The 72,089-nt window shown below is 46.0% G+C and overlaps 3 protein-coding genes across 3 annotated transcripts; all 3 read right to left on the bottom strand.

The window, feature by feature from the left end:
• Nucleotides 1-21,885: 21,885 nt before the first annotated feature.
• Nucleotides 21,886-35,065, bottom strand: LOC139059246 (uncharacterized). The gene is made up of 3 exons (XM_070537408.1): nt 34,430-35,065; nt 27,889-28,165; nt 21,886-22,722 (listed from the first exon to the last, which is right to left on the bottom strand). The coding sequence occupies exons 1-3, from the start codon at nt 34,927-34,929 to the stop codon at nt 22,366-22,368; spliced, it is 1,134 nt and encodes a 377-aa protein (XP_070393509.1). The 5' UTR covers nt 34,930-35,065; the 3' UTR covers nt 21,886-22,365.
• A 2,947-nt stretch (nt 35,066-38,012) lies between these two features.
• Nucleotides 38,013-42,430, bottom strand: LOC139059686 (acetylcholinesterase-1-like). The gene is made up of 3 exons (XM_070538118.1): nt 42,337-42,430; nt 39,972-41,444; nt 38,013-38,425 (listed from the first exon to the last, which is right to left on the bottom strand). Coding segments are annotated over exons 1-3 (1,617 nt in total). The 5' UTR covers nt 42,339-42,430; the 3' UTR covers nt 38,013-38,283.
• A 20,077-nt stretch (nt 42,431-62,507) lies between these two features.
• LOC139059685 (acetylcholinesterase-like) lies at nt 62,508-70,687 on the bottom strand. The gene is made up of 3 exons (XM_070538117.1): nt 70,460-70,687; nt 64,256-65,725; nt 62,508-62,965 (listed from the first exon to the last, which is right to left on the bottom strand). The coding sequence occupies exons 1-3, from the start codon at nt 70,597-70,599 to the stop codon at nt 62,824-62,826; spliced, it is 1,752 nt and encodes a 583-aa protein (XP_070394218.1). The 5' UTR covers nt 70,600-70,687; the 3' UTR covers nt 62,508-62,823.
• Between the last annotated feature and the right edge of the window lie 1,402 nt (nt 70,688-72,089).

The raw sequence follows: 72,089 nt of genomic DNA, 5'->3' as shown, positions 1-72,089 counted from the left end.
GTTACCGATTGCAGTGCTGTTGCACGACCTGTTGTATGCGCGCAGTGCTCAATCTATTCCTAATTCCGTTCTCCCTCTTTCTTAGACCAGCGTAGGGTGGCAAACCGGACTCTGGTCTGGTTGACCGCCCTACCTTCTATCTACATTGTTTTATCTTTCTATCATTCCCTATTCCTCGTGACTTCTAAAGCCGTACCGTAATAACTTATCAGTAAGCCATCCGGGTATATTCAAGTTGCTTTTCTAGGCAAATTATAATCTTGAGATATGAAACCGTTTTCTAAAATTCGGGGTTGTATTCGTATTTCATACTGAGAACGTGTGCTTGTCACACCAAGATAAAATTTAAATAACAATTTCAACCTAATACGCAGGACGTCTAGGAACAATGAAAACATCAAAAAGTCAAATTTTGAGAAAGGTATTGTCATCACTACTTAGCAACTTTTCGCTAAATATAGAGATTTCGGAAACGGTCAAGCGGCTCTGTAAAAATGAAGAGTTACCAACGCTGAGCGACGTTAGACGAAGGTCAGCTTTGCTGCGACTCGGACGTTTGGTTCCAGTTGAGCTTCTAATAATTCATATATTAAAACATCTCTCACTTTAGTGTGCGTGCTGGCGTAGAACCTATTAGATGAAGTGTAAGAAAGGGGGCTGGGGTGGGGTTAATAAAACAAATGAAGAGCTCTTGTTCTTTGGTGGCTACATGATTGTTCAGGATTCCTATGGGGAAAAAGACATTCCTTGATTAGTTCACTCAGCTTATACGCTTCTTCATATTCAAAGTACTTTATTGTTGGCTGAAGCGGCAAAGCAGCATTCCTGCTTTAATTTCCATCGTCTTTATATTTGCTCTTTCAAACAAACTGAGCGACATAGTATAGTTAGTGTTGCAATCGGCTGTTTACCCAACAAGACCAGTCGCTCAAGGAGGACGCGACAATGGTGAACGAGCCGATGACCTCGTCAGACCCACAATCCAACTGCGATGATTCATGGCAAGCAGCTGGGCTCCGTCATGAAGGGTTTGTGCATTTTGCAAGGACACATTCCTTCACGTCACCTCACATCGGCCCACTATGCCATGTCTGCGCCGGAGACGGGGTCGTTGTGCCTCTCCTTTTCCCTGTTCGTGCATAGTAATATGCGTGCGTTTTGGGCCAAGTTCTCCTCGGAAGAAAAGAGCTACCATCCTCAGGATTGGCGCAGGATGGTGTAATCCATCTCATGACACAGGATTGGGGGAAGGCTTCTGGACCAGGCCTACGGAGGGGTTCAAAGAGGAGACGGACGCTTGGTAAAAGACATGGGTAGCTAGAACTTCAACGTAATCATCTTGCCTACCTTCAGTACTCATTGTCATTCTTGTAGAACATGTAGATGTAAACGTGTGTTTAAAACGTCCTGAATGTCAGGCCCAGCGACACGTTCCCTCCGTCCTCCACGGTGAATGATCATCTCGCATGTTAGGACCTCCGGTCGCAACATTGCCTAGCGTTTCTTCAGTGTTATATTTATAAATGCACTACGTGGTCAGTATTCAAACGGACTTGACAGAAAATACAGCTCTCATTATGTTATCCTTAAGAACATTTACGGCTGTGGCAAACAATTTCGAACAATATTTACGAATTCAACAACGCAATAATGTAAGATTGCATTAAACCTCAAGATTATTGGATATTGTCGAATTTGCTGCAATACTGAACACCTCCTGAATATAGTGTTTGTAGAGAAAAACATTCAGTGATAATTATGGTACTCCCTCATGCGAAATTTGTGTGCAGCTCTATAAGTGTTTTATATAGGGTATATCGGCTGGCACGAACAATCTGTCTCGTGCGGCACATTACAAATGGAGCGAAGTGTGGTGCGACCCGCCTCGCTTATCGGGAGATTGCGAGAGGCAGCGCGTGGGTGACGTGTGGGCGCGATTCACAGCAGCCGCCGTAGACAGACCCTCCCTCATGCAGCGCTTTCTTTACATATATGGCATCGGTCGACGCGCTCGTCCCATGCCATCGGTGGAAAGCCGACGGTGCGCTACCATGGCGCCATCGCATAGCGGACGTCGCCGTTGAGCCCGTCTTGCGCGGAACTACGCTTTTCTTCTCACGCTTTCGCCATACCCTCCTCCTCCTTTTCCGTCATATCGTTACGCTGCACACTCCTCCTCCGCTTTCCTCGTCGCGCTCTCTTCGCTATCACCGTCTATCAAGCCCGCTTCGCTCTGCGTTCACTCTTTCATCCTTCGCTGTGCTCACTCATTTGGTTACACCGAGGGACGACGCCTACGCCAAACGCAGGAACGGGCGCCTAAGAGCTCCGCTCCAAAATAAATGGCGAATTGTCATCTTTTTCTATGTTAACAGTGGCGGCTCTGTTTAGACAACCTTCATTAAGGCCTGACATTACATTTCACTAATTTTTGAGAGAACATATTTTTTTCTAGCTTTGGATTACGTAGCTGTTTTGATATCTGGTAACAGTGTCGCTAACTGTCAGCCAGGTGCATACGCCTCACCTGAGAGGAAGGTGTTCTCGAGTAGTTGATATATCTATGTACGAATGAAACCGTCGCCAGGCGCTCTATGCTTCATCAGTTGATCTGCCAACACTTCCTTTCTCTTTCCTATAGTATTCGTGTGTTTGCCATCGTCGCTACACCAAGCCGTTTCCTCTCCAAGTTGCATACTAATAAAACCGGAGAGAGCTTTCAACACAATATCTCCGCTAGTACATGCTGGACGCAACTACAGCATTTACTTTTTCGTACACGATTTTAGTATACTACTTCGAAATTTTTTTTCTTAATCAACGTGCGTTTTAATGCGTCATATAAAGTTATTGAACGATTACAATATTACGTTTTGTTCTTTTGGGAGACAAGACAGCAGCCGATGGGATGAAGCTTTCGCGCGTAGCCAAGTACAAGTATACATAATAGCCGAGAGAGAGAGAGAGACAGAGAGAAATAGAAGACCGAAAAGGCAGGGAGGTTAACCAGATGCACGTCCGGTTTAATACCCTGCACTGGGGGTGTGGAGATGCAGAGAGAGAGCACAGTTTCGCGCACAGTGGAAGGTTCGCACCGAGTCTACACACAGTTCCCAAGACCTGTCGACTTGAGGTATTTCAAGAGCGTTTTCGTGGCATTCTGTGCCATCCATGCGAACGGCCAGGGTCCAAGGATCTTCATTACGGAAAATGGTCTAGAGTCCAGGTGGTTCATCCACATCAATGTCCACATCAATGCATGTTTGGATGGAATGATCTTTAGCGAGCGTGATTGTTGCAGCTGTTGATGAACAGCGAGGAAGTCCTAAGCACGTGCGCAATGCCTGGCCCCGTAAGCTCTCCAATGAGCGAATATTTGACTTGCAGGTACTGGACAACACTGGAAGACTGTAGTGTAAATAGCATGTAGCTTAATAGCCAAAGGCTGCGTTATTCAAACAGCGCGAATTAAGCCACCAGTGAACGCATAACATCCCACTTGACGAAGAAAAAAAACGTAAATTGACTCGGGGCAATTGACAGATTGCACGTTCCAAGCCAGTAAGACCACGAATAAATCAGCAGCTCTCAAGCAACTTTTGCTGCTTTTGCTGCACGAAAAGTACAACAATCATACCGATCTATACAGTGATATGGCTCAACAACTGTGAACCGTTCTGCAGTATCAGTCATTTTTTCTGCTAAAGTTACCAACTTGAAGTTCAAGACATCCCACCAGACAACAGCGACAGCCGCGGAGCTTGCCGCTCTTCGTATTACACAATGTATAATTCAAGTGGAACCACCTCAAAAATGCAGCGTATTCAGTGTCCCCAAAACAGCTCTACATTGCTTGCTTTCTGGCGTACGCCGAGGACTCTACGAACAACTGGTTCTAGAAATCCGAGAGCTCCTTCACCGCCTCGTCGAGCAAGGACACAACGTCATACTTCAGTGGCTTCCTAGCCACTGCGGCGTAATGCGCAACGAACATGCCGATGAATCTGCTAGACCTGCTCATGAAGACGGCGTCCAGGAACCAATCCCGCTGTCAAGAACAGATGCAGCAGCGCAACTTCGAGTGCTTGCAAACGACGTCATACAGTCGTTGTGAAACAAACGTAGTTTACAGCACACACGTCTTCATCGACTGGACCCCTGTCTTCAACTTTGTCCTCCACCTGAACTATTCCGGCCAGAGACAACGATTATTTACCGACTGTAGCTTGATGTCGCTTTTACAAATCCTTTGCTTTCCGCATCAAAAGGCAAGATACTGCTGCATGTGACCACTGCGGCAACGAGGACGCTATCTGACACGTTCTTCGCCACCGTCCCCAATACAGCGCACACGGGCAGTCACTCGCGACCGCTCTGGCGCGTCATGACGACCGACTGCTTTCGGAGCAGCTAGTCCTCAAACGCCAAACTAAGTCGTCACACCACAAAACAGTGAAGACACTCTTGAAATGTTTACGTTCGAGTAGCCTATTAGACAGACTAGTTCTCGCGGACATTCCCAACCTGCTCTATTTATTGTTCTTTCAATTTTCTCTTCTATTATTTCCGTCTTTCATTTCCCCTACCCTTACCCCAGTGCAAGGTAGCAAACCAGAACGTTCTCCGGTTAACTTCCTTGCCTTTCTCGCCCCATTTATTTCTCTGTCCGCATTGGACAGCGAGTCGATTTATCGAAGCACCAAATCTCTTCTCTTCCTCCTTTTAAGGTAACATGCAGTTAGATAAAACTTCGCCGGAAACGCTCGATGCATTACCACGTGCCACAGACGTACAACCCAAGACACAATGTATCCCTTACGCCCGTTACAATGGCATTAACGAGCTATCTACGTCACCAGTGATGAACAGACTTCGTGTTTTCGCAAGTGATTGAAGAAGCAGGAAGCAGCTGCCTCGTTCAAACTGCTGTGGTTTCATTTGGCCGCCACTTCTCGGAAAGAACGCTCAAAGGAAGGTTTCCCTCGTCGTCGAAATTTATTGTAACCACGCCTCGTATTACACGTACTACGGCGAGTCCTTTGAGACAACTGTACAAAACGGGAAGTCCTTGCCCACTTCATCAAGCTCATCTTTTCGCTGTAAACACTTAGACTTCGTCTCTCAGTTTTCCTTACTTATACGCTTCGCTTTACCTCCCCTGCATATTTACCTGCTATGAGCTGCTTCAAGTGATCCTTTAATTGCAACCGCCTCCTCGAGCCCATCAGTGCTGCTTTGATGGGTGGGGAATCTTTCAGGAACAGTCAAACCACTTGGCCCAAAATAGATAACCAAGAATGTTTCTTCCCCAAGACATTACAGCCTTCTTTTTTATTTTTCTTCCCAGCTGTTGGACAAGTTTTCCTCTTCGCTGTATAGCTACAAGTATACGTACTTTCCTCTTCCGTCTGCATGTTCTCATCAATGATACCATGGCATAATTACGCTAACAAACTACGATCGCCTTCTTTCTGCTGTAAACGCCACCCACAAACACAAATGAGCAGGCTCTTTAAATAGCTCCTTTTTTATGCCCCTTTCTTCAGAGAAATCTCCGCCATACCCCAGCTTCTAATAGGCGTACACTGTAGTCATTTTTGCTCCCTCACTTTTAAGGTTGCGAAAATACTGTTTACTGTACACTATATACAGCGAGCGCACGTTATGACTGTTACGAGAGGAGCCCATGGCCAACAAAAAAAAATATGCAAATAGAGCGCATCTGCCGGAATCTATGTGAAGCGAAGCTTTAGTGAAGTGGTTAATTATATGCTTTACAACCAACCGCAATGCCTACAATTTAGTTTACTTTCATCCTATGCAACCTGTAATCCCATCGATTGTTTACCTTTATCCATCGCAAAGGTCGCAACTTTAATCTCATGCTATTTATGCCTTACAGCGCTTGCAAGCTATGCTGGAATTAAGACACCAAATCAAGCGGATGTGCAGTGCGAGACGTCCACGCAGCGGTGTCACGATGACGAAGGTGTCGCACGATGCTTCTCGAGGGAAGAAGGGCGCTGACATTTGTGTGCACAGAAAGGTGCACCCCTCCGCATGAGGCAGCATTTAGGATTCTGTGCATCTTGTGTCACAATGGCCGCATAGTGATTTTGGAGGACTGGCCAAGAACGGATACGCGCTCAGTGGTACATGCCGAATGGCTAAATCACAGAAACTATAGTAAACCAAATAATCCGCTAAATATATTACAATATTTCATTAACAGATATATGTTCAGGGTTTATGTAGTAATTCTTTTTTTTTCTTAAACAGAAAACAGGCGCGCGTATTTGCGCTACAGTGTCGGTCAGCATACAAGAGGTGTCTACGCCCGTTTGCCGGTACTTTCATTCGGCGATCATATAACCTTCGTATACATATCCACAAATCTATCCGCCTAGATACTGACCCACCCCCAGCTAGCTGCCACGCCAAACGCGGAAGGGGAAGCAAAGAAAGCTTCGCTTTAAAACTGTGTAAAAATTCTGACCACTTGGTACGTACTGAAATTTGTGACATGAAAGCTTGGCCGTGGTATGGCTCTTGGAAATTGTCTTGAAGTTTTGGTGTCACCTGTCGCAACTATAATCATTTATATCTTGCTCATTAAGGGTGGAGGTGTCAGCCGCGGTATAAATTGGCATCCCCAAGGGCGAATTTTTAAAACGAAAGCCTTAATTGGTCATACTCCCAATTGCCGTGTGAAAAAAAAAATACGCGTCGTCCCGTTCACTGGGACTAGAACTCATCCTCAGCAATGGCTCATACCTTCCTAAGGAAGCAAGTGAGTGAGTAAAGACTTTATTTGAAAACAAGGTATTGACGGATGACCTTGTTGTTAGGCAGCCACGAGCCCCTGGGCCCGGGCGGCTTCTTCAGCTCTCTCGATGACCTTGGCCTGCAGGTCAGGGTCGGAGCTGAGCAACACGGCCTCCCACTGCTCAGTATTACTTATTTCGTGATTTGTATGATTTTCGGCTGGGCACGACCACATAATATGGAATAGATCCGCTTTTTGCTGACAATGCTTACATGTATTAGGGTATTGGTCCGGGTAGTAGTAGTGATAGGCTACGGGGTTGGGGTAGGTGTTCGTCTGAAGTCGTCTCCAAGCTACTTCTTGTCGCTTGTTAAGCGATTTGTGTGCTGACGGGTACACTGTCCTGGCTAACCTGTAGTGCTGAGTTATTTCCTGGTAACTGACCATGCGATCCCTCCCTGATCCTAGCGTGAGCCGTCCGGGTGCTCGGTTGGCGAGTCCTCGAGCGGTGGTGTGGGCGGCATCGTTGCCGGGTAGGGAGGAGTGTGCTGGTGCCCAAATGATGTGGATTGGTCGTGGGTGTTGGTTTGTGTCTATTATGTGTTTTACGGGAGCCGAGACCCGACCTTTCGCAAAATTGCGTACTGCTGCTCTGGAATCGCTAATAATGTAATGACAATGTGTGGAGGCTATTGCCAGAGCGATAGCCGCCTCTTCCGCTGTTTCGGAGCTTCTGGTGCGAATTGAACCACCAGCGCGTATTTGACCTGAGGAGTCCACCACTGCAAGGGACATACAGTTGCGTTCTATGTATTCTGCTGCGTCGACATAGACTACGTCTTTGAAGGCGTGGAATTTCTGATGTAGGGCTTTGGACCGCTCGGCCCTCCTTTCCTTGTGGAATTCGGGGTGCATGTTTTTAGGGAGTGGATTAATTTTGAGATGGCGCCTCTGATCGTGAGAAATGTCTACTTTAATGCTTTGCATCGACTCGTAGTTGATGCCGAGATTCTGGAGGATGTTTCGCCCGGCGGCACTCTGAGCTAGCCTTTCGTATTGAGATATAAGGTGCGCTTCTACTAGTTCATCGAGGGTGTTGTGCACACCTAGGGCTAGCAATTTAGCGTTGGCCGTTCTTATAGGTAGCCCAAGAGCCTGTTTATAGGCTCTCCGGATAATCCCCTCTATTTTCTCTCTCTCAGCCGCTTTGAGGCAGAGGTACGGGGTGATGTAGGTGATGCGGCTGAGAACGAAGGCTTGTACCAACCTTATGAGGTTGGCTTCTTTCATGCCAGAGTGTCGGTTGGCAATTCTTGAAATGAGTCGCATCGTTTGCTGAACGCATGCTTCCAGTTTGTGAATTGTGTTGCCGTTGCGCCCGTGAGCTTGCATGAAGAGGCCTAGTACACGGATGGTGGTCACCACCGGGATCGCGCCTCCTCCGGCTCGCACAGTGATTTCCGGGGATGGCGCAGTGTCGGATTTGCGGTTTGTAGGGGCTCTGAGTAGGAAGAGTTCTGATTTTTGTGGGGAGCAGGCGAGGCCTTTGTCGGTAACGTACTTTTCGACCGTGTCTACAGCTTGTTGCAGCGTGGTTTCTACATCTCCATCGCTACCTTTAACCACCCACAGGATAATGTCGTCTGCATACAGACTGTGGTGTAGACCTGGAATCTGATTAAGTTGTTCCGGTAATCTGATCATCGCTAAATTAAAGAGGAACGGGGATAAAACTGATCCCTGCGGGGTGCCACGACTTCCAAGAGGGATCTTGTCCGATTGTAGTTCTCCTATTCTTAGTTCCGCTGTGCGGTGGTTGAGGAAGTCTTTGATGTAGTTGTATGTCTTCTGGCCCACACCTAGGTGCTGCAGATTCTCTAGTATAGCCTGATGCGCTACGTTGTCAAAGGCCTTTATAAGATCAAGGCCCAGGACAGCCCGGGTACCATTCTTGGGTATGTGGTCCAGAACTTGATGTTTAAGCTGAAGCATGATGTCTTGCGTGGAAAGTTTTGGACGAAAGCCAATTATGGAGTTCGGGAATAAGTTGTTGTCCTCCGCAAAATTGTGGAGGCGGTTAAGTATAACGTGCTCCATGAGTTTTCCTACGCATGAGGTCAGAGAGATGGGGCGCAAGTTCTCGAGCTGTAGTCGCTTACCATGTTTAGGTATGAATATTATTTGTGCATGCTTCCACTGCGAGGGGATATAACCTGTTTCCCAACAGCGGTTGAAGTACTCTGTTAGGGCAGTGATAGATACGTCGTCTAGATTTCGGAGGGTCTTATTTGTTATTCCATCGGGGCCTGGTGCAGATTTAGTTCGGAGTTTCAGCAAGACGGCTCGTACTTCAGCCTCTAGGATGGGTGCGTCTAGGTTAAGATTCTCCGGACCAGTGTATGGCTTCTGGGGGATTTGTGCATTTGTGCCTATGTACCGGGTTTTGAGCTCTGTGAGGAGCTCGTCGTTCGTGCCCTGGTATTGGTGAGTGATCTTATTGAGGCATTTCCTCTGCTCGGATTTACTCTTATCCGGGTCCATAAGGTATCGGAGGAGATTCCACGTTTTGGCTAGACCGAGTTGTCCCTGCATGCTGTCGCATACCTTTTCCCATTGGTTTTTGGTTAATTGGTTAGCGTATTCCTCGATTTCTATGTTAATTTGCGCGATGCGCAAGCGGAGTGTACGATTTAGTTTATTCTTTTTCCAGCGGGTTTGCATGCTATTTTTGGCTTCCCACAAGTGTAGGAGGCGGCTATCCACCTCGACCAGACCATCGTCTTCAGGGATTTCCCTCGTGGCGCGTTTCACGCAATCTCTGAGATCCCCGATCCAGGCCTCGAGATCGTTTATATGCTCGGTGGCGGTTGTCTCCCGAATCTGGCGGAAGCGGTCCCATTCCGTGAGCGAAACTCGTTTGCCTTTCTTGCGGGGTGGACCCGCCTGAATGTGGATTTCTATGATATAATGATCGCTACCGAGGCTTTCCCCGGTATTAGTCCAATCATAGTTGCCTATGTTTTTGATGAAAGTTAGGTCGGGAGTGGTGTCAACACTGACACTATTCCCGATACGGGTGGGTGTCTGGGGGTCTGTGATCAGAGTCAGTCCCTGTTGTTGGGCTTCTAGCCAAAGATTACGACCTTTGACTACCTCTGTGCGGTATCCCCATGCAGTGTGGGGAGCGTTAAAGTCACCTAATAATAATATGGCCTTTTGTTGGGAGATTCTGAGAACCTTCCTGAATAGAGTTCCGAACTTGTGACGTCGGCACTTTGGGCTACTATAGACATTAAGAATGAATATGCTTTCATCCTCCTTACGTTTAGGAATGAGTTCAATAAAGACGTGGTCTATGTCGACTTCTTCAATATCATGTTTAATGACTGTTAGATTTCTGTGAACTAGAATAGCGGTGGTGGAATCCGACCCAGAAGCATTATAGGATTTGTACCCTGCCAATTTTGCGTGGCCTCCCGTCTCCTGAAGGGCAATGATATCAGGGGCCGCCTTACCCCGAAGGAACTGCTGAAGGTTTCCCCGTTTGCGGCGAAACCCACGGCAGTTCCACTGCCAGATCTTGTAGTTAGGAGTGTGAGCCATTTTGAGGTGGAGGGGGTTCAGCGATCGGTTTAGAGATTTCGGATAGGGGTGGACGGTCATAGGGTTTGGATGCCACGCCCTTAAGGGAGCCGGAGGCCGTGGATGTAAATCTCGACTCCCAGCGAAGTACTTTGGCTTCGGTCGCGGCTACCCGAGACTCTAGGTTGGTGCTTCTGGTTTCCAGAGCGTCTAGACGTGCGCTTATTTGTTGCAAGTGGGCACCATTCTCCTGATGTTGCTGAAGCATCTGGTTGGCAAGTTCAGTAATCATATGTTCTAGTTTCTCGAATCTTGGTGATATGTCTGAAGAGTTGTCTGTATGATCTTCTGCCTTACGTTTATGTGGTGGTGCTGTGGTGTTGAGTGAGGGATTAGTTGGTGGGGTAGGGCGCGGCGTCTGACTGCGCTCCTGTTGTTTTTGTTGTAATCGGGTGATTTCTGCACGCTGCTTAGTGATTTCGGTTCTCTGTTGTTCTATTAACTGCCTCATTTGTTGGAGTTCTGCCTCGAGAGCCTGCATCTTAGGATACTGAGCATTGGGAGAAGAGACCGTGTTAGCCCAGCTCACCTGTGGACCGCTGTTAGTCGGGGTCGTTCGTCTCCCGGAACTCGACCGGTTCCGCGACGTCCCGTCGGAGTCGGTGGCACTTGGAGTTGAGCTTAGTCTCGGGTAAGACCGAGATCGGCTCCTGCTGCTCGATCCTCCGGGAAAAAAGCTTGCACTGGTTTCTTGGCTGTTCTGCGTCGATCGGCGTTCTCGCGATCTACTTTGCCTGCGCTCGTTAGGGATGTTCTGTTCTTCCACCGATAGTTTCTGCCACTGTCGTTGTCGGATGATGTAGGGGATTTGGAAACGTTTCCTGCATTGCTTTGAGCCGGAGAGATGGTTGCCGTTGCAGATAGCGCACACTAGTTCGCAGTCATGGTCCGTTGGCGGGTTTTGCTTGCCGCACCGGATACAACATTTTTCGTTCGGGGTGGGGCACACATCGTCCCGGTGGCCGACTTTTCGGCAGATTCCGCACACTTCGATCTTCTTCTTGTACAGAAGGCACCGGTACGTAGTATTTCGGTAGTTGACGTAGTGTGGTACTTCTTCACCTTGAAAAACGATGATAACTGAGGACGTCTTGCCCATGCGCCTGGCGTGCAGGACCCGGGGGGTATTACGCGCCAAACTTCTAATAATGTCTTCTTGTGTGTCGTAGTCCGGAATCCCATGGATGATTCCTTTGGCCGAGTTTTCAGGCGCCGTAATGTAAGTAGTCATGCTGAATCTCTTCTCTTGTAATTTGAGCTCCTTGATTTGGCTGTACTTGACGGCGTTGTCTTCTCTTGGTGTGCTGACAATAATGATATTTTGGCTGGTGTTGATTCGGATCGTGTCTTCTAGTTGCGCTGCCGCTTCCAGAGCGGCCGTTCTCATGATGTTGTCGGTGATGAGCGCGGAGCTCCAGCCGGCTGTATTGAATCCGTCACGCGGTCGGAGAACCACTTTGAAGTCCTCTTCCGGCAGCGGTGGGGGCTTCGGCACTTGCCGACGCGGACGGGACGACGGCGTCTGCGCTACCGAATTAGTTCTTGTACGTGGTATGGCTTTGGACTCGTTAAGGCTTGGTTTGCTTCGCTGTAGGGTCTTATGGGCGGCGAGCCATCCTGCCTCGTTTAGTTCTTCCGGGGCGATTTCAGTCCCCTCCACTTCTATTTCCATAGTTGCCTGATGAGTTGGTAGAGATGCCGGGCTGCCGAACCGGCGTTAGGGTTAACGCGGCGGTCGGCGAACCGGGCACGAAATGTGGCGTTTTATGGATGGATGTGGAAGCACTTGCCGAGATGTTGATCTCTTCGTGGTCCTGATGACTTCCCGCAGTAGTGGCGATGGTTACTTCCACGAAATCTATAGGCTGACGGTCGCTGTGAGTGGAAAAAGCCGGAGCTCCATGTGAGGTACTTCTACATTTCTTCTACTTCGTCTTCACATGCTAAAGAAATGGGATTGTGTATCCTAAGGAAGCAAAAAAATGCAATGGCTCATCCCTCTCGTAATGCAGAGGCTACAAGCACTCATCTAAGTGAAGAGTACAGTGCATACATTCATTGGAAGCATGCATACAACGTAGAGAAACGCGGCTCCAAGTCGAGTGGTACAAAAACTCGCCGCCCCTTTCAGTACGTGAAAGTAGTCGAACAGCGAAGCTGTGTTAGTTACATCGAGTGTTACATCATGCAAGTCAAACGTCGCAAGCAGTCTATATAGAAAATCTTTTGTTTCAACATTCTTTCACCTCATTCCCTCTTTTTCGTGATTCTCGTGATGAGCACGCCTTAGGAGTGCTTCTTTTTTTTCGGTTCTCCAAGTGTTACTTTTTTTGCTTGTGACGTTTGTGTCTGTGTTTGCCATGTTTTCTTTTTTTTTTTCATGCAAGTTGCTCCGCCCCGTGGTCTTCCCATAGTTGTAGCTGGGATGGAATGTGCGGAACCACTAATCCAAAGTTCTGTCTATTGGGCGCCAGGCCGACCACGGGAGATGCAGGCGCTGCAATCGTTTTGACGATTGCTTGGTTTGGTTTGATGATTGACGTCTTTGTGTTTCTAAATTAGGGTATTGGGGGCGAGGAGTTACGGAGTCGCCATCTGTCGGAAGCGCCTCCCTTGCGTAGTATGAGGGATCACACGGCGCGCTCCTCATAGGTTTCGCTTACGGCGCTCAATAAAAACACCACGCGGCAGCCCTCGTGGACATTTATGTAGGTACTCTCAAAACTAGGGAAGTTTTTGACTGTCGATACAATAATCGTGGGCAAACTTAAAGCACAGAATCGTTTACAGACGCTACCTCTTTACCGTATACGTTCAGTGAACGCCATTACGCGCGGTCGCTGCGATGGAGTCTCCCGAACCGGCTTCTTGCGTGAAAGGTAGGCAAACGCTGAAACTAAACTATGTGAAAAATTAAATTATAGTGCGCTGTCTGTATGACCAAATAGGGCATAATAGAATGAAGCCTCAATGCAGCGATCACACGGGTTCGCAGCGAGCGACTGCGCGTCTGCGCGTCTGCATGCATGACCGCGCATAATGCTTTGCTTTCGCTGTGAGCGCATTTTCGCACCGTGCCGTGAGCTTCAGGCCGCAGCATATGAGCATTCGACAGTACGCTAGCAACCATTGTAGCGTGGACGCTATCAGAACTGTTCAAAAATAATTTCGTTATATAGATTTCGACGCCTACGGCGACTGTGATCTGCCGCCGCGACGATTCAATCTTTTTTGTCTTCTAAATTCTTGGACATTTCAATATTGTTTCTCAAGTTGCGTCGCACTGTATCTTTATCGGTCTTCTCAGCGTGTGATTTCCCTCTGCTTCTTTTTTGTAATCCAGTGCATTAATTCACAACACAAACATGACCGTACGCCATGCCTTTATTGTGCGTCTTACCACTCCCTTTCCGTTCCAGTGAACTTGCCAGTATCTAGCACCAACAAGTTCATAGACCAAACCGCCCTGACATTAGCCGGGCAGCGGGCGTGGACGAGCGTCTCAGTGCACGTTTTCTGCAACTCACCGAACATCGCTCAGTCTCGGCGCCGTAGCGGAAATCTTCCTCGCGTGTGTGCTTGCTGCATACCAGAGTTTTAGCCGATGGCTGTCTGCCGGTTCTAAATCTCGCCAGCCAAGCTTCAGGCAGCTCCTTGCCCTGCGGCTACGTGCGAATAAGGCTGACACCGGGCTCCGTAGCGTACGTCCGGCACTGCGGCACCGAGCAGTAGCCTACCATGCTGCACGCCTCCAAAGGCAGCCATACCTATTATAGTAGTTTCAGATGTTGTCCAGTTGCCACCAAGGCAGTAAAGCCTCAGCACTTAATCAGAACCGAGGCGCAGGTGGGACTTTAAACTTTCGTTTTCAGCTCGCTTCGGCGCATCCGAAGCAGCCAACGCGGCCGCTGTGTTCACGTGATCCCTCATGTCACCTCACGCCGACGGTGGCGCCAGCTTTCCCAGTGGTGGAGCTCGCCCCCAATACACACACGATCGGCTGCGATGTAGAGAACGACGTCAGTGACGGTATGCCCGCAGTCCGCCGTTGTCGCTCGCGATCGATGTCTCGAGTTTGCTCGGCGGCGAGGTTAGCAGCATCCGCTCGGCATTGCTGCTTTCGATTTTTCAAAATTAAATTGCTTCAAAATTGTATCTTTCCGGCACGTAAGACAATGAATGGCTCCTACCCCCGTAAACGCGACCGCCCCATTACGACGACAGAAGTGAAATTCTACGCTGGAATAAGGAGCGGCGACGGCGCCAGCTGTGGAAGAAGACGGCGATGACGACGAACGCGGGAGCAGTGACACGAGCGCCTTCGTGCGGTAGCGCCGAGGGGCACCAACGAGCCAGCTGTGGAAGAAGACGACGATGATGATAGTTTTAGCGAACTCCAACAACGACGGAGCAGGGTACGCATAAACAGCTTCACGGTAAAAAAAACGTGACCTGCGATAGCAAATTGGTAAACAGCTACACGAAGTATAGCAGTTTCATCGGCCGTGTAAACATGTAAACATAGGCATACTAACTAAATTAACAAGCATGGTGTGACGTGCGCACAAGCCAACATGAACACATCTCTCTCGATGACCGTGGAAACTCGATATCAAAACGCTGCAGTGAGGAAAGGCGGCAGTAGCCGCACTCATCAGCGCGGACTACGCTGCGATGACACAGCGCAGCGCGGACTCTCCTACCGGCCCATATGGTTTTAAATATAGAGTGAACTCTCACTTGAGTGCATGTCAAGGGGCCCGAGGAAATAGTTCACTTAACTGAAAGTTCACTAAACTAAATATTCACAAGAATATGGAACAGCGTAGGGCTCAGCAGACAACGAGTCATAAGTGTGAGATGTAATTTATGGAGATATGTACACCCATATATGCGAAGTTTGTAACAGTTACGTTGCTGCCTATCTCATTTTGAAAAAAATATAGTGTTTATTTGCAATGGTGCTCTTAAAGCGCACGACTTAACACAGCTGTCTAGAGAGTATGTTTTGTGCCCTTCCTCTAGCACACATTGTTGCTGCAACACGAAATATCGCACTTTTCGAAGGCATCCTACAGCCTCAGATAGAATTATAGCATTTGAATCTGCCTCTGCCGCTGCATCTTCCTTGTCGCACGCTTCTTCAGGACCACCACTGGAAACAATTTACAGATTTCATAGTTCAGCACATGTAACGAGCTTCCTGTCACTGCACATAGTTTTCAAATGAAGTGTTGATGTCAACATCTAACTAGTGACAGACATCTTTACACATCACGGGGTCGATCGCGTCATCGAGCTGTTCCTCTTGCTCACTTTGACCGCAAAGACGGAAATGCCTGATTTATGCTAGCAGTTTCTAATTGTAGGCCAGTGTTACTGTTCATCAGGAGCCTCAAGTTCATTCAGCTGAAATATTTCCTATTCATAAATTCGTTTATGTGAAATATTTTTGCCCAGAATGCATAGGAAAACCGTCGGGGATTGCCTGAAAGTTCGTTATTCTGAAACATTCCTTAAATAAACGTTCGTACAACTGAAAGTTTACTGTACAGCGGCCACCCGGGGTAAAAAGGAAGAGCCAACAAGCACGCTTCTTCTGTGCTTCGTCCTGCTTGGAGGAGGGAGCAGACATTGTTTCTTCAGCTAATCTTATCACCAGGTCATCGCCCCCCTGCCCAGAAAGTTGCGCAAACTACTACACAGGAAAAGTCTCGTAGTCGTGCAGTCTGCTACACTTAGAAATGCACCAACGACCTCACTGGAGGTTAAGCGCGAGCCACTTACAGCCCACACGTTATGTGAACTAGGCACATTTTATAGGCACTGCATTTTATGGCAGTACAATTTTCTTTGGGCGCCTTCTGCTCGCAGGGTTCTTGCTTTTTTGCTTTCCTTCCTTACTTTTTCTTTTTCACGTGCGTTCTCTGAGTGCGGGTAGAATGAAAAATTGCCATAGAAACCATCGAGTATGACTGTCAAAGTGAGCGAATAGCCTTATGCTCACCGCAGAAATCAAATGGACACACAGCAACACTTCCTATGTATACCGCTGACGTTGATAACAGTATTTCAAGATGGCGGCACTAATGATCATCGACATATGTTTCGTTTGGCATAATATTGCATCTTTAGTACCTATACTCAACACTTTGACGTGGTGAGTTTTCGTGGTTTTGTGACGTCGCGTGAGAGATAGGCGAAGTGGGCGCAGCCCGAAATATATTAACCAATAGCGGCGGACTAACAGCGAAAAAAGGCGCAGAACCTGAATATATTTATTTCTGTGCTTTGCCTCATTATTCATAATCGGTGTGTACACGTCATATCAGACTGGGGAGCTTCCGCAGCTTTCGCATTCACGCCGTCATGCTGGATAGCATGGAAGCGTTACGGCGGCAGCGCTACAACGATGATGTGACAACGATGCAGGCGACGACGGTGCGATTGTGATGGCCTGATGACACTAACTTTAATATAATGCATATCACGCGCTCTGTGGGAGTCGGTCTTCATCGAAGCTGTCATTATCCGGCAATACGAAACGGCGCATTTCAGACGCGAAGCGCGAACTTCGTCGACGAATGCACCTCGAAACCAGGTAGCCGAGCAACGCCGACTCGGCACCGCCACCGACCACAGCACGTTAACTTTCAAATGTAACAGAGCCTATACGTGCGACAGCATGTGTGTCTCAAGGAGTTATAGTTGGCACTCGGCGACCAACGCGCCATGCGTTTTAATTAGATAGCTCTCGCACTATTGCCTTGCAAAAGTTGCTGGCCAAAAAGATTGCAGGCAACCACTCCAAGACTGCGACAGCCTGTAGCAGTCAACACAGCTACCTCTCCGCCGAGATCACGTGTCCCTTTCCTTAGGTCTAAATACCCAAACAGCATCCAACCACACAAAAAATGGTAACCAAAGAAACTGCTTTAATAAAATGCACGAGCTTGCACTCTGTCCAAGGACTTTTAAGTGCAGACGAGCGCTTGTTTAATGCTTCTCGTGGCATGAAACTTCGCACCCCCGAATACCGGTTCCCTATAAGGCCATCGTTTCGAGCTACGATGCATTGATGCGCCAGTATCAGGTGTAATAACTAATTCGTACAGAGCATGAGGCATCAAATCTTTCGAATATTTAGCGGCGCTAGCTGCCTTCAATTTGAAGCACGTAAGATACATTTTCGACAAACTCTGGCGGCGAAATTTTCTAAACGAACAATAATAATACTTAGGGCCAATAACTTAAGTTACTTGGTGAGGGTTACTGCACAAAACAGCGAAAAATAAGCGGAATGTCAACGTATTCGGCTGCTCATTTTGCCCCCTCTGTGCGTTATCAGCACACTTTCTTTATGAACTTGCTGCTGTTTTTTTTTATCCCTAGGAAGCCGTTTGATTTGCATAATAATTACACGAATACAGTTGGTGTTGTGGATTTCCGGGTATCCTTAAAAAAAAGGAAATCCCTAACCTTTTCAATGTTTTCTTTTTTTTCTTAGCCTTGGCAGTTTCGACGCAGAACCGTTTGCTCGCCTTTGTAGATTAAGTGTAGTTAAATTAGCTGAGCGCTACAAGGATAAACAAAGCCATCTTGTTTACGCTTGCCCTCGCTCGTCCTTGCACTTGAGCTGGCATGTCCAGCGGCCGTCCTGCATTTCTAATGTGCCCTCACGTAGCGACTGCTTTGCATTTAAGCTGCCAGAATGCTGTAAGGGTATGCTCCTGCACGTCGAATGAACGACTTGAAACACCAAGCAGTTTTTGACGACATCTTGTGCCATTAACTTACATTGTATTCACTGTTACTATCAGGCACAGTGTGGAAACCTGCCGGAAAACCGTGCCATAGACAACTAGCGTCGACGCGAGTTTCTGCACCTGTAACCACATCTACTAACACGTGAACTTTAAAATTCTTAAAAATCCCACAGACGGAAGATGAGGAAGGAAGCACGCGTCTTTAGGAGCTTTACCTTGAGCACACATTTGGGGTGCGATGACGCAAAGCTATTCTAATTTGTTTCTATTCCAATTTTGCCATTAGCCATGCACGCTTGGTCGGGAATTCTTCGGTCCACCCTCATTCCACCCGTTTGTCACGCGACGTCACGAGAACTGCTAAATCTCCCCCATCTGATATAACGTGTACACACCGATTATGCATAATTAGCCGAAGCATTGGACAAAAAGAAATTCTGAGTCTGCGCCTTTTTTAGCCATTAGTCCACCGCTACTGGTTAATGTTTTTCGGGCTGTGCCACTTCGCCTATCTTTCACGCGACGTCACAAAACCACGAAAACTCACCACGTCCAAGTCGCATGTAGGCACTAAACAAGCATTAATACGCCGAACAAAACTTAAATTCTTTTCGGGATAGCTGAAGGCTGCCCCTTTCTGAAGAGATAAAACACGGCTACCCCCTGATCACTCTGGCAATGATAACTCGGAGCTGCCGGAGGGAATATATTCGTCGGCGTCTCATAAAAGTTTTTGCATTACAGTATATCGTTGTTGAGTTCTTTCGGCCCGTATATGACATTGCTAATCTAACTCCTCTATGCTGACTGTCCATCCTAGTGGAATTTTTAAGCTTCTGTTGCACGCCGCCGCGATTTTTGACCAGCCACCGCAAGCTAAGCAAGGCGAGCGGAAATCACAGACGCAAGCACCACTCTCCTTATCCGGCTATCTACTTTCGCTGCGCTGTAGCTTGGACCCACCAAAACCTATCCACTTCTGCGTGCTGCTCGCCTCCTGTCAGCCAATCATGCAGATATGAAAAACCTACCAATGTAGGCAATGCTATTTGCTTTCAAAACCCTGAAAACTGACCTAGTAGATTCGCTACATGCCTCGGAAGATTAAAATCTTAATTTATAATGCTTTGTTTGCGAGCCACCTTCATTATTGCTGCCTTATCTGGGGCACCACATCTGTTACAAATATTAACCGTTTGCTTGTAATACAAAAGAAAATTGTTCGCGTAATTAGTGATATGCCCTCTGACTCCCCATCTGAGCGCCTATTTAAACAACTTCGGGTACTTAAAGCCAGTGATATGTTTAACTACCGCCTTGCTCTTGGATACCTAAAAGAAACCAAACAAAACTTAAGCCTTGTTTCATCTCTGGCTAGATTAAAACACAACATCCCATGTTATAACACCAGGTCCCCGGAATACTGGCATGTGCCGCATGTGCGTTCAACCTATGGCAACCAAATGGCTTGTTACACTCTCCCCACTCTGCTGAATATTCTCAGATCTGCGTCCATCGATGTACGAAATTGTTCTGGCAGAGACCTGTATAATTTCTATTGCCCCAAGAATTAATTGGGTTTAACCATGTACCTAATGCTTTTCTTAAGAGTTTTGTGTATCTATATATCTATATTGTTTGTTTTTCCCGAGCTGTTTCATGTTTGAAGCAAATTGTTTAAGTGAGATCTATGTACTACAGCCATTACTCTTTCCTTTCTCCATTTTCGTTGTTCCTCTTTTCCTTTTATTTTCTTCATTTTTTTTTCTCGCTCCTTGCTGTCTGCTGCCTTTTGGACCTTCTGGTTATTAGGACCAGTCAAGTTGCTTCTGTAGCAACTTTTTTCCTAATGCCTTGGCAATTTGTACCACTTGTTTTTATGAATAAAGGTATTAAATAAAGAGAGCGTTTGATTCGACTGTCAAATAAGGCTGTGGGGCACGCCCGATGTTTGCGTCGCCGATCACGTAAATGTGACGTCAGGATCTTAGAATACAATCATAATGGAATAGCTTAAAGTTATAGGGCCCCTTATTGCATACGAGCCGTAGCAAAGTTGGCGCAGTAGAGACTGGCCAGAAACATTGTTTTTAGATCCCAGCGATCTTTGCAGTGACTCTGCTGACATCGATTCTGCCTGCTAAAACTTGTCTGAATAGCCATGCCCGAACCAATTAAGTAACTTTCTGGTACATTGCGTCTTGCGCTGCCACAAGAAGGCAGTGCAAGTACTATCACAATTTCTTTTTTTGCACACAGTTCAATCTAGCACCGACCCATCTTTCAACCCCTTCAAAAAGTTTTTCACAGATTGAATTTTTTTTAGTAAAACATGAAGCAACGTTTTTAAAATCTAGGGGTGCGCGAAAAGAAAAGTTACGCTAAATTTTACAGCACATTTTGTCCGCTCTTGATACTTCTGCCCCACATTTAGTGCTCAGATCTGGCAGTAAAGGCTTTGAAACAAGTGAAGTACTCGCAGGAAAGCGAGGAACGTTAGGGAGACAACTCATGAAGGCGCAGCTGTTGATGCATAAAAAACGCAACAGCTGCAAAACAGCCGCGAGGTTGCCGCTGGTTTCCCCCGTGGACTGCTCGCGGCATCTAGCGGCTACTGTTCCAAATGCAAGAAACGACCTTCGAAACTCGGAGCACGCAGATAGCAAGCAGGATTATAACTTGTAATGTGGCTACAGCGCAGAACACACATACACACAAATATATATATATATATATATATATATATAAAGTTCCAGGGCCACTGCCAGAAACAGCTGTCGCCTTAAAGGTCATGTGAGCCTGCGCATATATATATATATATATATATATATATATATATATATATATATATATATACACACACGCACATATATTTGGCTAAAGTTCCAGGGCCACTGCCAGAAACAGCTGTCGCCTTAAAAGTCATTGAGCCTGCGCACTGATGTGGCGCGTCTATTTTGCATAGGATAGGGTAGGACTAACTTCCTTAAAATGCCAGTAACCCACGGTTTACCGCTCGATTTCGCATATTTTTCTATCTTCCGGGCACACGGCAAGACTGCACTGCGTTCATAAGTTGCAAAGTCATGCAACCTTCAATACTCAGAAGAGCACGTCTAGTTTGTGCATGACAGAATGCATGACGCATTAATAGCGCCAAACGAGACGTCAAGGGAGCACTCATCGCAGTAATGCGCGCAGCCGCGTGAGGTCTATAACGGCTTGGGTCATGCCTGCTCATGCTTTCTGTTTCAGCACCTAATGATTGTCTCACCCTGCTAATGACAATGTATACTCATATATTCAACCAACGCTGCACGTTAATAGTAATTTACGTCATCCACACTGAGCCAGAACTACAGGTCTTTTTTTTTTTCTTTCCTCTGCAAGCGGGTAGGCGTGGTGTTCCTTTGGGAGGCCCAACTGCTTGCCCGCTTGCCTGTCTCTTCGTGATGTTTGTATATATGTTCGCATTAACAATGATGACAATAATAATAATAATAATAATAATTATTATTATTATTATTATTATTATTATTATTATTATTATTATTATTATTATTATTATTATTATTATTATTATTATTATTATTATTATTACTGAGAACTCCTTGTGAAATTCAAAAGTGTATTTCAAAAGCAGTGAAACTGCTAAATGTGAGCGCCAACACGGACGTGGGTTGTGACAAGCATGTGTTCGCTGGGAACGAGTGAAGGATAAACAGTTTTATTTTTTCCTTTCGCCCATGTGCCGTCCCTCGGGCGATCATGGTTTTGCCTGTGCACTGAAGGGAGCTTTAAACCTATCGCAGCTTTTGTTAAATTATGGGCAAGCACAGGTTGACTTTGAGCGCTATGCCCTTCAAATCAGAATACTGTATGCACAAAAGGCACAACTACGAAACTTTTTTTTTTTGCGGTACACGGCCAAAAACAGGAAATGTTGCCGCGTTCAAGGGACGATGTTACAAGCAATGCACCAGCGATAACAAAGTCGGCATTACTGCGGCAGGCCATGTGACCGCCAGTTCGTTACGACAGGAAGGCTTTCGTTTCTTAAATATACGACTTCGTTTATTCTCAAACTGCGTCAAAGACGTGACCTCATTTATGTATAAACTTAGCCATTCATAGATGACTTCGTTTCACACTTCTTTGTGAACAGTCATCGAAATGTTGTCGGGATGCTTTTCACCACTCGTTCCACACAGAATTCCCGCCGTAGTTGGCCTCAGCCTGCGAACACGGCAGCGCTTCCTCCGGAATGCGGCACTCGAACTGTTCCTGGTCGAACACGGTGTCATCGTCGCAGCGGAACGAGTGTTTCTCGAACACTCGCTGTCCTTCGGGCCCGGCCTTCACCGTGCACACATGGAAGTACTCGCAGCAGAGTTCCTCGTCGGCGTAGTAGCCGTACTGACGACCCTCGCAGCTGAAGTTCGAAGCGGGAGCTTCGAGGACGCGCTGGCCGTTGGACGCGGTAACGGCGTGCATCGCCATGGTGTGCCTCACACCGAGTCCAGCCATGACAACTTCAGAGGAGAGCAGCTGTTCGGATTTTTACACCACAGCACGGCATCGCCGAAGAGGGAAGAAAACAGAACGAATGCTTTAGTAACATGCTCAGGTACAGTTTTTAAGATATTGTAGCTCATAGAACACTAAACCGTCCGCAACTCGGAGCCATGCCTGGAGTTTTTGGGTGCACGTGGCAGAGGTGCACGGCGACGCTTGTTTACTCGTATGTGATTCAGACTACTCCAACTCCATAAACATACACACACATGCAGCTGAATAAATATCCGAGAACACCTAAGCGCTTATGAGTTGTGAATGCAAACGCATTAATGTCCAGTTGAACGCCGCTGAGCGGCCCTTTGAACTCCTCGCAGGCAAGCGAGTGTCTTGAGACGCTTGGCGCGCTTTCATTTGGCCCTCGAGGCGAAGGTTGGACGCAGGCAAGAGCTTGCACACAAGGAAGGCGCCGACATACAGGCGCCGATAACGCAGGCTTCAGAGAGCGAGAGTGACACGTAGTGTCGCGGCGATGCCCTCTCCCTTCGCGCAACACCTGGCGCGCTTGTGTCCCTGCTCCGTCGAGGTGTATTCCTGCCGCGGCGTGGCAGCCAATGGAAATTTAGGCTGTTACAGACGATGGGCGCCGGCCTTTTCGCTCAGAGAGCCATTGGACGCTTTCGCATCAATACGTACAACCTAGAAACACGCTCAATAAAAGGTGAATTTGCTCGCACAACCAGGAGATGGTTGTATCATGCTCCACGGCACTTTAACTGCCTTTAACAAGCAAACGTTTGTCTTATTTGTTCGATGCGAGATAAGTACGTGTGGGATCGAGCACTCTCGATAGCCTGATCGTCGGCGATGAGCGGTGGTGTCAGTGCCTGAAGGCAGCAGATCCGCATGTGTTCATTAACGAGAAGTGGGCGGGTATTGTAAACCCCGTCTTATACATAGCAGGCAACGCACAGGAGCCACGCAACTACTGGGGTCACAGAAGTTTCCCGCCGCCCCTCTTAGTGCAGTTGTTTTTATGTGTGGCCTTCTATCGAGCAACTACTTCACATATTGCAACTGCAACTTGCGGACGTAAGGTTGCTTTAAATCACATGTTGTCCAGCTCTGTGCTTCTAGGACGCGACGTACTACATTTTGGTCGCGAGCGCGAGTGATATTCCGTAGCCATAGGTCGAAGAAACGTGATACTCTGCTACTTCGGTGTTAAATAGCCTAAGATCTCGGACGCCTTTTGTGCAATAGATGCGTCATAGTTTACTTAATATCACACCGAATTCATGTATGTCTTTTTTTTTTTGCACACCATGCCCATACATTTCTCTCATAATATGACGCACTAATTATCGGTCATGAAAGCAAACCGTTAGAAGAGTCTGTGTAGCCTTCGTAATGATGCCTGCTAAGTGTGAAACGGAGTACAGTGGTTCGAGACTGTGAGCGCAACACATGGCCCACCGAGACGAGAGCGCGCGGTTTATTTGTGCGAATGGTCCCAGCTGGGTGAGTTGTGTAAGCGGTGAGAGAGAGGCCCGACCTTCAAACAGAGGTCGAGTGCGAAGGCGGCAGGGGACGCGAGAGCACCTGGCGCGTTAATTTTGGCGGCGACGAGGAAAGCAGAGAGAAGTTACACGCGAATGACGAGCAGGAAACTCGGAATCGAGGAGGCTGAATCTAGCGCACAAAACCGATGCGGAGAAGACCTGCATAGACAATGTCTAGGGGCGGCTTGCACGAACATTTAATACCGAAAATAATAACATATTTAAAAACGCGTTCTTGTACGCACTAGGCATTGTCTATGGAACATTTAGGAACGCGTTCTTAAATTCCTAATTATTTTCTTTACTAAATGTTCGTGCAAGCCTACCCAGGATTATCCTGTGACGTCCGAACGCTCTTTACATCGCATAGGGCTCGAGGACCATCACGGGAAGTGCCCTGCGCTGCAAATGAACGTTCTTGTGGGGAAAGTGGGATCATGTGACAATGCTTTGCAGCAGCGAAAGCATGCGCAGTTATTTTATCGCGTGATTTAGAAGCTTTATGTTATTTTTATTGTTCATGAACGTTGCTAATTACCACTGAATAGTACTGACTGTTGTAATACAACGAAAGAAAGCTAGTCGGGGCCTTCTAACTGCCGTTTACTACGCTCATTGCAGAATGTATTCAGCCACGGCCCGTATTCTTGTTTTGGCAGGATTGTGCGTTCAGAATGTAGCGATGAGACGTGATCTATGCAAAATTAATCCGGTCAGAAAATGATTGACAACACTTTTCGGAACGCGGCTGGCTTACAGTTTGTGAAAAGGCACGCCTTTGTGAGAATATTATATATATATATATATATATATATATATATATATATATATATATATGACTTGTTCTTCGAACATCAGAAGCGCAAATAAAGATGGTCTTGACTCCTATATAGTGCAAGCAAGATAAAACACGAAATTTTACCACACAAAACAAAAATATAACCCCTCCACACTTCGCATTTTACGCGCGTGTTTTTTTTCTTTTGTTATGTACCGGCACATTCTACCCTATAAAAAAACATCTGTGCTCTCTTGCACTGGTGCGTATCTCAACGAGACACGACTACGCGGCACGATGCAGGCTAATAAAGGCGCGCCCTCCTCCCGAAGGCTCTGCATCGTACAGGCGATAAGACTTAAGCCGCTAGAGTATTTTGTAGCCAGCTATATTGCTGATAAGTGATGAAGACAGGCGAAGCATCAAGATACGCAGATAAGGGTGAAGCCGCATTTCATGGACGCTCACGGCCAATGCCTCCTAGCCAAATTAATCCGATGCTGAGCGGAAACAAACCCGCATTACCTATGTAGTAAAACCTTATTAGATCAAACAGGCTACATGTGACTGCTTGCCGCATCAACGTTTCAAAGGGGATTCCAATGAAAATAATCATCCTTCTTGCCTCAAACTTGATTCTCGCTAGGGGCTGCCGCGTTCCGATAGGCGTAGAATGCGATAACACTCCGGCGCTTACACTTAGGTGCACAATCAAGAGCACTAGATGGTTGAAAGAAATCGGGAGCCCCAACTTTACAGCGTCCCTCACTGTGTAGTTTGAGGACGCTAAACCCCACATAAATTTTTTTTATCTGCTGACACTGTACATGTAAACACTTGAGTACGACTGCTTTCTGCTCAATGGCTGTGGCATTCTCTCGTGGATCTTTGTACCAAAAGCTGATCAGCTCGCAAAGTTGTTTTTTCTTTCTTTCAAGAATGGAGAAGCATCGAAAACTGGTTTTCCCACTCGTTAACGATGTTTTGCTAACGTTGCTTTACTGTTTCCTGTCCTCTTGGGCTTTCTTCGTCGTTGTTATTTTTTTTGGGAGGGGGGGGGGGGCACAACCTTTGAACTGAATATCAAACCACAATCTAACTGAAATCAAACCAAGCCTTAACTGTAGCAGTACAATTCTGCGATCGATTTTTCGCAAAGGGAAAGTTCCAGGAAAAATACGATGGCCAGGCAGCTTTGCAAATTAGCAGACGATTGCTCAAAAACACATTTTTTCTCGTTTCCGCTAACGTCCCACCCCATTCACTGAAATTTACTTAAACTCAGTCACGTATTCGAAATGAAGGCAGTCATAAGCGAGTATGCCGATCAATGAGTGGTTTACTTCACTTACATATGAACGTTCGAAGCTGAATATTTCGTCACGAGCCACAACGTGAACGACTAACGAACAATATTACGTTTTTTCTGTAAGCTACTACTATGGTACAGAACACAGCTGGCACATTAACGAGTGGTTAGGAATATAATAAGTAGTACATCTCGCCAAAAGACATTACTAAACCAATTAACAACATGACCTGTGGCTTCAAAACTATTGGCAATAAATAAACAAACATAATGAGCAAATGACCGTAACTGATTTAATACAGCTACTGAAACTATGGGCAAGGGTGTATATTCAAACAAATTCCAGCCCGGCATTCCAGTAAGCAACGCGTACGGCAATTGCCGCTGCATTCGAGCAATGCATACGGAGCTTGGAAGCACGCATATGCTACATTTACCCGTGATCTGAGCCTTTGGTCAAAGTCTTATGTCCTTCACACGCTCACTATCGACGACAGCCACTGAAACCGCGGCTTGCTGTGCCGCGCCGGCGTCATGCGTTGCCATCTAAAAATATGGAGGACGCTTAAGCTTCGCCATTAAGAGTGGAACGTGATAGCATTCAAAGATCCCTAACTGTTTCTCATGCTTCCCGGCAACTGCAGCGTATGTAACCGTAATATTTACCGGGAAACGCTTGTGGTGAACGCTATGAACGAAGGCGGGCTTTCTGGTATAAACGCGTCCTCTTGTGTGGGCCGCAATGCGCCGGAGGCAAGCGCCATCTGGATGTGTTTCTAGGACGCCGGATGTGTGTGTGGATGTACTGGATGTGTTTCTAGGACACAAATAGCGGACGCCATGCCGGTCTATGAATAGTAGAAATGCTGGAAAAGGGGTTTGTTTGAGTTTTCGAGTAACATAATTACGTTCTCGCGTATATCCAAATTACAATCCTACGCTACCATGCCTGTAGGTTTCTGTAAGTCGTACTTTACGATTTTTCTACGTATGTTAGCTTGATAAATTCAATAGTTCAGTAACTTCCCTGCGCCACATGGAGGGTATGGGTATGGGTGGTTTGAAAATATTTTCGTCGAAACGATGTCCGACGCTGGACGCCGGATTTTCTGCGACACGGGGCCCGAATAAAGGGAGCGGAAGCCGGCTGAGTCAAGCAAAAAATGCGTCTACATGTGATCAACCATGGCGGCGCCCAGAGGAGCACGGTGAAGAACGTCTCATTGAAAGCGTGAGCACGCCGCGCGAGTTTAGCGGTACAAAACCGCAGTCTAGCAACATGAGGCTTACTTTCGTGGGAGGAAATTACGTATGTTGCTGTTTTGTGCGATTCAGGCAATCAAATGCAAAAAACAACTTCACATTTTTATGTGGGGCGCAGTAGACGAAACGAGGCGCATGTGTCACCGTTCTTTCAAATTCCCACACACATCCCCCCGCCTTCTTTCCTACCGCATTCCTTCCTTTAGACATCTTTAGGTGAAGGAAGCAAGCGTGAAGAGAGCTAAAAGAATGCACCAGGTTCCGAATGTTGATGTACTCAGTTTCACCTTGTTCCCCACGGGGCTCTGATAGACGGAGTACTCCGGCATGTCGGGCAGGTGGAGATCGCCTCGAGGAGAAAGGTTGAGGACCGGTGACGGCTCGCCCATCGCCTGCAGGCTATCGAAGTCGGAGACATTGTAGTACTTTTCCGACTGTTCGCAAGGCGTCGCCAAGTCAGGATAGAGACAAGACTTGGTTGGTTGGTCGTACACGGTTGGTATGGGGCAGGACATCCTCACGGCGGTCGCTATGCCAGTGATGTGAGTGCACACGTAGTACGACCTGCGTAATATCACCGGTATACGAGATCAAGTTGAAGGCGCAACTTAACTGTTAATACGCGTCTTGGGGAGGATGAAGTAAGTCTGAAAAATTATACACTAGAGAAAATGGAAGTGCTTATTCTTGCGTCACATTGCTCGCGCCATCAGAGGTAAGGAGTTGTGAAATAACAACTTATTAACATTTACAAATATCTGAAATCGCCGATCAAATCACGATGATTTACTTTTGAAAATATCACGAACAGTTGCTTGTAATTGCGCAAGGTTCAATCACTTAGTAGAAATCTGCCAAATCATGCCAGTTCTGAGGTGTCTGTTCGAAACATTATAGGCAAAGAAAGTCTGGGTATGAGACCTGCTAAAGCAGGTTGGCAGGATAGTTGGTTGGGATACATAACATGGTGCAGCGCGACTAATCAAGCACTGAGAAGAAAATAACACACGTACTAGTGCTGTGTGTGCGATTGCTTCTCCTTTCTTGCTTAGTCATGCTGTACACTGTTGTCATGAAACTCTAGGAGTAAAGCCTAGACTTAGACTTGTTCGAAAGTATAGAAGGCTGTCCTAGACAGACTCCTAGATTATGACTCCTAGATTGGCTTTGCCATAAGCTATTTTGCAGCAGCACTAAGTGAACACAACTAAAGGATTGAACAGCAAAGATATCAAATTTGAAGAGGCCCGATTTTGCAAGTCATTTCGTAAGTCATTACACTGAAATATTAAGTTGCCTTATCACTGCAGAGCAAAGGGCCATATACATGCAGAGCATATGGTTCTGCACACAACTCCACAGAGCAACTCCGGATATATTTCTAGACACGGATCAGCTTTTGTTTAGTTTTGCATGGAGCGCGCAGCACGTAGTCTAGACCGACACAAAGAAGCCGCACGAACCTATTCGCACTTACAATCCAACGCCCGAGCAACGCACGTGGCCTTAACAGTCAGGATCGGGCATGTCTACACCGCGTTTGAAGTAATTTTCTCGAATAGAAATACTTCCCGTTTCAAATTAGATAGACAAAATCAGTACTGCCCTCTGTGTGCAACCTGCTAGAAGATAGCCCACGTAAGTTGCCCTTGAGGGATAGGTACATTAAAAATAACAGCCACCACGTCCATACTGATTTATCAAAGACTATCCTTCCTTGAGTTACGACACGTACTTGGTCCATGGACAAACGCTGACTATGCATCGCGCGCAGCGAAGTCACATTTAACATTCCTTGGAGAGACTAGCCTCAATGAAATAGCTTGGTTTGTTGAGTGTTGTGGCGTTCCGTGAATGTTCTGTGTCTGTGTCGTGCACTTTTTGCCTATCATTTTATTTCATTTATTATATGAATCTGAAGTAGCATGCTATAGGCATGCCTCCAGGCAATCCTCTCCGGAATTTGTTAAAGAGCCCCTTCTCCGTTCCATCTAAGAGAATGGCACTTGTATACAAATTTTCCCTGAATTTCGTTATCATTGCTCAATTCTTAATTTTCGTACATGCTAACGGCTGAAAGTAAGCAGTTGTGAAGTTATAGTAGTGTGGCCAGTACATGTCTGTAACTGGCATATGACGTCACGGACCTTTATTTCATAACTACCGACAACTATCTCAAAAGCGGGTAAACTGGAGATGAAAGGGCAGCTTTTCATCTTGGTGGTATATTTCTCCAGCCCGGCGGCCCCACGAAACATTTATGAAAGCCACGTCACGAATTGTATAATTCTGTTGGAAAGGGTAACATGCAGTTAAATTCGAAACTTCGCGAGTTCCTAGTTTAAACGCTTTAATTAATCTTATCAGCCATCCTCGTGTACATGGTCGGCATCGTTCGAGAGAAAAGGTACAGGCTGACACCTCGATAAATCCACGAATGGCCGTGCCGGGCATGCATGTTCGGCAGCGCTCGTAGTCAAGAGGTGTCGAACCCAACAGTACATGTCATTAGGCGACACTGGCGCAGTGCGCAGGTGGTCGCTCGACCGCTTTACTATAGAAAAAGTGTGATTGGCATATTACTGCATTTTTGCCATTGCACTCCGTGAAATATAATTACTAAATGGTGGGGTTGTGAGCCGTGCTTTCTCACCACAGGTGCAGAACTTTGTTTCAATTACTGGTTGTACTGGAGACTGGTTAAACACCGAGGTTTAGCGACAGTCGCTGTCTGTCACTCAGAAATATTATACATAAAAAAAAGAGGCATGCTGCTGATAATACACGTCTGATTTTTGCTGTTCACCCCCAGCTGCAACACGCAGTTGAATGTTCCGTCGGTTTCCCACTTCCCCTTTCCCCAGTGAGGAGTAGCAGGCTAGAGACACGCTCTCCAGGCCGACCTCTCCTCCTTTCTGCTCATTAAAATCTACTCCTCCTCCTCCTCCGTCGGTTTCATCATACCACTCAGGATTTTGAAAATAATGAATGCGCACCCTACGCGGACTGCAGCCGGAAAATTATGCTGGTAACATGCGATCGTTATTAATTAACAGACTAAAGAAAACGCATTTGGCCACAAGAAACAGACATAACGGAGAAAGACAATGGCTAACCATTTATTCGAGAAAGAAAGAAAAAAATTCAGGGCGACGCGAAGTTTAAATGCCATCGATTAGATCGTTTTTGTTTACTAACTGTTGTATAAGTCGCCGCACCCAATATATTGCATATCAACCCAGTGCCAGGGTACTTCTATACTTTTTGACGTTACCGATATATCGTTAGTGCACGTTTAGCCTTCGTCAGCGCCTGACACGTTAATACGTACTTCCTTGAGGTTGCGTGCTTTTTTGCAGACCCCTAATAATCTAATAGCAGGCCCCAAGAAGCGCAGCAGTGTATCAGCATTTACAGTGAATCTTTAAGCATGAAAGGCTTTTAGCTCCCGTTGTCGGCGACCATCAAGTGACCTTGAGCCAAAAGCCAGAGCCGCTATCCGGACACTCAAACGAGAGCATCAGGGGAAGTTGCGAGAACAAACCGAGATCATTCGGGCAACCAGCAACGTAAAATACAGTATCCTTTGTACAGCACCGCATTACATACGCTAGTCACTGCCCAAACAAGTTACGCGAAATATTGCTTCCACGTTCTTCCTAACATTTGTTCACGATATCACTCAAGCTGTAACGTCTATTACGCTGAAGTTTTACATGGCATTTCCAATAGCAAGTTCAAAAGGCAGATAGAGGGCTTCATTGTCATGTTTTGCCGCTGACAGAGGGTTGGCTGTGCTCTTTTAAACGCCAGCGGTCCGTGAGTTCCGCAGCGCGGGTTTTGCCTCACCTCGACAGATGACGCCACGCTGCGTGGCGCCTCCAAGTGCTTTTCTTTTTCTAGCTAGGAAGTGCGCTCTGTCTACTTGGCGTATTTCGCTGCTTGTCGTGCCGCCTTCAGCCAGTTTTCTTCTAGCTGGGCAGCGTCCATATGTACCAGTGCATAGTATGGCGTGGTGTGGTATAGTGGGGTGTGCCGTTGTTAACATGCACAAGACCCACTTTAAGATAGCGGCTAGTATCATCTCCCACCAATCTGCTTTACCAGTTGCCATTTCATGCTTACATCTACTTCCGATTACGGTTGGACGGAGGACGGTTGCTGCGGAGTGCGTAAAACTTACGTATAATAAAATTATGGCAATGACTAATTGAGTGTGCTATGGACAGGAAAGATACATTTTAAAATACTGACAATATGGCAAAATATGTCAGAGGCGAATTTTTTTTCGAAATGCACTACTGCCTTAACAGAGTCCTTGAAACGCAAGGACCTGGAGGCGTGTGCTGTACAAAACTATCACAGCGACATTCTCATGAAAAGGATGCGATATGAAATCAATGGCTTAGTAACATGCGAGACGACATCGTTAAAGAAACCTACATCAGGTTTAGTATTTAAAAAATCGTTGTTCACTAAGAAACATAGCGGGACGGAGAGCGTCCTCCACGAGGACGTGGAGGACGGTAAGCCTTTCACTACATCTACCACAGGTGGGAGGCTCGTTACCAGTCAATAGAAAACTGAGTACAATACGTGTGTCCCATTTTGAGGTGACAGAGCAGGACATCACTTCGTCGTGTTTTCGTAGCAGAGGGTAAGAAACTTCACTTCAGTTCAGTTTAATCTCGCGGAGCTTATTGTTCGTTTCAGCATCCCACAAGCGTTGACAGTGACTTTCCATAACGAGGAAAGTGTCTGTGCTGTGCGTTTGAGAGACGAAGATTAGCTCCCGGGCCTTTTCCATGCGCCATGACGTGAGGTTTGTGCGTGTGTGGGTGTGGGTGTGTGTGTGTGTGTTTTTTTTTTTTTTTTGAACGAGCGCGAGAATCTCGCAGCTCCTTAGGCCCCGACTACGTCATGTGGCTAGTTGTGTCCATCGCCTCTTGCGAGGCGCTGGACCCATGCTCTTGCGAGCGCTGTGTTTGACGTGAAGGCCTCGACACTTCGAACGAGATCATTGAGGCCACGAGCGCGGAGGCCGATGACCCCTTCTGCCGGGGTGGCGGAGCAGCGCTAGCTTCAGCCACCAAGGGGGCGGATGGCGTCATCGTCGGCTCACTGCGTGCGGGACGGACTGCCGCCAGGGGCCGTTGTGGCACACGCCAGCGAGCCTGCTTGAATTATATTTTCTCTGACTTTTATTAGGGCTATTTTTCTTTCTTCCAAGACGGGCACGAATGCGAGTATGCGGCGTGCTCGCCATCACAGTTGGAGATGTGCGGAGTGTGGAGCATTTTCGCAAGTATAAGAATCATGGTGACCGGCACTACATTTAGCGCACGTTAGTTGGCCTCGACAGTTCTTGGAACTGTGGCCAAAACGCTGGCATTTTAGGTATCGCAGAGGATTTGGAACATACGGTCTGACCCATAGCTTTACATAGCCTGTCTCGATTGTCTCGGGCAGGAAGCTTCAGCGAAAAGTAAGTACTAGATGCTTGGTTTTAATCTCCTTGCTGTCACGCGTTAACATAATTCGCTTAACATTGATTAAATTTTACTCGCGCCAGCCTTCCAACAGTTCAGCTTCTGCCAGCTCCATTAGATCATCATCGGAGACAACACCAAGACTGGTGTTCATAGTTCGGTGCGGGGATATTGTCACTGGGATTTCCCCGAATGACAATTCGTTAGGAAAGTTTTCGTATTGTTTCGCATCGGGAAGTTCCAAAAGGCCATCTGCACTAGGCATCTTCGATACCTTGTAGCTTGCGCCAAGAGCTTCGGTGAGACATTTTGACACGAGGAAAAGAGAAACAATTTTCATCGTCTTTTCAGGTTTGTCAGAATGGATGACATGGAATTGGGGGAAGTTTTGAAATCTGTTGCCAAAAACACTGAAAAACATCTTCGGTGTGACATCGTTTCTGAGGGCGATGAGAGAGTCGGGGAAACGACGGAGAAACCATAAAAGTAACTAATTTCGGTAGCTATGCCAGCTGCCCACCACCCAGCCCAACTAGGGGACGCTAAGAAACCCGAAAGCAACGAAGGCATCAACTGTAGATAGCTACTATACCCTACCTTGTATGTCCAAGGTTGGATAAACTACATCAGGTCAACGCTTTAGAAGATTGGAAGTAAAACGAAGTAAAGAGAAGAGAGGACAGATGGAAAGCGTGAGAGAATGCGAAGGCTGGAGGTAGAGAGAGAGACAGGAAAAAGCAACTACCGTTTTCCGCCGGGAGGGTCAGTCCGGGGGAGCCACCTACGTGAAGCCGAGGCCAAAGGGAGTGTGTTGCTTCCTCCGAGGGGCCTTAAACCTCTGCATTTTTAAACCTGAACATAAATATAAGTACGCGAGCGCCGTGTTCCGCTGTCTTCGGTATGCCAACACGAATTCGATGCGCTACCTTCCGATCAGAAGTGCACAAAGTGACTCGGAATATTGACTGAATAACTGAAGTTTAACTGAATACGTCGTCGAAAGATGAGGGGCTTTGAAGGTTCCAGGTTTTATTAATTATCGCAGATAAACCAGCGCTAATAGTGATGCCTATGTTGTAGTGAACGCCGCAGTTAAGGTCCGCGGATTATATCTGGAACAGGTGCGATTCTTCTAGCGCGCACCGAACCGGCTGAACGAGGTTGTCCTTGAATGTCACACGTATACTCTTTCCAGAACAGAAGCAGGACCTTATAGCTATACTGACCCACTGCTCTCTATGCCATGAATACGAAGCTAGGCATAATGTTCTTAAATCTACGTAGTACACTTGGTGCATAACAAACTCTACACAAGAAGTTGAAATCGGTTGGCTCGTACCTGCATCCTGAACGTACGTCAGCGTACGTTCCCGCCGGAATCAGCTCGCAGCTGAAGCCTCCTTCGGTTGCACGCGACGCCAGCACGGCTTCCCTCAGGGTGAACGCTTCGTTGATGCTGTAGTGGAATTCGGCTTCGTCACAGGCCTCTGGGCTGGATGCGTTGGGTTGCAAGCAGGAGAAGTGCAGCTGGTCGAACACCTTGTCTCCGGGGCAGTAGTAGCTGAAGCTACGCGTCACTGTCTCGCCGTTAATCACCTGCGGGTTGCAGATGTGGAAGACGCGGCAGCGGTGCGCGGGGTCGGCGTAGAAGCCGTACGGTAGGCCTACGCACGAGAAGGGCGTCTCGACGCGAGCCTCGATGGCGTTCTCGGCGCAGGCGCGGCCGACTTTGTTGCCCAGCGGGAAGCCGACGAAAAGAGCCAGCGCGAACCACGCCGCCGGGGAAGGAAAAGCACGGTGCACACGGTGGGCATAGTCGCAGGTGCGAAAGCCAGCCATGTATCGCGCTCGCAAGCATGGAGAGGAAACAAGTCATGTTGATTGCCTGGCTCTTCGATCTCTTTTCGTCGTCGCGTGTGTTTCGACGCCGAATGCGCAGGCGCAGGTCATTTGTTTGCTTTGTGTGCGAGAGAGCAAGCATGAAGAGTAAAGGTTCACGCAAAGACTACCAGAATGAAATTTGGCGCTGCATATCGTTCGAACATCGCGGGAAGTATTAGTACCGGCACTGCCACTGTGTGTCCTTCCACAAAGTCCGTTAACATAGGTTAGGTGTGTTTCGATGGTTCAAACAAAAGTTTATGTAAATGTCACATGTTTGCGTCACAAATGAGAATACTTCTAAAACAACATAGAAAGTTAATAGAACAATAATGTTGTGAAGTCCCGCAACATTTGCTTCTATGACCGAACAACAAAACACTCGGAACTGCGTCTACTATCTGTCGTTCGCTTTCTTTTTTTAACGCTGATGCGTTCTGAAATGGTATCATCGTATTTAAAATCAACAGTACGTTGTTGCGAGAAGTCTATTATGTGTTCCACAAAAATAAAATGTTCTACAGTTTTTTTTTCTTTTTTGTGAAGGCTCGGTATAAGACATTGCAGGTTTGCAGTGTTTTATATGCGCGCTGTAAGACGCGTGTTGCTTGCAAACTTTTTAAAAAATCTCTTTACATGGACGGTGATTAGTTTCATTGGCCCTGCTCCCTCCCGGTTCTCCACCAGTGGTGTCCGAAGTTGTATTTTGACTCAGTGGCTTATAAATTATGTGCAATGACGTCACCATGGCTGTCATTTTGGGGTAGTCACATCTCGATAAGTTGCATAATCAAGAAACGTGACAGCACGACAGGCGCCTTTTGCGCCGAGGGACAACTTGATAACAGTGATTATGCGGTGAAAAACGGCCACCGTCGAAAAGTGAAATAATGTCCGCGTGATAATACATTGCACTGACGTCATCGTAGCCGCCATGTTCGTTGTTCGTGTACTATCACCTTCAGAAGCTTTCTTCATGACGTCACGTAAAAGATATCCACTGAAGAGGCATGTGCAGGTACTCAGATACTATTTCTGAAACCACGCAATCGTGCGACCAGTGAAAAGAATGCAGTATTCCTTCGGGAGCGCCTTGCCGCATACATGGTACTGAACGTCAAGTTAAGGTTCGATGGTTTGGTTATCAATTTTATTTCAAATGATGTTCTAGAGATAATGGAACGGCGGTTGGTAGTGTTAAATAACTTAAATTTAAACATGCGCGTTGTAAATGCTGAGAATTGTCAAAATTTTCAGTCATATTGTTATGTAGGAAGACGCTGACGAAAAGCTCTATACAAGTATATTTACAAGGAAATACGCCGCACTTGTCCTAGAGGTAACAGCCCGCGCTAGCCTCCAATCGTCGTCGTCGTCTTCTCACTGCTCGCCTCTTCGTCATTGGAAATACTGTTCCGTAGCACTACCCCCGGCGGCAAGATGTCGCTTGAGTGTTGGGCAGACGGGCAAACTGCTGGTCGATACGTCGGTTTTTAGCGAGTTCCAGGCGGCGGCACTCTTTTATAACTGCATCCACTGTCGCCACGTTGTTGAAAACGAGCAAGTTGAAGGCGTCATCGGCAATGCCTTTGAGGATGTGGGAAACCTTGTCGGACTCAGTCATATGTGCGTCAACTTTGCGGCACAGAGCCAAGACGTCTTAAATGTACGTGACGTAGGGCTCCGTTGACGTCTGCACACGGCTGGAGAACGCCTTCTGCGCGGCAAGTTGGAGACGGTATAGGTTGCCGAATAAGACTCGGAGCTCTTGCTTAAGCGAATCCCAACTAGTGAGCTCATCTTCGTGCGTCCGAAACCAAACTCGAGGTGTGCCACTGAGGTAAAAGACTACGTTGGCGAGCATCATAGTAGGGTCCCACCGGTTATTGCGGCTGACGTGTTCGTACAGGCTGATCCCGTCCTCGACGTCTTTCCCATCTTTGCGCGAGAATACGCCAGGATCACGAGGAGCGGGGATAGTGATGTAGGTCGTCGAATTGGCAGCAGGTGTCGGAGCCGGCAGAGTCGAGATGTCGTCGCCGGGAGCCATGAAGGAAAGCTCGACGTACCGTCCACTGCGAAACTCCGTGACGAGGTACAGGGAACTTCCACCTCCATCAGATATGTTACGTAGGAAGACGCAGACGAAAAGCTATACACAAGTATATTTACAAGGGAATACGCCGTACTCGTCCAAGAGGCAACAGCCCGCGCTAGCCGTCGTCGTCGTCATCGTCTTCTCAGTGCTCGCCTCTTCGTCAGTGGAGTTACTGTTCCGTAGCAATATAAAGGAAGTATTAAATTTCTACTTGGACATTATAATGTGGGCAAGGGGGAAAGCTGTGAAACTTCCCCCAGCCATAGATATCGTAAACTACGAATAGCTGTTACGATGCAGGCCGCACTGATGCACTGATACCAATGCAGTTTTTGTCATGCATGCTTCGCCGACGTCGCGGCTGCGCAATTTTCTGCAGCCTGAGTTTTGAGTGGGGTCGATCCCAGCTTCAATACTAGTTGCGGTCTATAATTTTCTGCGTACATTTATATATTATTGAATCATTGTGGTTGCGTCGTGATAGTGAGCACTTCTTGTCACGGACAGGATACGGCCGGTAAATATTGGCTTGAAATGGGACATTAAATGTACACGTTCTAAATATTGTCGGTAGTAAAATTGTTGTACAATTGTTGTATAGCCTGCTATTCATAACCTCCGTCTACAGAGGTTATGGATAGCAACTCACTCCATCAATTTATTTCACGTTGCCTAGGGGGCCTTCGACTCAGCAAATGAAGCTTCGTTACATTGTTGTTGTTGTTGTTGCTGCTGCTGCTGATGCTGCTGGTGCTGCTGCTATTCAGTCGACGCAATGATCAGTGAAAATACTCGAACATTTGGTCAATCAGTGAGGCGGATATTTATTGTTTTGTAACAGTTGTGATTCATAAGTTCCAAGCGACAGGGAGTGGCTTTATGCTCGTACGCTAAGGTCGAGTCCTCTAAACGCTGTCAAATTCAGAATTCCCGAATGTATTAGTGCTATTTAAAGCATTGTCACCGCAACACAAGCGAAGGAATGAAAAGGCGTAGCCTCCCATTTTGTTCCTTCCTCTCTCTTTTTTATTTAATCATGACACATCTACTATGCCATAAAAAGCAAGTGTAAGCGTTGTAAATTGTTCTGCTCCAAATCAATCAGCTAAAGAAATGTCTGACATTATCTGAAATCATCCTAGTTTTTTTTTCTTTTATATAACCAAGCGTATTGACCTTGCATTGGCATGGACAACCTGGTAAACATATCGGCGTCACAGAAGCGTCCTCCACAAATCGCAGCTAGTTGCAACAAAATTTTTTGCCATGGTGTAATTTCCAGGTTGGAGCCAAATGAAGTCTCCATGCTGCAGCGAGAACTCCGGCCATTCCGTTCCATCAGGCAAAACAGGTACCCTGTGGCAGACGAAGATTCATGAACAAGAAAACCATATGTAAGCTCGTGGTAAATAGGAAAGAAAACGTTCAATTTACATTCAAGAGGTAATAGAGACTCGACACCTATCCCAAGCATAAAAGATCTCAGAAGAAATCGTTGCTTGAAAGCAAATTGTTCCCTGTCACGTTACCTATACTGTTACTTTCATTGATGTGATAAGACTTTCCTCTGAGCATGGCTCCAGCTACTCATTGTATCATGAAGAGGAAGTGTTATACACCCGTATAGGTTTAACAATGGATGCATCTATCCTCCCTAGACCCGTAGACAACTCATGAAACTAATCACTTTTGAAGTGAGTTCTTATTATTGACTGGTATTTTACGAGCATACAAAGCCCATTTCTGTTTCCTTTAAAAGTCATATTGAAGTGCTAGAAGCAGCATCACCATGTAGGTGAACAAAGTAACCGCTTGCTCATGTTAGCTATATGCTAAAAACCACCTTCCTTTGCCTAAACAAAGAGACGAAGATGTAACATAGTGTGGAGGGTTGGTATGCCCATGCTGCATCCCGAATTTTTCCTGTCGTCTAGGGGTACCAGAAATGCACTTCAATGTGCTTTTCTTTAGTTCCCACTTTCTCGAACGCAGAAGGCTAGAATGTTGTGGCATGTGAGAAATGCCAGCGAACTTCCACTTTCTTACTAAGCCACTTCCGAGATCTCAAAGAATGTCTTACGTGATTGCTTCTGACTTATTTTTTAAAAGAGCTGACTGCAATGCTCATTATAAAGTTCAATGACTCGCGAGAAGATATGATATACTCATGGGGCACAAAGAGATTGTATGCGCATTTTTGCAGGGTTTTTTGGCTGGATACATAAAATGAAACAATCCAAAATAATCCGGACACTACGGGTGTGCTCAGTCAGCAAATCACTTATCATGTAGAACCGAGTTCATCTTTCCAAATTACTTTCGTAAATAATCATTGCGGTGCGCAGACCTGCCTTCGAGTTTTAAGAGAATATCGAGCCCTTTCCATACCGATACAGACATATATTAAAACGTATTTCATCTTTTCAATGACGTTTCCATTAAGAATGGAAGCATTCAATGCACTGTATGGTTCAGAAAAACCTGGGAGATACCTTGCTCCTAATATAAACGGTGAAAAAAAACTTGAGTTTATGTTTCTGTTTCGGCCCTTTGACATTCTAACTGTACCTCTGGAAATACATCCCATACGTTCACTGGTGTTGCGGTATTCTGGTATATATATATATATATATATATATATATATATATATATATATATATATATATATATATATATATATATATATATATATATATATATATATATATATATATCGCTAGTGCATAGTAGCTTGTGCTGGTCCGGTACTTGTCTCCATCTGTGGCGTGCGTTTGCTACCACACTCAAACATGTCGAGGAGCATAAAGTGTTCACTGAGTAGCCACTCTCGTTTAAATACCCAAGACAACAATGTCCAGTAAGTCCGAGCACCAGACAAAGAACCCTTCCTTGCACACTTACCCAGTTCGAGCGAATGACGTCAGACTCTTCATGGCGTATACGCTATATTCTCGGTCTTCGTCCGTGTAGTTTGCTGGACCCAGGAAAGGAATGCCGAATACGAACTGCACTTCCTGCAGGTGCGTTGCGCCAAACCACTCTGGCAACTGTGACTTCCTGGACCGGTGCGCAAAAACCACTGCGTACACCTTCCTGCCTTTAGCGGAGTACTTCTCGGCAAAGAGCCTTGTTGGACAGTTGAAAAAACAGTCACCCATTAGCCCTGCCACCATCTGTCTCAGTGCAGTCTTGTTATCAGCAGGAATAGCCTTCATATAGTCCGTGGCTACGGCACGGAAGCTGTCTTTGAAAAAAGTTCGCATAAGGCTGTCGACAGACGCTTTCAGCAAATCCCCACCGACAGTACTCAAGTCGTCCTTAACGACTTCGTCATCTCGCAGAACAAGAAATACAAAAGGTCCCTCGTTAGCCGTAACGCTTACCATTGCGTCGACAGTGCTAAAATATTCGTTCTCGCTGGCGACTGATGGAAGAAACGGGAGGAACTCAGTCTCCAGCGTTGGCCTAAATGTTAATTGCGTGGCCGTACAAATTTCCTCCGCTTCTCTGCGCCTAAGACACTCGAGTGCTTGGCTGGTATTAGTCGCCAGGTCGAAGGAGCCACAGCCTACGGCTTTAGAGAGAACGTTGCCTTTAGCGATGCTCTGGGCCACAGTGTCGACGCAAGTGTCGTGGCTCATGGCGGTGCTCATCAGGAAAACTCGATGAAAGAGATCGCGACTGTGAGGCGACAGAACGTGAGCATGAGTCATTCTGGCACCGGAGCTTTCACCAAACAGAGTCACCGCATGCGGATCTCCGCCGAATGCGTGTATGTTTCGGCGGACCCATTGCAAGACAAACAGCTGGTCCCACAGACCCAAGTTACCGGGTGCTTCAGTATGATTTGCGTCCAAGAAACCGAACACTGACAGGCGAAAGTTGCAAGAAACTACGGCAACGTCATTGAGGGCTGCCAAGGCAGAGCCGTTATACCTAGCTTCGTATGCCGAGCCCGCTGTAAACATTCCTCCGTGAAGCCACACCAGAACGGGCAGTTTCAACCTTTCCGAAGCCAGCGGTGTCCAGACGTTCAGATAGAGACAGTCTTCGGAGAGCTTCATTGGAATGTCAAAGATTTTCGGATACGGAGACTGAATGCAGGAGTTCTTAGCGCCTGTTGCATCGTAGACTCCGTCCCGCGGAGAAAGGGGTTGTGGTTTCTGGAACCGCAGTTCTTCGACTGGTGGTTTAGCGTATGGAATTCCCAAGAACACTTGAATGTCTTTTCCGAGTACCGTTTGGGACAGGCCCCGAAGGAAACCATCTGCTGTCGAGACGACTACGCTACTAGTGGCGTAGGATGATGGCAGAACGAGTGCCGTGAAGAGTATGTTCGTGTAGATGACCATTTGGCCCTTCCTGAAGCAACTCCTGCAAGGACCAAAGCAGTCGTGAGAGCGTAACAACAGAGTTCGCTGCTCCGGGATTTTTCAGATGACTGAGCGCCACTCCGAGCAGTGCCGCCGAATACATAATTATTTCATCTATATTAAACTATCCCGTATTCTGTGTTTAAAAGTGTTCAAAAATACTCTACAGACGCCTCCATAAACGTATCCTTGATATTAACGCTTGCGGCGACTACTGTAAACTACTAATCAAGCACGCTACCCTCATTTTCAATTGGGTTGACTTGAATCGTTTATCAATTTTCCTAAGGAGCGCGTACACGCTTTCTAATAAAAACAGACACATTTACCAGAATAGAAAGTCGCATCTACAATTTTGAGAATGTTTCTAAGTTGCGATATACCAAACGTTACCCCCACAACCCCATTCTTCCCTTCTCCCTCCCTTCCACACGAATTCCTTTTTTTTTTTTGAAGGGAGCAACAGCATATCAAGTTCAGATTCCAAATTACTTGTTCCAACTTGTAACGTTCATTCTACGTCCTGGTGAGGAATGGAAAGGCGAGATAGTTGCACATGGACTTTAAGTGCCATTCAGTGAAATATTTAATCACTTTGTATTTTTTTTTTCACATTAGAATAATGAGGACGATGGCAACCCTTTGCCCACGTACAGCGGCTGTACGGCGTGAGTTTAATGACATCAAATACGCAACGTATCAAATACACCATCTCCACATCAACTTTCGCGCTTATTCTTGTTGTTCTTCATGCCGGGTACGCTATTTTCTAGTAATTATCAATTACGGGCACGGAGACACCTCGGCACTTTACGGGATTAATTCTTTTCTGATACTTTATTTTATTTTTATTATAATTTCTTTAGAAAATGAAAGACGTTATGTCAACTTACATTCTGCAATGCGTGTGGACTCTCCTCGTCTTCGACGGTGCAAGAACCTACCAGAGCACAGCAGTGATTTTGATAATCGAGTGGCTTGTGTCGCAGGATCTATGCCGACCGTACGTGCATTTTCCTGTTTATGATTTCTGTATTTCGTTTTATCTCTGCAACAGTTTGTTCCTCCAAGCAACCGATAAGAAAGCCACTCGAGAACGGCCAACGTTAACCTCGTCGTCTTTCCTTTGACCCCTCTTCAGCCTCCTTCGTCGTTTCTGCCGATATGAAATCTGGGCATTTTTGGTCCCGTGTCAATGTATCATATGAAAACGAAATGCGTACGGTTGTTTTACTGTTCCCGGTAACAAACTAAAGCGCTGTCGAATGATTCATCCTTTACGAGTGTGTCTGTGCATAGACAAGCGAAATTGTGACTTTGCTAGTAATAACAAATACGATGCTCCACGGCAGCTGCCAATCAAGGCATTCCATCCTCGCTGAAGTAGCATGTACATGTGTTGGGTGTGTATAGTAAATGGAAAGGAAGGCGGTAAGTGTCTCACGTAGAGTGGACGTCTGAAGATGCAGTTTTCAGACGACCACTTGCTTTCAACGTCCACTTGCTTCAGACGTCCACGATGCTTTCAGAAGCTGTTCTTCACTTTCGTGAGTGGTTGAAAGCATCGTAAATATTGTTTTCTTGTTTTCTTTTTCTGTCTGCCCTTCAACTGTTCCTTATATATATATATATACTGGCTGGTATATTTGTTCCAGCCTATTTGTCTTTGCCTCTGTTGGCATACTAGTACGCTCAGATGAAAAAAAAAAGAAGGCATAAGAATTGTGCGCCCTTGCAGAATCAGAACCTAATTTCAATCTAAGCTGTTCCTTTTTCCTCTCGGTCAATTCAATGAATACTTTCCCTTGCTTGTAATTAACGCACCTACTTAAAAATTTGGAACGCGTATCACTAGCTAGTTTTCTATATTGCTCGCACATAAGGCTTTCGAGCACTTGTCGAGACATTTTTCTGCAAAGGAAGTAATTCATACGCACTCATTTTTTTTGCTTCCCGGGAACATTGGCCATAATATTCTCAGGCCATGTTGATATTGAATGAAATAAGGCAGCACACAGACTGACGACTACGGCACATAATCCGGCTACCTTCACCCTTTTTGAATTTTCAACACCAAGTGCCAAGCGCTTTTTATCTATGCTACGGCAGAGAATTAGGGAAGACACGTGGTTACCAGGCAAGGTTATCTTTCCTATGCAGGACTGACCGTTTTTTGGGATTCACAACATACCAACGCATTGACAACTGGTGAATAAACCCAGTTTATTGACCAGTGAACCAGTTCCTTTCACCCAAAAGGATCACGTACTCGTGACGCCTGCGACAGAAATGATGGTCCCCATCCGCGGCCAAGGTTTGTGAGTGGTTAGTTCCAAGGTTAGTTTTAGTAGTGAAAACATAAATACACAAGAAAGTAGATGGGAAAATGGTGCCGCGGTAGCTCAATTGGTTAGAGCTTCGCAGGCGTAATGCGAAGACGGGGGATCGTTGCCCACCTGCGGCAAGTTGTGTTTTCTTCCGCTTGTATTGTCAATAACTTATCATTTTCTCAATTCAGTTGAACTATACATATATATATATATACACACACATATATATATATATATATATATATATATATATATATATATATATATATATATATATATATATATATATATATATATATATATATATAACGTCATTGTGTCCTGGTCGTGCTGAAACAAAAACACGCTGTCACGGCTCTTCGCGATTTGCTGGCAAACATAGACTTTATGCAGTCGCGGTGAACGATAGTTCGTCGTGAACGTGCTCACTAAACGACATTGTAAACGTTTGCGCGAACTTGCGCTATCTGTATGTGGCTTTATTGTTCACTGGGTTTTCTTTTATATGCTGTGACTGGACGCTCGCTGCTGCTGCTGATGATCATTTATTCCCGCCGCCATTGACACGGGGCGCCTACAAACAGTCACCTAGCCTAAATTAATCAAGTAAGCTACACAAGCTTTTCATTCTAGCATATCTGTGCACATCTCCTTAATCTTTTTTTATTTTCCTCAAAACTCCTTCATCTAACTTATACCGCTAGATGGTGGTATCAATCTCTTGCCTGCTTTTTTTCCACCAGTACTCCCAACGTATTTTGCTTATCTCGAGTGCTTACCGGTTGATGCTTCCGTCCACTTCAAATCCAAGTGCTTCTGGAATGTGTACATTCCCTACGGGTCTCACTAGGTGAATCCATTCGCATTCCATTAGGATGTACTTTCTTCATAAGCCTATCTTATGTCCACTGCAGGACGAAGGCCTCTCCCTGCGATTTCCAATTACCCCTGTAACAAGCAACACACATGCCACATATGCAATAATCTCGTATGATCATATGATAACACATATGTTTCATATGTATTCCCGTATGATCATCCGATATTATTGGATTTGTGACATACGTGTCATATGAGATCTTTCTATAGGGATGGCTGCATTTAATTACCTTACTCACTTCCTGCGCTGACCGCAGTAGGGGCGTTAGCGGCTTTCATTTGTTGCAGTGAGATAACGAAAGCTTATTTCCTTCACGTAAAGCTTCTTAGCAGTTCTTTTGTGAGCCGTGGAGTTAAACAATATGATGTGTACGTTGTGAGTGAGCTGGTAAACGAACCAACTTTACTGCTGCTGTAGCTTTTACGGGAACTTTCAAAATTAAACATATATGAGTGTATGAAACGGCTCACGTTTCTACACACGTCCGTTGTTTTCGTTCATAGATCATGTGCATAACATTTCAACTGTGATCGACGCGGTAAAAACAACAAGCAGACATATGACACAAATACTCTGTCTGCTTTACTTGCTGTCTGTGCTCTTTTTTAGAATATCAACCAACTCCGTACACTCGTGCTGTTTAGAGCTAAAACATTTTTTTCTTGTTGCAAGAGGAGAATTTGCTTCTAATTGGGGTAGTGACGTGAACTGTCATCGGCCCAGATAGCTGGCTATGTGCAAGTTTGTCTAATATGTTTCACTGTGCTTCTGTCTTTACAACTTCTGCTTATTTCTTCTGCCTACACTTTATATTTGTTGTGTTCATCATGATCTGACCTGTCTCTGCTTTGCTGAAGACGAATGGACACAAGTACTGGTTGCTGTTGGTTTACTGAGTCTGAACCTGGTATGTATATCCATTTGCCAAGTGCATGCTGCTGCTTCCAATGCAGGTACTGCTCCTCTAAAGGTGGATTTAATTATTCGTGATTTGAGTTATATGTGACACCAGAGAATTATTGTCCTAGAAAGGTGGCAAAGCTTGCCCACAAAGTTAAGGTATGAAGATGCTTAACGACTTGAATGTTTACTATTTCAGTGTTCTAACTGTGCACAAAATATTACGCGCATATAATATTGGAGTCGCAAAATGCATATAATAAAAGAGGAATCCAGAAAATTTGCTTCCAGATGTCGTCAGACAATACATTTTAGAGAAATAATTATATTATTAGCTGCCAATAACTGTTTTCAGCTCTAGTGCATTTTTATACAACCAGTGTTGCTTCGTTGCGTGTTACCTTCACGTGCTTGTTACAAACAAAACATTTAGCCCGGTGACTCAACTGACTTTTCTTGCTCATAAAGTACAAATGTCTCGACTTTGGCAGCCTAGGTGCCTCAAGGAAGACCACGAGGGTTTATTGGCTAGTTGCCTGCTTCTAAGATCATGTGCTATGTAATGTCTGTGGTTGAAGGGATACTTCGCATCTGCCATCATGACTCTGAGTGCTGCTGCATAGCAATTCTACGAGTATGTTTCCTACATAGGCGCAACTTTCCAAGAAAATTGGCATTGGAACTATTGCCGCTGTATCTCACTTGGTAGAGCATCGCAAGCGCAAGGCAGAAAATGTAGGTTCAGCTCCGTTGTCTCTTAATGCAAAGCAGTATCATGATCTATCTTTGGGTTGCTTCGTACATCTGGCTAGGTAGCCTCAATAATAATTAGTGACGTGCCTGATGGCGGCTCTTGAGCCCGAGTCCCTAGTGCAGCAGCCCAATTCCTTACCCATTAAGCTACAGATGCATGCATAGATCGCCAGATCAATCTCACTGCTTCTCTTGTAGCAGGTAATGCTTTCAGATGTTATGTGACACTCACAGACAAGGCAAAAGCGCGAAAAAACGAAGGGCAAGAAGGGGAACACATACCAGTGCAGGTGTGCATTCCCCTTCTTGTCCTTTGGCTTTTCGTGCTGATCCCCTGTGGAGTATGTGCCGAATCGCCCAAGCCGCCACGGGTTGCAGTTTATTCTCACAGAGTTTGGGATTCGCCCGTTTCAGCTAAGATGCAACATAAAGTAAGTGTCGTGTCTGCTTCGGTGATGCACTGGGCGTGCAAATGTTTTGGTTTCTCTATGTTGACGTATTGTGCTTTCTATTTCGTGTGCTGTTAGGCATTACGTCAATCGCAGCTTCGATAACGTACCGATAAAACCAATTGTATGCAGGTGCTTGATAGTGACGTGTAGCTCCTTCTTCCTCATTCTCCTTTGCATACAGCAGGTGGTGTTCCAGTTTAGCACCGTGCACATGTGTGGCACATTTCCTTGCTCTTATTCTGATGATTTGTCATGTGTTGTACATAGAGGGAAAGCCAGTCAACCACGTCATGGTTGTTAGTTCTGCTGACTACAGTGCAATCTCGCTGTCTTGACACGCCATAACAGCTGACATCTGGGGGTGAGGTAGCATGTTGCTGTCCCTAGTCATGAGGCATAGCCAAGGCTGGAGGAATACAAAATTCCATATTTAAAAATACACCCAACACCCACCAATGGGAGTACAAATTTATTCCTAAGCGTGATTTACGCCAGTTATAAAGGTTCACGAAAGGGGCTTGGTAAATGGCCAAGCAGAGTGAATACGAGCACCAACTTCCGTCTTCTTTCACATCCTTTGTTGGCGCCTGTCTTTGCCGCTACATAGTAATTCATTAGTAAACAGTTCGCTAAGCTATCCGAAACTGAAAACTCGCTAGAGCATAAAAAACGCGACTATAGGCACCTGTGTTTCTCCTGTTTAAATCGCGGTTGTGAGGTATCAAACAAAGCACAACATAAATAATACATTGGGGGTCGCAACCCTGTAATGTGCACATTGAGTGCCTATTCGCTTCTTTTGAGGGTGCTGGAGATTTCTGGTTGGGTTGCCTCAATGTGTTAGCTCAGTGTATCTTCCTTCCAAGGCTTTCAAACAGATGCCTTAGAGCATGTTTGTTAAAGCCGCCATAGATGTGTTCTTATTGTTCAGGTTACATCTGACGATAACTGAATGTTCTTGTGGCTATGCTTCAGGACACACATGGTGCTCAATTCTGAATTATTGTTGGCATGCTTTTTCACAAATGGTTTTAGTAACATGACTGCACAGGCGATGCAAAATGAGGCGCAGCATGTACTTCAACTCCGGCGTGTTCATGATCACCTACGGTATCCCAGTGATGCAGACCAAGTATCACAAAGAATAAATGTTGCCTCTCTTTCTTACAGGCAGCTGTGTTTCAGCTAAATCTGCTTTTCCTGTGTCCAGTGACCTTGCGGCTCAATTAGTGCTTGCCAATTTTCGTTACACTGCAACCCACTAAATATATGAAATCTTAAAATGTGATGCCTCCCCTCTCTTTCTTGTACTTTTGGCCTTTCATTTTGCTGCAATTTAGGTGGACCTGAAACTAACTGAGAAAACAAAATAGGCATGTGTGGGTAGGAATAACTGTTCCTGGTGACCGAACTTGAGGTCTTTGCCTCAAGGAAATGGGTTTTAGAGTGTTAGGCTCTTTTTGGGTATCTCGTGACTATCAGACCTGATAGACAGTAAGTAACGCAAGTTGCACAAAACGGAGCATCCTTCTCTAGGGAAACTGTTTGGATAAGAAGTATGCTATGCAGCGCCAATTGTCCTATGAGCAGGCACAACTGCGGATACAAATTATAGCCTGTACTTTAGAATCATTTCACATCTGGTTGTGAACTTTCCGGGCCACTTCACAACTGCAAGCTGAATCTGATGTAGGCTGTCTCAGGGTCATGACTGGTGAACACTAAGAATGCACCCTGTGACTGAAGTTTGAACATTTTGAGCCCACCATTTGCAAACGCTTTTATTGTGCACTCGGTAGGAGACATTTCTCCAGGATTCTTGATATAATTTTAAATGATCCTAGAAGCAACACTTATTGAGGGGCGTTATGCTAGTTTTTCATATTGTCACTAATGTCCTGTAGTCACAATTACTTTTGTGTTGAGACTAAATAGCTAGTTATTTGTCCTAATATCATGTAGAAATGGGCATTCTCCCGTCTGCAAAGTTGAATGCGTACAAATATTTCTATATTTCACTACATAAACTTTTACAGAATTAGGAACTTTTCAAGAGTCAAGTTGTTACTCAAAAGAAACTATCACTAAGTAGTGACCTGCTTCTTTTGTTCTGTAAGTAAAACAGATTGCATATATTTGATGTTGCTTACTAACTCACTTATCTAACTCTCCGATAGAATAAACATACGCATTCACATATGTTTTCAAACAATACTTTTCTGGGGAGCCATGTTTGTGGTAATGCAACGCAAGATAAATGCTATGTTGCATGACTCTTTCCTAATATGGTTAAATTATAGTGAGTTGTGACCAATTTTAATGTTTGGCTGCTCTTTATGTGGTTCCTGGTCGATTCATGGAAGCTACGGTCAGCAGGTTCCTTTTTCTTGTCATGTGAAGATACTGCACGAAATTTTTCTATGAAGTTCTATTTAAAATCCTAGCATCTAGGATGGTACAAGCATGTGAACTGACAGCAAGTGTACATGATACAGGATAGTTTATTTTCGCCTGCCCTCTTTGTTTTATGACTGGATCCCTTGTTAAGAAGGTAGCAATGAACAGATCCACAGCTTCCTATAGGAAAGTAGATGGTGGCTGTCTCGGCGGTGGTGATTATATCTCCATTATTTTGTGAAAGAGAACGTGAGCTACTGTTCTTGCAAGCATTCGGCAAATTCGGCTCGATTTTAAGCATTCCAACTTGTTACGTCTAAAAAACACAGAAAAAATATGTCCTGTGTTCTTTTTTTACCTTTTAGCAAGCTTATTATATATCAAAGTGTTAACATATAGCTTAACATGCAGGTGAGGTTACAAAAAGCAATAATAATCAACAATAAACACTGCTTGAACGGCGAAAAACATGTGAATCAGATCATTTTATTTTGGCAACGATTTTTTGGACATAGGAGTCTAAGCAAATGTGGATCTAGCAACGTTGTAAAGACTGAATAAGATGGACGACTGCCTCTGCAGCAGAACATTTGTGGAGATTGAGCGAGCAACATTTTCCACGCTTTTTGACCACCTGATCAACACTAAGAGCAGTGATTCACCATAGGTAACTTTCCTGCTGCCTCATCACGGGCTTTCTATAGTCGACTTCCGCTAATTCTACCCTCACGGGACTGACAAAATTGATCTACTGCTCCGGCGGGTGGAATTAAACAGGATGCATAAATATGCCGAACCACCGCTGATTCATTTGGCAGTATGTGCTAGAGTAACAAGCCTCTGAAACGAACGCGCACCAACTCTCTATTTGTCCAAAGTATAAAACTAAAGGAGAAATGACTTAAAACGCCGAACCAAAATAGTAACCTAACACGTACCTCATTTTTTTTAATGGCAGTCGATTTTTTAGGTGTCAACTTCGCCGCAAAACAGCCATGATATGCGGTAAAGCATATAAATGCCGCAAACGTGGTTTTAGTTTCACACTCGATTGCACAACGTAGGCCCTTTTCGGCTCAATTTCCTTCGAGAACAAAAAGTGCCTGTTATAATCGGGTAACTACCGCAATTAGACATTGTGACCTGCCCTTACTGCCTGAAAATCTTCCTAGGGTGGGTCAAAAGTAGGCGTTTCTGACAGGAGATGGCGTTTGTTTAACGCATTCACTATCCCCTAAGCTCGGCCGAGACAGACGCTGCCACTAAAAGGAGTCGCTATTGGGGTCTGGCGAATGCCCATTTTAGGATCGAAATAATGAATGTTTAAGCCAATATAAACGAATGGGCACCTGCAGGGAAATTCGGCGAGGATCGAATTAACTGAAAAATTAAGTTACCCGGAGTCGGATGAATGGAAGCATACTGTATACACTTTTCAGTTCAACAAGGAGCTGCCTTTTTAATATGTAGTTTTCTTCCATCAATGTGGCAATGGTGCTAAATTTAGAATTTGTTCAAGTTATCCATTGTTCACATTAAAAGGACAACTTGCAAAGTAGGCATACTTTGACACTTGACACATTTGCACATAGTACATTTGCAGTAGTACATTTGCACATTTGCACAGAGTAACAGCTGCCCAGTTAACGTAGGTTGGCTGTATTATGTGCATAGCATGTGGCTGTTTTTCGAGAATGTGGTCATTCTGCAAAATAAAGCTGTACTTGTTACAAACAAATTGATGAGCTACTGCTTGTGTGTTTTCCTGGGCTCTCTGTTCTGATCGTGCTTTTTAAAGCGCAATGAGTGACTACAGACTGAACGTTGGCGTGCGATGGGACTCCTACTTGGAACGTGAAGGTGATGCTCTACATTCCCTGAGAAGTGGCTGTAGAAAAGATTGTAATCTAATAAAGCGACCTTATTTTGTGCTGAATGCAAATAAGTACCTGGGAAGTATTGTACTACTGAGGTCGCGGGCTCGATCCTGGCCGTGGTGGTCGCATACGGATGGGTGCGGAATATAAGAACGCTTGTGTACTGTGGAGTGGGTGCACATGAAAAAACTTCAGGCGATCAGCGTTAAGCCGGAGTCCGCAACCATGGAATGCCTCGCAATCGTATCGTGGTGGCGACTTATGAAACACCAGATATGAATTAATTTCAATTTACAAGTTGGGGAGAAGTCAAAAGAAATTTTATTTAGTGAAGCAGGTCTTGACACACATTAAATATCGCTCAAAGCACACCCAGCTTTCAGTGGCATGGGGTGGTCTTAAACGCTGCCATGTGCCAACCGGTATAATTTTACAAAATTAAGTACAAAAGTCCGATGTCAGTGCTCCTTTACATGTAAGTACAATGGACACTTGCCTTTAAAGGCATCATCGAAATCCTGTGTAAATGTTCATTTATGGATATCAAATGGCCCTGCATCTAAGACAGTTATAGAGTGTTAAAATAACAGGAAGCCACAAGATTTTTGTTGTGCACTGTTCCTATAGAAACAATATAAGGCAACAACAAAATATTCGAGCCTAGTGAAAAATCCATTCAAGACATTTGTGAATTTGGCAGGTTTATTATTAGTAGAGGATATGAAGGTCAAGTGCCTTGAAATTAGCGCCCAACCTCATCAGTGTTGCATCACCTATTTCAAATAATTTTTATTTTGTCATTTTGTTAAAATAAAAGTTCGCGACACCTGCTAGGATGAGTGTTTGCTTACATTCGAATGCAGCATATTCTATCTTTAGCGAATTGGATCTTTACTGATATACAGTTAAGTACTTCAAAATAGATGGTGTCGAAGTGCAAGTGACTGAGTTTTTGGAGTGGGAATTCCTGGGTGACGTTGCTTAGAAGGGTGACGTCAGGGCCCCTCCTCAGTTTTTTGTTTCCTCCATGCGACAACCCGACAGGATGGCAATGACTAGTCTACGTTCGAAAGTAGCCATTTCAAAAATCAAAACACAAACAACGATGTGACGTCACATCCAGCAAAAAATTGCTATTCTTCTTTATAAGCTTCGCTCGTCTCACGCATGCGCAGCGAATTCGAAAACCTCGGGGGCGATGATCAGGTCTCCACCTCGACGGCACTCCTTCGAGCTCGATCATGTCTATGCAGAGGCTGGTGCTGCCATCTGGCGTCATTGTGCAAACCTAAGACCCCGTTAAAAAGGGCGGGCTTTCCAATATATTTGGTTCCTTCTACATCGTAGGCAAATGAAGCTTCGCTTTATGATAAGTGTCCTTGCGCATAGCCTCCTGACACGGAAAGTCAAGCGACTCTGCACGCACAACTTTCTCGCAAGCTTCGTCTGGAGCTGAAGCCAAAACAGCAAAAATCATTATTGTCGCGCGGATCGGAATGCGACCGGTACGTAATGCTTTTTTGTTCTCGCTTCTTTCACATCTTCTTCAGCTATTCAGATAGGAAAAGCTGTAACATTTTGCACAAAAACACACGACAATGATTTTTCCAACTATAGACGGTTTCACTCGCGCAATAACAGCAGCGAGAGTGCGGCCCCAAGAAACTTCCGGTCACGGGTCTTATCAGACTACTGCGCCGGAAAACAAAGCGCGTTTTTAAGTTGTATCACTGTGCGAAAAGTCTGTTTTCAAGTTTTTAGATAAAAGAATGCCTGAAAACTAATTCATATAATTTTTGTATATCTTACGGCAGCCTACATTTGTAAAGTAACCGTTATGCATAGAGAAAGAGTGTTGGAAATCTGCGGGCGTAGATTTTAACGCACTGCTGGTACTGGATATCGCCGCCAATTAATTTTTTTGCTCGCTACATTTCTCGGGCTACCTCAGTGAACAATACCGGAAGCCTTCCAGGGCCTATGTTTGTAAACAGCGGAAGGGTCTATAGACCAAACACCATCCTTACGGCGTTACCCAAGAGTTCGGGAAAAAAAATTATACTTTAACAAATAGGAAGTTCAAGCGATTTTATGGCTTAATACCAATGTCCAAAATTAATTTAGGAAGCATTTAGATTGTCCACAAAACTTACTCTGCATAGTCAGAATAAGCATATTTTACTATGCAGTTAGCATAAAAATATTGTGCTGTGAATACAGCGTGCGTGACAGTACGGATCACAATATTGGTTTTAAGAATTAAGTGTGTCAGAATAAAAAGAATGTTATTCATTCACTCAAGGAAATACAAGCAAAGCAACAAACTATACAGAAGGAGGTCCCAAAGCTCAAGGCTGTAAGGCGACCTCCTGTTGTAATTAACAAGAAGAAAACAAATTAGAGTAAAGCAAATGGAGCAAAGACGTAGAGTTGTTAACATGTACTAACACAAGAAAACAACTGAACAAATATCATGACATAAATCCTGTGCAAAGTCACATTCTGTACTAAATTAAGAAAAAATCAGGTTAAATGAAATTCAGCAAAGAGGCACAGTTATAACAAGTACTAATACAATATAAGAAAGGCGGGCTTTACATATGTTCCAGTCACATTTGCACGAAGCCATCAGGATGCTCAAATTACAAATAAAAAAATACATAACAATAATACTTCCGTGCAGTCCCCAGCAAGCAAAATTACCATCGGTGCTGTGATGTTTTTTTTTTTTTTTAAGCGCAAGCTTCACTAACCACGTCGAGCCGAGTTTCGCCGTCGCCAGCAATTTGACCTTCATTTCACTGCAGCTGCGCCGTAGCCTTGGCAACGCAGCGCGTGCCCTCCGCGCCGAGCTCCACCGCCGCCGCCAACACCGGCTTGGTGCATGCGCTCTCCGCTGCTGGGTTGCCGCCTGACCACGTGATTCACCGCGCTCCTAGCCGCGCTTGCTTTGTCAGTGCTAGTGTTCCTATATATGCTCCCGCAGGGAGCAAAGTTGCGCTTAACTATTCCGGCGCCGCTCGCACCGCTTTTCGCCGAGCGCTATCACGTGGTAGAAAATGACGTCAAATGTTCAACTGCGCCGCTACGAAGCCAACTTTACGGGCGCGGCGCCGGACCGTCGAGCGTGCGTTGCACCGACCGGCCCCGGGTTGCAGGTACGGTATTCAATGATATTAAGTTAATAACTTTGGTGAAGTGGTACTAAACACATCATTTTGTATTACAGTATGACGGGGTGCAGTGCACCAAACTGCCCAAATTGCGCGGAAGGCGGCAAAGCCTTTTACGCGGTGCCGTGCGGACGGACGAGACCGGCCACTTTCGAAAGGGACCAGGATATGCGAGGTGCGTCCGGCTTGTTTACACTAAAGCAGCATTTACCTCGAGTAATACGCCTGTACACGCTGAAATGCGTACGCCTGGCATGAGAGGTTGTTCACTTGTGCAATTTTGGAGTATATGTGCAGTGCGACACAGAGGCGGGACAAAGAATGGACGACGCGTCTGTGTCACGGGGCACATATATGCCAAGAATGTTAACTTGCCAAGTCGCTCAATTCGCTGTGTAGCTTGTACAATTTTTCTGACTCTGCGGCTCTAGAACAGTGTGTTCAAAACCGAGTAAACACTAGCAGATACAATTTGTCCGCTCGATCCACCCTGGCTTTTTTCTGCTCTGTCTTTTTTTCTCTTTTTTTCTGTCGGCGTTTTGATTTTTCACGTAATATCGATTAATGTACTGTGTTCATTGTTCTTTAGTATGCCAAAACATCATGCGCTCCCGCTGATGAGACAGCTGTGATAGCTTCAGCATTTACCGCCGACAATATGCTGCTTGTTCGGTGAGCCTTAGTCGACGTGAGGAATGTCAAATTATTTTTGTACGTTTAATAAGCGCTGTGCGGTAGTAAATCAACCTGAGTAGCATGACAAGATAAAGAAAAATGTGTTGTCATAATACAGTCTGCAATGTGTTAGTAATTACTTTGCAAGTTTGCCATATTATGTGATTAGTGCAATAAAAACAACCTGTTGTTACCCTTAATAACTTGTTGCCTTTCCAGTGACCTTCAATTCTGCCCCCAAGGCTCCAAGAACCAGCACTCATCCCCTGCTGCCACCAGCCATTGCTCATCCTATTCCCTTGTATTAAATAAATTTGACCTAGAAGCTCCTGCATCTTGAATCTTTTTCCACTTGCAGATTTGCTGCTAAAGCAGCTATTAAGCTTGCGGTATGAATCGTAAAAATAAGCTTTCATAAAATTTGAAATGCGTTTAAATCTACGTGTCTGTACTGCATGTATTGAAAACGTGCAGCAGCTGTGAACGACGGTTTGTGGTGAATGACGGTCACGGTTAACGGTCACTAACATATATAGCTGCAGGCACGACAGTTCTCTTGGCCACGATCATTATTCGTCTGGTTTCAGCAGCCAAAATGTGCTCACATGATTTTCCAGTGCACGTGTGTGAAGTCTTCTTTAAACACTCTTTAAAACCTTTCTTGCCGTCCGGCCTCAGCGAGAGAACTTCATATGCATGCTGAAAAACATTGCACCGCTTTTTGTTGCAAGGTAATGCGCGCTTGCGTGCGAATTTTTGAGCTGTTCGAACCACGGGCGTAGTCAGGATTTTATTTCGAGGGATCGAGGGGAGTCCTACTCCAATCCTTCGAGCGTAGCCTGCATAAAAAAGTGTGATCTTGCTCAGCGCTTGCAAACAATTGACGCATGCATGTTGCTCACGACCAGCAGAGAAGAAAGCAAATGGAACAGCACGCGGCATTTTCCTCCTGCGCGCGCGAGGAGTTGCTTCACTGCAGAGCTGGAGCACTACGGCGGACCTATGCACAACTCTGCTCCCTGCGGGAGCATATACAGGGACACTACTCAGTGCGAACTTGGCCATGGATAAGAGCGAGGCTCTGAACGTTGCGCGGGAGCGAGGAGCTCTGAGCTATCGTCGCCAAGCGGCGTCTGACCGCCCCGTGGATAGTGCCCGGTGAACTGCTTCACTGGAGAGGGCCCGGAATGCAGCAGGTGTCGCGCCGTCGAGACCAATGTGGCGACCGCGTTCGAGACCTGTCTCTTTGTGCTTCGACGCTGCGCATGTTCGCGGAGTCTTCGCGGTGTCTCTTTGCGTGTCTACAGGCGTCGCACCGTCGAGCGATGCGTGTGTACCCAAGCCTAATCGCAGTCATGTCTAGCCACCGACCTTACTATGCTATACTATATTACTATACTCACGTAACCCGTGAGTACAGTAATTACAGCTAAATCAAAGGTTAACCAAGCGAAACCAAGACTTAACCAGGCTAAACAAAGCCTTCGCTTTGCTTATGTAGGGTTAGCTGAGCTAAGCCGCAGCCAATTATTTTTCATAGTCGAAGCAAGGGGCCCAAAAGAAGTGGAACAGCCCCGACATGTGTGTTCTAACAATGCAGTGCACTCACATTATTCCACGCGCACTGCTGTGCCATATATATATATATATATATATATATATATATATATATATATATATATATATATATATATATATATATATATATATATATATATATATATATATATATATACATACATACATACATACATATATAACTGAGAGCACTGTCTCTATTGTTCCCGAGGGTAACTTGCCTCAGCATTTGTTGTATTATGCTTTTTAACATCTAGGGCACTGATATTACAGCTATTATTACCTGTACGGCATCTTTTTTTTATTAATTTGACTCGGATGATATAATACCACACCTTTGGTTGGCGATACATATAATGATTTAACTGTATTTGGTTATAACTTTTTAAGCTAGAATTGTGAACAATCCCGAGTGTACTCTTAGACAATGATGTTTGCCCTGCCAGAAAATATCAGTTATTGTGAAAGCAGATAAAAGCGTAAACTTTTATAACAAGCACGAAACTTATGAAACTGCAATAAACGTCGCAGTCCTTTGAAATTAAATAAAGTATATCACTTGCCGTTTATTGACTTTTTTTTTTCTGGAGGCTTTACCAAAATTCTTCATACTCGGTTCATTCATAATCGGTTCATTTTTCCATACTCTAATGCTAGAACTTACCTCACACGATGTTTTAGTTACTTGTCATTCCAAATACTGCAGTCCAGACAGCATGAATGGTAAATACACCCTTACGGTAAGAGATAAAACTTCGCTATTGGGATTGGAAGACATACCGGTCGCCTGACCTAGATACGTTGATTGATTTTTGACAAAGTGGCAACTACGGACGATGTTTGCCGTCACCCTACCTACAACAAGAAGTTACGCTAACTAGAATAAATCTGTTCGTACTAGATTAAAACAGCAATGTACATAAGTCAAGACCCTTTTGTTACAGCACAACGCGAGTCAATTGCCGTTTAATTTGTGCCGTTTACTGTATTAAAACGTACCAAGCCGTTGCGTGAATCAGCAGCCAAGCAGCACGGCGCCCTTCGGTTAAGTGTAAGTGGTCAAGCGCTGAGGAAGATCACTGAATACTTAACAGACCGAAGAATATGTGTTGGTTGAGCTAACGAAAGAGGCACAGAACACAAAACCATGCAAGCGTTTCCATGTTGAAGTACGCTTGTACAATATCTTTCTTACGAATAAATTTGTGAAGCATATAGCCTACTGCTACCGCGCTGGTTCAAGGGATTCGCTTTGCGCATACAAATCACGCTTGTAGGCATCGAGTATATAGTTGTACTAGTGAGCACAAGTACGCACAGCTTCTGGTGTTTCCAGAAGGTCACAAGATCATATAAGAGACACTACGCCTCCTTCTTGCGTTTTTGGTGACACTGGACTCTCAGACAAGCGGTGACAATTATTATTATTATTATTATTATTATTATTATTATTATTATTATTATTATTATTATTATTATTATTATTATTATTATTATTATTATTATTACTTTATTATTTGTTTTGAAAACATATGTACATTTCACATGAAAGGGAAAGCAAGGAGTATAGCTGGCAACTGTCATCGGAAGAGGCACAACGCATGCCTACTAGGAAGATAAGAAGAACGGGAGGAAAGAGGAAAGAAACAGCAAGATGACAAATCTCACAGAATAATGCAGAACACTCACAGTAGGTCGTTGCAAGTCGCGCTACCAAAGAATATTAAAGTTGAAGAAATAGTGCCTGAGGTCTTGTGATCTGAAATAAGAAATAAGCTACGAACGTGAACCTAAGTTAGTTCTAGGAAAGTAAGGAGGATGAGCCTGATATCGTCTAGACGCACAACCCCTTGGATTCAAACAGGCCAAGAAGAAGATGATAGGCTTTCACTAGCGACGTGCGCTGCGCTATGAAAGTGGGACACTCCGATATCAGGCGCGGAAGTGTCTCGCAGCAACCGCAAGGCGAGCACGGTGAACTTACTTGCCACACGTCCTCGTCGGTATAAACGTTCGCACACGTTCTACACAGACAACCCTTAGCTTGAGCAGTTGTGCTCTAGCACGACGAGGCAAGCCCCGACCACAACCATGGGGTGGAAACGTTCTATTTGCGACGCGCCGGCCTGGATGCTGCTGGAGTAGGTGGCGACGAATCAGCACATGAGCGTCATCAAGCTCGCGTGAAATTTCGGGGCAGACGCAATAGTTATGAGCGCAAGTTAAAGCCAGCCGACCAACCTCTTCATTTCCGGCGATCCCTATTCGTGTGAAGGTATCCTTGGGCAACGACAGACATCCCATGTGATTCAATTTTGTTGGCAGAGCCAGTAATGCTGCGCACAACTCGACAATCAATCCGATTGTGTTGTAATCTGCTAAGAGCAGCGTAGGAGTCTGTAAACATGACAGTCTTCGATGCAGTTAACTAATCTTGCACGTATTCCAGTGCAACAAAAATCGCTGCTAGCTCCGCAGTTGTTAACTAGGCTGGATGGAGTATAAGAAATATACGTAGTACTTGAGTCGAAGGGAAGAAAAAAACTGCAGAGGTTCCTAGACCGTCGCTGCGTATTGATGCATCTGTGAATACTGATAATCTGGAACTCATTCGAACAAGTGTGACTGAGCCAATTGGAATGTTGCTGAAACAGGCATATCAGACTTCTTGTTTACGTCAGGGATTGTGAGATGATCGGGGAATGCGTGTCTGGTGATATATTTCGGAGGCGGACGCGTAATTGAAGCAGCATGTTCAGAACTGCCAGCAACGTTCAAAAATAATGCCGCCACTCTTCCCATACGAGAAAACAAGCGGTGAATCAGACGATCAAGGAGCGATAGAGCATTCGATTAGCTGTGCAGAGACAGACGGGGATATAAAGAAGTCAAGGATGTTAACGAGTCAAGAGTCCGGTTGGCTACCCTACGATGGGGGAAGGGAGAAAGGGATATAGAGCTCTCTGGTCTGCTTGCAGCCTCAGGGGCAACTGATGCGCTTCAGTGCCTTATGCAACACATTGCGCCTCATGAGGTAATCGAAGCATTATTCGGAGGGCAACACGATGATCTCGTTCCAGTTGGGCCATCAAACTAGGTGGCACGTTCAGGACTGGCAACGCATACATCATGCCTGAGAGTACAGATGACTCGTACACCTGCATAGCTGTTGGGTCGGAGTCGGCACCTCTAGCAGTCAACACGGCTGCACTTAAGGAGGAATCGCAATTTGTGTCGCGCACGTTTAACGGCAGGACGCCAAGAGATGCGATCATCCACAATCAAGCCCAAATAACGGTGGTGTCGCACCGAGCTTTCGGCGTCTCATCAAGGTACAGTCGGCTCGTTGTTCAACGAGCGCGTTGTTTAGGATGATAGGCTATTACAGCCGACTTATCAGGTGACATCTGCAGACCAACTTCACCCAGTTAAGTACTCCGAAGTCGTGTTCAGAGCTTCGACATGATGCCGTTGGACCAAGGTGCGAAGGGCAGCTTATCCACAGAGCAATAACATCTGTATAGATAGCCATGCCCAGAGGGAAGCCACTGTACCGAGGCAAGCGACTTGGAAGCGCGGCGAACACGGCGTTAAATAGAAACAGAGATAAGACGCTGCCCAGGGGTGCACCGCGCTTCACAGTGCGGGATTCACTTGTTATTCCTTCGACACGCACTTTCTTTCACACGGTGCTCCGAAAGAAAATTGTGCACAAAGAGGAGCAGGCGACCCCAAATTCCCTCGTTTGCAAGAACGAAAATAATCTCTTTATGCGGAAGCGAGTCGAGAGAGAGAGAGAGAGACAGAAATAGAAGCGAAGAAAAGCAGGGAGGTTAACCAGACGCGCGTCTGGTTTGCTACCATGCACTGGAAAAAGGGGACAGGGATGCAGAGAGAGAGAGAAAAAAAAATAGAAGCGAAGAAAGGCAGGGAGGATAATCAGACGCGCGTCCTGTTTGCTACCATGCACTGGAGAAAGGGTATAGGGATGAAGATAGAGAGAGAGAGGGAGCACAATTTCGCGACATTTTACATGTTCTCGCCGAGTCTACACACGGTCGCCAACACCTGTCGAATTGAGGTAGTGCAGCAACGCTTTCGTGGCTTTCTATGCCATCGACGCGTACGGCCATGGTGCAAGGATCTTCATTTCTGAAAATGGTCTAAAGTCCATCCGGTTCTACGCTGCCCGGAGAGCTTCACACTAGACGTCGTACTGGGGACAGAGACATAGTTGCATAGACCATAGACTTAGACATAGACCGCTTCAAGTTGCACCCATACGGACTGTCTGTTGAGTCACCTCAGGTTGTCGGTAGCGAGTTCTGGTACAAATAGAATCATAGTGAATGCGGTATTCTGCGTTGGTCCTACCATTGGCATGCTCGAAGGCATGGATGCCCTGGTGATAAGTCTTCGTTTCGCCTTGCGGCTCCGCACAAGCTCGAAGGCGTCATCAGAGAAGTCCTCACTGCTGAGCAAGTAGACGCTGGTGTCATCACCGTCGGCGTAGCTCTGGAGGCCGGCCCGCTTCCTAGACGCAGCCGCCACTGAAGTCGTCATTATTGGCAGAGGCACAGGGACGTCAGCTTGCATCCGCGCCACGAACGATGCCGGCTCTCCAAAGAAGTACGCAGAAATAAGGACAAAACAGCTTAGCTAGAGAAATAGCGTCCTGGCTCGCAGACACTTCGTCTTCGTCAGTGTTTTTGGCTTCTTATGATGTGACTAATAAAAATCGGGCCCCCCGGTTAACCCCCTTTCTTCTCGTTTGTTGAATGTCTAGTAAGAGTATGTAGTCAGAGTGCTTGTTTCCTCTAGCAAATTCAAGCGCGAGACAAGGCCTGAAATGCTGTCCAATGCTGAGCGGTGGCGACGAAAGACACTCATGACATCAGGGAAAAAATTCAACTCCTCAAGCCTGACATCTAGACGAAACAGGACCATTAGCTCCATTAATTTGACGAGATTTGAAGTTAGTGATATTGGCCAGTAAGATTTGAGATGTCTTGCAGGGCGCAAGACATCCTTAGGATTCGTATAGCCACGGACGATTTCCATTCAGCAGGGATTGCACAGGTTCGTCATGCTTCATAATACTAGTCCAATATACGCCTTGCTTGGTACGTCACACCGTTTTCACCTGGAGCTGTGCGGCGTTTGGAGAGACTGAGCGCGTGTCGCAGCACCTCAAGAGTGAAGTTTACCTCGCCCACCTGGCAGGCTGGGCCATAGGAAGAAATTGTGGTACTCTGACTTGTCAAAGAAGGAATGTCACCGCTTGTGGTTTCACTGGATATAGGAAAGACGAAAAGATCAGCAAATGCCTACGCTAGAATTTTTGGTGAGTGCCATAATGTACTTGCAGATTTAGGGAGTGCAGACAGCCTTCAGTATGTGCCATACACTTTCCAAAACCACTTCCAGTATGCAGCCAACTACATAAGGCTGCCCAGCTCTTGCGATGGGGCTGCTTTGTATGCCGCCGTATGGCTGCATCAATGTGGTTATGAAGTCCAGTCCGTGCGTTGTTTAGAGCACTGTGCCCGCCTAAAAGCGCATCGTCGGCATGCGATCGGGGTAAGGTTTGCCGATACTCCGTCGTCGTTTTACTGTAGCTTGTCATAAACACTCATCAGTTTGAACAGACCTTCTTGAGATTGTGCCTCTGAGATGAGCCGATGAAACTCATCCCAGTGTATCACTCTATAGGCAGCAGCCTGGCGGCCCACAGTATGTAATGGTGTTAACCAAGTGGGTAGGTGATCTGAGCCCCACGGTTTAGCTTCTCATTAAAAAAAAAAACATGGAGTTTCACGTGCTAAAGCCATGGTCTGATTATGAAGCACGCCGTGGTGACAGACTCCGGAATAATTTAGACCACCTGGGGTCCTTTAGCGTGCACAAAAATCTAAGTACACGGGTGTTCTCGCATGCGTGCCGCGTCCATAAAAACTGCAGATCCAGAAAGAGGCACTACAGGCTGAGCGACTGCTGGCCTTGTTTACCAGCTAAAGCCACTTGTAACACCACCACGACCACCGCCATCTGATACTAGTCATTGAATATTTTTTAATGAAATTGCTGCGACTGCTGTTATTTTTCGCAGCGTTAACTACCGATTAGATTGCGGAGCCTCCAGCGTGATCATAAAATGCAGCGATACAGCAAGCATAGATCAGGAAGCAGCAACCCTAGCCCCACCTCCACACCTTCTTTTTTTCTTTTTTCTTAAAGAGCATAATATTCCTTAAAACATAATATTTCTAAACCTCAGCGCCTCAAGTTCACGTGCTGTCTCTGGTTTCTGCCTCAGGATGTTACTGTGCCTCTTCGGTGGCGTAGTCCGGCCATCCAATAGAGTTTCATAGTGATTGTTTCCACAGGTCGCACGCGGCTGAGGCGAAATCTTCTGCAATGGTGTAATTGCCTGCCTGAAGCCACATAAAGTCCGGATGCTCAGTTGTGAACTGAGGCCACTCCTTACCGTCAGGTAAAGTAGGCTTCCTGTGAAAAGGACACAAAAGAACTCTACGTTATTGCATATCCCCGGACACATCTTTGAATAACCAACAAATGTCGACATTTTCCTCCAAACTCATTCCATCTGTTGACCGAGTTTCGCCACATTCCGGTAGCCGAATTTATTCGACGATCATACAATATCCCCTGATGACAGACAGGCAAATGCGGAACATGCACACTATTATACATTTAGTTGCGTTCTTTCACAATAACAAAATAGCACACAAATTCAGGAAAAAGAGGGATTACCATGCCACGGAGGTGTGTCTCCGCTACTTCACTTTTTACTTTTTAAAAGCACTTATCACACAATCTAGATACGCTGTACTTTCCTTCTATACAATCTATACTCTATCGCTCTGACTGCGCAATGCATCGTGGTTTAGTGTTAGGTGTCTATCTGCCTTAAAATACGCGTTTACAGATGGAAGCCGGACATTCAGGAACGTAATTACACCACAGTAGTCGTTCTCTCTCTCTTTTCTTTTCTTTTTCATTTGCCATCAACCCATTGCCCTGGCGGTTTCTACAAGCTGTCAGCAAGAATTGACTCTTTGTACTGCGGAGTGCCGATGACTAAATCCGATATTATATAAGCCATTTTTGTTCGTGATCTGCATGCATCCCCTGCTGCGGTGGACTCTTAGACCAACAGCGTCCAAATTATAGCCGTGCCACCTTTGTCTTTTAGTATGCCTTCAAGAACGGTCGCTTGCGCCGCTTCGCACCATGCATGCTTACGCGGTGAACACCAGTGAGGTTTATTGCACGTAAGCGCAAGATGCAAATAACAGTTGAAAGCATGATTGATTTACTCTATGGAACAGTGACAGTGGGAACAGCTAGCTTGGACACAGAATATGTGTAGTAGACCCTCTCATTCCATAGTGAACGCACTGCATTGTATATCCTAAACACAAGTATATTCTTTCCAGTCTCGCGCGCTGAGCCTTTCCGGATCATCCATCGCAATCCATAAACAGGGATGAATGATCGCAGGTTTTTGGTGCACGCTAAACGCTATTTTCTAAACGAGCTCCCACATAGATATATAAGAAGAAATATACATCTTTTGAATACATTGGGAACAGCTACGTTAACTGTGTTAGTGCTCGTTGCTGCTTAGTCTGTCAACACCCTTCGACGTGTCAACACACAATGAAATGAGAACACTTAGGGCACGGGCCTGTTCGAATCATGGCCGCTGGGATCGAATTTCTAGTACGTGGATTCATTGTGGAAGCAAAGAAGAAGGGAAAATATCAAACATACCCAGTCCGAGCGAATGATGCCAGCATTTTCATAGCGCCCGCGCTGAATTCCCTGTCCTTGTCAGTGTAATTAGTCTGGTTCAAGAACGGAACGCCAAACACGAACGGCACTTCTTCCAAATGCGTCACACCAAACCATGCTGGGAGCCGCGATTTCTCAGAACGATGCGCGAAAACCATAGCATATACGTTATTGCCCTTAGCGGAGTACTTTTCTGCAAAGACTCTTGTTGGGCAGTAGAATATCTGGTTACCCAGCATGTCCGCAACCATGTTCCTGAGTGCAACTTGGTCTTCGATGTGAACCTTGTTCATGTAGTCCATGGCAACGGAAAGGACTTTTCCCCTAAAAGAGACGCGTATAAGGCTTTGCAGAGAATCTCTAAGTCTTTCCAATTCATAAGAACTTAAGTCGTTTTTAAGAAGCCCCTTGTCAGACTGGAGATTGAAAGCGAAAGCTCCCTCGTTAGCCGTGACACTGATCATCGCATCGTAGGGATCGAAATATCCTTCCTCCATGGCAAGCGAAGGTCGGCATGGGATGAACTCGTTCTCGAAAGTCGGTAGCAATTTCACTCCTTTCACTGCGCAGACATCTTGAGCGGGTTGGTTTCGGAGGCAATCGAGCAATTCATCAGGGTCGGTTGCTTCATCGTACGAGCCGCAGCCGACAGCCTTCGAGATGGTGTTGATTGCAGCGACGCTGTCGGACGCGATGTGCACGCATGAGTCGGTACTCATAGTGCCGCTCATCAAGAAGACCCTGTGGAAAAGCCCGCGACTGTGCGGTGACAAAATGTGGCCGTGAATCGACATGGCACCGGAGCTTTCGCCGAAGACCGTGACCCTACCGGGGTCTCCTCCGAACGCTCGTATGTTTCGCTGCACCCACTGCAAGGCGGCCAGTTGGTCCCACAGAGCCAAGTTACCGGGTGTAGCTGTATGGTTCAAATGCAGGAAACCCAGTGTAAAGTGGCGAAAGTTGCAAGAGACGACCACGACGTCGTTGAGGGCTGCCAAGGCAGAGCCGTTATACCTTGGTTCGTAGGCCGACCCTGCCTGAAACATTCCTCCGTGAATCCAGACTAGAACGGGGAATCCCTGGCGCGCCGAAGCCAATGGAGTCCAAACGTTAAGGTAGAGACAATCCTCGGAAAGAGCCGTCGGTATGTCGAAAAGGCCTGGATACGGCGGTTGCACGCAGGAGTCCTTGGCGCGTGTTGCGTCGTACGCTCCGTGCCAAGGCTCGGGCGGCTGAGGTTTACTGAACCGCAGATTTCCCACAGGTGGCTTAGCGTACGGAATGCCCAGAAACACTTGGATTTCTTTATCGAGTACTGTCGCGTTCCGGCCTCGAAGGCGACACTCGCTAGTCGAGACGATCACACTGCTCGTAGCGCAGGCAAACGAGAGAGCGAGGGCCACCACTGACAGTTTCATTGCAGCGGGCTGGTTCTTGACTCGGCGTTTCCTGCGAAGATATGAAAATGGCCTGCGATGTATACATGGTGAGATTGCTAGTGGAAAACTGACACATGTGAAACCGAAACGTTGCTCAGGCGCTATGAAAATTTCCGCAACGCCCGTCGCTTTATTATAAAAGAATAGTATACAGCTTCGTGCTACGACGATGACAAGCAAGCTGTCTGTGGCAAACGTTATATTGAAATGCACGGATATATTACATCACTACGTATGACTCTCACTACTCTTAGCAACTGCGAAGCTCAGGAAATGAAGCTGCGTGAGAAACAATACCCACAGATGCCTTTCTTTCTCCCACATATGAGACAAAATTCAAAACCGACGAAGCCGGCGGGCTCAAAGATTTCTAAAGCAGGCTCTGGAGCTGTTCTCGCAGACTTCGCGCAGAAAGTATTCAAACTCTTAAATGCAATGCGTATTCTGAAAATAAACGTAACACGTCCGGTCTTCGTACTGTAAAATTTTACGAGTCTGGTTAATGCAGTATGCTCGTCCAATCTATTTCGCAGGGTGATCCTAATATAAATATAGTGTAACCTGAACTCACAATATACAGAGAAACGTCACGATTGCTTTTGCAGTCAGGGCTCATACCATGCAGGTGCAAGCCGAGTGCGAGCTCTATACTATATCGCCCTTTGGCTTCCAGCGAGAAACTCTTGTGTAAGGAATGTAACCCGAACTCACAATATACAGAGAAACGTCACGATTGCTTTTGCAGTCAGGGCTCATATCATGCAGGTGCAAGCCGAGTGCGAGCTCTATACTATATCGCCCTTTGGCTTCCAGCGATAAATTCGTGTGTCACGTCGCTTTACATGAGTGCCATTTGAACGTTTTTTCCGAAAGCTGCAGTCATATCCGATCGCTCGAACGCTATAAAAAGGAATATATCTTTTATTTCTATTTGTGATTTTCCCGACAATAGGTTAACTGAACTTGCGCTCTAGCTTTGCGAGTGTCCTCGTACAATATCGCAAGTGAACCGCATGCGCGCCGGAAATTTCAACACATGTGGCACATCGCTACTCGAATTTTCTTTCATGAAGATGCAGCAAAAAAAAATCACTTCGAATATGTAACCCCACGTTACGAAAATATCCCTGAAACTGTTATTGTGACACCTATAAGAATTAGCCATGCAATAACCTTCTTTGGGCTAAGATGATTCTGCGTAAACGCCTTAGCAGCAAAGCAGAAATTACCTTCAACTGAATATTTCTTTTTGTATTTTATATTTGTATACACAACTGCAGTACCGCGACACATTGACATGCGCACACCCCGGGATCTCGTGATGCTGTGAAGGGGGAGAAAATGCCTTTTGTGGGCTATTTTACGGTTCTATTGCAAGATATGCATGCAATAAAGCAATGAGTCCTCTGAAGTGTTTTTCCTTTTTTATTTGAAGGGGGCATGCAGCATACGGTAAGTATACTTACTCGTACTTTATACCTCGCTATTCTAAAATTTAACTCCACAGCGGTCATTGCAAATTCGCCTAAAGAATTCATCTACCGTATACCTCATCAGCATACAACACATCTTAATGCGAAGCATTACCGGGATATATCTCCGATATTCTTCGCAGGGTAGGCAGGGTGGTATGGTTTAACTGACCTGCAAAGTATAGAGCCAGGGAGCGCCCTCTTGTTCTGAATGACGAAGCAATTAATCAAGGCACAAACCCTTTCCGTTGTGCGAACTATTTCCGTGATCAGCCACATCCCGCCTAGTGCTTTAAGCAGAGGAGGTCGAAAAACGCGCAAGCCGTGGCTGGACGCTACAGGTCAGGACTGAGGCCTTCTGGCTAGGGCTACCGGGACCGAAACGTCCCAGAGCTAATCTTATTTCATACCTATCTCTAAAGCACGCTTAACCACAAATAAGTCCTAATGGAACGGGTGAATACGTAAATACAAAAATTGGAGGACGCTTAAGCTTCGCCTTCAAGAGTGGAACGCGACAGCGTTCCCGTCGACCCGCCAAGGGGTGTAAGACAATGGGCTACGGCGCAGAGACTACGCGCCCCGCATCGGACGCGGTGAGCGTCGAGCAACGCAGCGTTCGGCGCGGCAACGAAATGTGTGCCTGAGTAAGCGACGCACGCCTGAGCCTTAGACACAGCTCGTTTCTAAGGCAACACCGCATTCACTAGACGTGCTTTTGTACCGCTTTGAAGCATCGAACTCGTGGCTCAGTGGTAGCGCCTCCGTCTCACACTCCGGAGACCCTGGTTCGATTCCCACCCTTCCCATCTTGTAAGTTGTGTTTTATTCATGAAGTGCCTGCTGGGATTTATCGCTCACGGCCAACGCCGCCGACGCCGACACCGACGCCGACGACACCGGCTTTTCTGCGACACGAGCTCCTTAACGCTATCGCGTTAATATAAAGCAAAGGGAAGGACGCTACGCGGGAACGCAGCTCAGAGCACAGTCTCTTCATTCGCGGTTTATTCAACAATAAAGACGAGATGTGTCACGCGGTCTCATGAGCGGCACTTCGTTTACCTTTATGTATACACGCGTTTTCTACTGCAGACGTCAGAACTGCGGCACGCTGGCTGATTGAATCCCTTTATGGTGATGACGATGGCTCGATGTCCTGTACTCGAGCACAAACTTTCTCATACAATGAAGGGAAAGTTACGGGGGCGGAGCTTCTGCAGATGTGTTAGCAGTAGTCGGGCAGCGGGAGACAGCGCTTTTGGCTTGCCGGAACAGGCACTGAATCGATGCAGCTTCCATGTGCGACGTTTTCGCGTTTGACCAGACGCGGAAGGGAAAAACCGTAAAAATAGGCCAACTTGAACACTCCTTTTGCGTTAATTTGCCTTTGTAAATAATCTGTTCATGTTTTCACTTTCCCAGCTTAACCTAACGCGAATAAAAACATGGGGCTTGCTTCAGAAGCACTCTCGCCTGTGCGCGCTTTGCCCCCGTAACTTTTTCTTCGCTGCCACAGGAGAGAGGAAGAATCACATTCGGTGGTGGGCGGTGGTGGTGCGCGCAAGGGCCAATATCGACCGCACGGTGTCCTTGGCGCGAGCAGAATTTCGAGGTACGATTCGATCCCTCAAGCATTTGATGTCGGGGGTGAGAAACTGTCTACGGAGTGGATGCAGGCCGACACACTCCCACAATAGATGGTGAGTCGTCGGCCTAACACTTGTGTTACAGGCTGGACATAAGGATCCCATTCTATCCGTCGGTGCATTTCGGTTTCTCACAGCGACATGGAGAGGGTGATATGAAATAGTGATGTAAAACTGCTCTAATGGCACGTCAGCAACCTCTGACAGCATAACAATCGACAGAATAGCGCAAACATCGTGGATGCGAAACCAAACGCTCACAATGCGTTCAGGCAGAATAATTGCTGGCTATGTATTCCAGGCTAACCAAAACTTCTGCAGCACCATCACCACCACTACCTAGCATTTAAGTAATAAGCGTATTATAAGATTTCTTGAAATGGCAAAGGCTTCGCATAACATAGGCTGTCACGCTTCGTGGGATCCGCAAATTATTTTTTAATAAAAAGCGATCAGTATAGTATCCGCATGTCACAGTGAACAGCACACGTGATTAGCTCGTAAGATCTGGGTAAGTGAACCGTCGCCGATGTGCAGTTTATTGAAGGTTGATATTAAACCTTTGAAATGAGGGGCATCAAATCGTATAATGCACTGTAATTCATAACAACGCTGTCGTAGTGACGCGTCTTCTCGGAGCCGAAATAGTAACGCCAACTCTGTAAACGTCTTATACCATAACGTAGTCGTCGTTGAAGAGCTATACAAGCGGAAGAGATTTGGCATGTTTCTTTTTTTTTACAGCTAGGTGGGGAAGTGCTTTGTTGGTTTGTAACTAATTTATCATATTGAGGCTCAATCTACAGTCACATTGAGGTTTCTATTTGCTGTTGCTGTTGTGCGGTTCTGAGAAGGAAATGACGCAGGTCTGTGAACCTGTAGATCTCCCATAAATCGAAATTTCCGGTTGCGATGTTTTTTTTTGTTGTTGTTTTTTTTCGGTTTTGAACAAAACTACATGCGTGACATAGACTATAGTTCTGAGTAAAAATGATTTTGACCACAAAGTACATGAGACCCTTTTTTTTTTCTTCTTTTGACTACTGAGAAAGATATGCATAGACAACATCAACAAAAACAAGAAATACTTTTGTCTGATGTGCAGTTAATGGCGGAAAGGATATTAGCACAGACACGTCCACATATGTATTGACCCTAGGGTACAAGACCTTCAAAAAAAAATTTTTTTAATGGTCTCTAAGCAGCACATTCCAAATCAAAACGTTGGTTATGAAAAACACCGTAGTGCAGGCGCTCCAGATTAATTTCGACTAATTGGGTTTGTTCAATGTGCACCTGATGCGTTATTGCTCTGTCACTATAGGAATACCGCTGTCATGGCGGAGAACCCCACCTGCAACGTTGTCCTTAGCACCAGGAGCTATAGTGCTTTTCAGTGGGGCATGGGTGTAATATTATTTATGGTCAAAGTGCCGAGACATTCAGCATTTCACCTACAGAAATTTCGCTTGACATCCTTGAGAAAGACGTCTGTTCAACGTAAAAGAACAGAACTCAACCATAAATGAAAGTTAGTGGCCCCCATCACCGACACAGCATGCAAGAATCAGCTGCAGATTCTCTGGAGCAGTCGTGTGCATGCACCGACGGGGAAGTACTTACACGGAACGTGCCCGTTTGTACATGATTGGTCTTGAAAGATAGGTCCGGCACACTAACGCAACCAATACCACAGTCCTTTGATAGCGCAGTCGAAGGTCTTGTGCGACTAGAGCCTCGAAATTTCCGCCAGTTTTGTACATGGGAGGCACCTCCGATGTGAGGAAGATGTTCGCAGAAAAGCTAAACAGACGCAGCCTGCTTCACTCATCACTTTGGTGCCAGCAAGCCTTCCCGTTCTCCGAGGCCGAACCGAGGCGCAGCCAACTGCGCTTCATCGCCTGGTGCGCCGCCAGCTGTTTGTCGCCCCAAGCCAGCGCCAGCGCACGCAACTTCAGTGCAGTGCTGCCCGCCTGTGGCGAAGGCTGTAACTGTCTCTCGGCGTCAGGGCGAAAATTCGATTCAATTTACCAGTCGCGGTTTACGCAGTTTTAGGCCGCCACTAAGGGACGGCACAGATGGCGTATGCGCACAGGCTGTAACTGTGCCGCAGCCACTGAAAGCCAGCTTCGGGCCCACCTGCACTACCAGCCTCACTCGCTGTCAGCCATGACTCATCACAGGCGACCGCCGCGCCTAACGACTCTTTCTATAAAAATCGGTGGAAAAAAAAAAGATCCAACATTTCTATCTATCTATCTATCTATCTATCTATCTATCTATCTATCTATCTATCTATCTATCTATCTATCTATCTATCTATCTATCTATCTATCTATCTATCTATCTATCTATCTATCTATCTATGTATGACACCCTGCTGGGGCAGAACTTCCTTTTGCGGCCCCGCGGAGGAAACAAACTAAATAGGAGAGAGGCTCTCATTAGAGCAGTGCACTGGCCCGGGCTGACCCAACAGCCCGGGGGCCAAGCCCGGCGCGCGGGCCAGGCCAAGCCATCCGAAACCTTTTTCGGCAGACCCGCGCCAGTCCCAGGCTTGAAGCCGCGTGCCCAGGCCGGGCTCGGGCATGAAGCCGCGGGCGCGGACAGAACTCGGGCTTGAAGACGCGCGCTCGGGCAGGACTACGGCCCACTCATTAAAGGGCCCAAGTCGGGCTTTGGAGCACACACGAACGTTATGCATTGCATGGTCCACTGCATTATGTGCCAAGCTGAAGCGACACGTGGTAAGAGATGGCTCCTATATACCTTAGCAAAGTAAATAGAAAAACAGATGAAGGTCTAATTTTTTTCTCGTCCACTAAAGCGAACATTGTTTCCGTATTAGGAAAAGTAAATTATACAAAAAAATCGCTCTTCAAACCATTTTGATGTTAACGCTTTTGCGACCGCATTATTACGAATCTCGATACTACTATATTATTTTAGCGCTAGAAGAGTCATCGCCCACGTTGCACAGATTATACAATCAGCTTCACGCGCATGTATAAAAAAACTGAAGCATTTAACTCGTCTGCAATTCCATGTGCCATTCGTGGAATTCTAAGTGCCCGGGCTTGGTATCATAAGTATGGGCTGGGCTCGGGCTTCATAAAGCGGGCCCGTGTGGTGCTCTAGGCCTGATGTCACGTTTTTGAAGCCAGTAGTGCAACCATGTTGGTGCACCAACTCCACGTGAGTGTCCAATTAGCTCGCCGGAACGGTTGGCGCGAACTTTGAACGTGTATTGCTA

Source organism: Dermacentor albipictus, chromosome 4 (genome assembly GCF_038994185.2).
Source record: "Dermacentor albipictus isolate Rhodes 1998 colony chromosome 4, USDA_Dalb.pri_finalv2, whole genome shotgun sequence".
Taxonomy (NCBI): domain Eukaryota; kingdom Metazoa; phylum Arthropoda; class Arachnida; order Ixodida; family Ixodidae; genus Dermacentor; species Dermacentor albipictus.
This window is presented reverse-complemented; position numbering and strand designations above follow the sequence as displayed.

Coding starts and splice junctions, on each gene's coding strand:
- LOC139059685 (XM_070538117.1), bottom strand. CDS start 70,599: ATGTACAAAACTGGCGGAAATTTCGAGGCTCTAGTCGCACAAGACCTT. Junction 65,726..70,459: donor TACAAACGGGCACGTTCCGT/GTAAGTACTTCC, acceptor ATATCTTCGCAG/GAAACGCCGAGTCAAGAACC. Junction 62,966..64,255: donor GCATCATTCGCTCGGACTGG/GTATGTTTGATA, acceptor TCCTTTTCACAG/GAAGCCTACTTTACCTGACG.
- LOC139059246 (XM_070537408.1), bottom strand. CDS start 34,929: ATGGCTGGCTTTCGCACCTGCGACTATGCCCACCGTGTGCACCGTGCT. Junction 28,166..34,429: donor GACGTACGTTCAGGATGCAG/GTACGAGCCAAC, acceptor GATATTACGCAG/GTCGTACTACGTGTGCACTC. Junction 22,723..27,888: donor AGAGCCCCGTGGGGAACAAG/GTGAAACTGAGT, acceptor AAATCCGAACAG/CTGCTCTCCTCTGAAGTTGT.
- LOC139059686 (XM_070538118.1), bottom strand. Junction 38,426..39,971: donor ACGTCATTCGCTCGAACTGG/GTAAGTGTGCAA, acceptor CGTCTGCCACAG/GGTACCTGTTTTGCCTGATG.